Source organism: Vigna angularis, chromosome 9 (genome assembly GCF_016808095.1).
Source record: "Vigna angularis cultivar LongXiaoDou No.4 chromosome 9, ASM1680809v1, whole genome shotgun sequence".
NCBI classification, from domain to species: Eukaryota; Viridiplantae; Streptophyta; class Magnoliopsida; order Fabales; family Fabaceae; genus Vigna; species Vigna angularis.
Genome location: NC_068978.1, coordinates 8,962,419 through 9,034,507, shown reverse-complemented (window position 1 = coordinate 9,034,507; position 72,089 = coordinate 8,962,419). Strand labels below are relative to the sequence as shown.

Genomic DNA, 72,089 nt, shown 5'->3' with positions numbered 1-72,089 from the left:
ATTTCCTTATGAATTCACATAAATGTGGTAACATTACATGCTTTTCATGTTTTTAATTCTTAATTAACTCATTAAAATTCTATGTTTGAAGGAAAAAAAACTGGAGTAGAATTTATAATTTTTTAATTTTAGGTCATCCAATTACTCTAATATAAATTTAGAATTTTAACTTCTTTTTAAATTTCTAACCAAAATCATATATTTTGTCATAAAAAATTTTAAATTATTTTAAAATATAATTATTTTCTTAAAAATAACCTTTCCAAATGCATTATACGTATTTTTAATTGAATTTTTTATTAAAATAATTTCCTCTACCATGTGTTTCAATATTGTTTTATACGTTCAATTTGTCAATCAATTTTTTGAATCAACTTAGGTATGATTCATCTAATTCATCAAATTGACAGACATAGAAATAGTGAGATGAATTAACTCGCTAATTTTTTTTAATTATAAATTAAAATATAAAAGAATTAAAAGATTAACTTTTTTTTTATATTATATTACTTTTATTATGTAAATAAATAATATTATTGTAACTTAAATCATTAAATTTTAATTATTAGTCATAAAAGTAATTTAATATATAAATATAATAATTATTTTAATTTATCTATGTAAAAATAATACATTTTATAATTACAAATTTTAAAATATTTATTTACTTAAATATATTTTTAATTTATTTATTTGCATATATAAACCAATTTTTAAAAGTAAAGAAAGAAGACCATCCCACGGGTCCTTGGTAGGTAGGGATTACAAATTTTGGTAAGTTTTATTACAGTGAACTATTCCAACCCAATGAGTTTTTGACGTACTAATGGTGGGCCAAAAAAACTAGTCAAATTTCATTCTTATATGTAATCAAGATCAACCAGAAAGTTCATCTTAACCTGAATTGCAATTTAAATAGACAAAAAGTGTAGAAATATACTTGTAATAATTTTAATATCTAAATAGTTATGTTCATTTTTTTAATTTTAAAATATAAAAAAAAATATGAAACGTATACATGAAATAAAAATTATTCTTTATTATTATTATTGAAAATTTAGGCCACAAAAATAATGAATACAATTAAAAAAAATTTATACAGGTATTAGGATGAAAGACGGAAAGAAAAAAAAAGAAGAAAAAAAAAGTAGATTTTTTTAAAATTACATGTATTAATTATGTGTCAATGTTCAGACGTTTCAATACACTCAATATTATCTTCATACAATAAAAAAAGTTTAACTAAGAAGAATCTGTTTTCTATTTTATGCTTTAATAAAGTTGAGTTATGAGTTTTATATAAAATTTTTGGAAAAAATAAGTTTTAATTTTATATATAAATTTAGAGACTAAAAATATATTTAAATATATAATATATATATATATATATATATATATATATGAGTAAAAGAGAAAATTAACTCTCAAGTAACATTAGCAAAATAAATAAGGTAAAAGAGTACATTGATGATTTAAAATGTTAAAAAGAAATTTTTTGTAATATTATCTACCCTATAAATGATAAATGTAATTTTTTATTAACAGGTTTTTGTAAGATAAAATTGTTACATGACTGTTTTCTTTATATAAAAGTGTCAAACAATTTGTACTGTGAATACATATATATTGAAATAATATTATTTTAAGAAATAAAAATACAATATATTTTTTAATTTTAAATTTATTAAATAATAAATTTTTTTATTTAAATTTTTTATTATTACAAATATAGTGTTTCATAAACATACCAAACATATTGAAATAGATTATCATTATATTTGAAAAGCATTGATCAACATTATCATCTCTTTATCTTACATCTCTAGTGATCTTCAAGTTAGTGATATATCTACCATAGCCTTGTCTCTACAACACCATTAATTTCTTGTTGGCAAATTGTTGTTAGTTACCAATATCAATTTGAAGGGATGTTAATGTATTTGATTGTCTTTATTAGATTATTATTTTCTACCTTTAATAAATTGCTATTAGGATTTATTCATGTTTACTCACTATAAATAGGAAATCTCCAATAATCTTTCCTTCCATAGCATATCTCTTAGAATCTCTAATATTAATGTAAAAATATTTTCTGATACCTACTTAAGAAAATATAACTACAAAATATAAGCAATAAATTTTAAGTAAAGAAATCTCTCTTATACTCTTTGTTGTCTTGATATTTTGACCAAGAAAAAATTAGATGATGCTTTAAAATTAAGTATTTTGGCAATTAGACACATATGAAACATGTATGGGGAATTAAAAAAATTCAGCTTGTGGGGCATCTTTTTAATCATTGTGCTAGTCATCTCCCTTATTATGCTAATTCTTTTCAACTTCATTATGTTAATGAAGCTAAGATCATGTAACTATTTATAAATATTAAGTCAATAGAGGCACTGGATTTTATGATTGAAGTATGACTATCTTTTGTGGTTAAACTTTTTTATAAAAGTGATGTTATATATTAGATCGACGATTTGATGGCTAAATTGTATGCAATTTTTGGTTATGATAAGAAATATTAGTTACACTACAGCTCCTGCTAACAATTTAATGTTTAAAATTTGTTTAAAGAATGATTAATCAAAATTTGAATGCGGATATATTTCTGTACAGTGTATACCTGTTGCTATACAAATTTTCACAAATATACATTTTGTAGTCTTCATGTCGCCGGTTTCCCTTCCGAAAACTGAGTATCGTCTGACGAATTGGGTTTGATTGCAATTTTATTGTATCCATATGCAAAAGAACTTCCGTTTGTTTCAGATAGCTGAATAAACAAACCATATAAGTTACAGCCATCAATGATATACTAGAGTAAATTACGTTAAAAACGTGACACACAAATGAGTATTTGACTTTAAATTACTGTGGTGTTTTTTACTTTTAAATATATGCAAATAAAATCTTGGACCAAATACAAATAACAAAAATTATAAACAAAATATCACCGGACTCAAAATAAAACAACTACTTAATTTGTATCTATCTTATAACAATAAAATAAAATAATATTTCACCTAAATAAATAGAAAATCAAATTATCAATCCCTATTTTATTTCTATCAAAATCAAAATAAATATTACTAGACACAAACTAATAAAATAAGATTCAAACAAAATTATTAATAAACCCTTAAAATTTAAGTTTATCTCAATAAAACTCTTCCATAAACTTAAATTTTTCATCCTTTATTTGGCTTTCCAAGTGCATCACTCCGCATCATGCTTTTTTCAACCAGATTTAGATTCTTCATTTTTTTCATGTTGGTTGTTCTTTGTTCTATCCAACTTCTCAGTAACCTCAACCAACTAGTTTCTAACTTTAGATGATTTCTCAATAATCTTGGCCGACCTCTCAGCAACATTGGCTGACTTCTTCATCTCGTCTGAAATTTTACTCTGAGTTTGAACTTCTCATATTTAGTCGACCAACTCATTTTTTACTATCTCAGTATTCGAACTTCTCATACGATAGTTCTTCTCAACATCTTCATCTTTTTTCCTGTTTTTATTTTATTCAAGAACACTAGATGTTTCCTCCTCCTTGTCTTTAGTTGGCTTCTTTCTCTCCTCAAGTTCAGCCCTCTATTTATTCATAACCTAATTAGCTTCATCCAAAAGCCTCTCTATATGTTGAATCTCTTCATCTTTTTGTTTGAGTTTCTTCTCCAAGTTTGCCTTCTCCACATTTGTCGCACCATTTACCAAGATCACTTTATCCATTATTGGGACCGAACTCTACATGTCCACACTCTCTGCATCCGAGCTCTTTGCCATCAACAAGATTCCACACTCTTCCTTCACATCTTAAGTAAGGAGATTTTACTCCCCATTTGTCTCAGCTTTGCAATACTTTGCAATGTGGCCAGCCTTACCACAATTGTCGCATTTCCTCGATCTGAACTCGATTGCATAGTGGTTGTGCTTGCAAACTTAAAACACTCCACTCATGACCGATCTCCTCAACCTTTCCTTTGTCTTCGGCCACGCTAATTCTGCTGACCAATTTTCTCTTCATTATCACCCTCAAAATTACCTCGACCACGTCCACTCATCCTTGGCCTCCTCGTCCTTTGCCTCCATGTCCTTGAGTCCGATTTGAGTCAAACTATGCCTGTAGTGCTTGATCGTCGGATTCCTTTTTTTTTCATTTTCTTCCTTAGTTCATAGGCCTTTAATGACCCAACTAACTCCTCCACAATGAGAGTTGACAGATCATTAGTCTCTTCAATCGTGACCATGATAGTTTCAAAATCATCCGTTAGATTTCTCAAGATTTTTTCCACGATCTAGTTAGGAGACACCTTTTCTCCGTTCATTCAGGATTGGTTGGTCATCTTCTACACTCAAGCTATAAACTCAACAATTCTCTCCTTTTCATCCATCTCCAAATGTTCCAACTCTCTTTTGAGAATATCTCCTCTGTATGTCACTTCCAGAATTTTCCAATCACATTAGCTATTTTCCCGAATACCAATTCATCCACACCATTGTTCAAAAAGTACAAAGCCGATATGTCACTCGTGTCTTTTTCAATGCAACAATCTAGGTCATTGTCTAATGTTCATCCTCCGCAAGTTCATTGTACTCATCCTCCACTATGTCCCATACAACTTGGGATTCAAGAAGAACCTTCATCTGCAAACACCAATTGTCATAATTGATATTTTTTGACAATTGTGGCACACTCATTCCGTTGACTACTTTTGTCATCTCTCACAAAACATTTAAGCACTCGCAGTTTTCCTCATAGTGTTTGACTATCCTCCTTTTTTTTGTTCTCTCAGTACTCAAAGCATAAAGCTCTAATACCACATTGTTAAAAAAAACATGACGCACAAATGAGTATTTGACTCTAAATTACTGCAGTGATTTTATTGAATATTGACAACTTTTAAATAGGTGCGTAAATAGGTCTTGGACCAAGTACAAATAATAAAAAATAAAAATAAAATATCAATTGACTCAACATAAAAACAATTACTTAATCTATCTTTATCTTACATCAACAAAATAAAATAATATTACACCTAAATAAATGGAAAATCAAAACTGTTAATCATTATTTTATCTCTATCAAAATCAAACTAAATATTACTAGACTCAAACAAATAAAATAACACTGGTCAAGAGCATGCATTTCTGCAATCATAGTTTGTCGTCATCTCGGATGATCAAGTGCTTCTTTCACATTCTTGGGTATAACAACAGATGACACTGAGGATAAAAGAGAAAAATAGGAGGGCGACAATCGATGATAGCTTAGAAAATTATAAATGGGATGAGGGTTTCGAGTGGAACGAGTACCTTTTCTGAGGCCAATAGGCCATGCTGAATCATTTGCACCAGGAGGCGTGGGAGGAGGTGACGAGGGAGAAGAATATGAAGTAAGAGATTCACCATTGTCTTGGGGAGGTGGACTATCCATTGGGGCCCTGCGTGGGATGATCTCAGTATGTGGAGAAACATGTGTAGAAGGATTGTGATCAAGACTTGGAATGACAGAGACAGTGAAGCTATTTGACTCAACCATTGGAATAGGAAGGACCTGCTGGAGCATAGAAACATCCTGAACAGATGGAGAGAAGTAAGGAGTCTGTTCAAAGAATGTGACATTGGCAGACATGTAATACTTCTTAGTTTTAGGAGAGTAACACCGATATCCTTTTTGAAGTTGAGAATAGCTTAAGAAGACACATTTGAGAGCGCGAACGGAGAGTTTGTCTAGACGTGGAGACATGTCATGAACAAAACATACACAGCCAAACACTCGGGGAGATGTATGAAAGAGATGATCATTAGGAAACAAAATGGAGAAAGGGACTTTATTATCAAGAGAGGAGGAGGGCATCCTATTAGTAAGACAACATGCAGTTAAGATGGCATCCCCCAATGATGGACAGGAATATGGGCACCAAGCAAAAGGGTACGAGCAATTTCAACCAAGTGTCTATTTTTTCGTTCTGGTATACCATTTTGTTGTGGTGTATGAGGACAAGTAGACTGATGTAAGATACCATGGGAACTCAAGATGGCAGAAAAGGAGGATGAGAAATACTCGTTTGCATTATCACTTCTTAATATTTTGATTACTTGACCAAATTGATTCTTGATTTCATTCAAAAAGGATGTAAAGATAGCTAACAATTCAGAACGATTTTTCATAAGATAAACCCAAGTACATCTTAAATATTCATCAATAAAGGTAACAAAATATCTAAAACCAAAGGAAGAGATACGACTAGGTTCCCATATATCAGAATGGATGATAGAAAAACTAGAATTACATATTGATTGAGACCTTTTAGGAAAGGAATATCTAACATGTTTTCCTAATTGACATGACTCACATTTTAAGGTTTGGAGACCACTAAGTTCAGGACACATCTTTTTTAATTTGGACAAATAAGGATGGCCAAATCGATCATGTAGCACTTTAGGATTAAGAGCAGCAACACAGGACACCCTAGGACGAGATCCAAAATGGTATAATCCGCCAGCTTCATATCCTTCTCCAATCTGTCTCCCCGAACCACGCTCCTGTATAACAAAAGATTTATGATCAAAGGTTATTGAATAATTTAACATTTTAGTCAACTGGCTTAAGGAAATTAAATTAAAAGGACAATTAGGGACAAAAAGAACTGAGTTGAGATTGAGGGAGGGAGACAAAGAAACATGACCGACTCCTTTGAAAGAAGTTTTAGATTCATTTGCAAGGGTTATGAAATGAGGTTTTTCTCGAAAGGAAATAGATGAGAACAAAGAGGTATTACTAGAAATGTGATCAGAAGCACCTGAGTCAATTACCCATGAATTTTGACCTTCCATAGATTGAGAAACGCAGGTTGTTGATGTATTGGGAGATTGAGATGGTTGTGCCAAGCTGTTAGACTTTAACCTTAAATACTCTTGATATTCATCCTCAGAAAATATAGAAGTGGAATTTTCAGTCTTCGAAATGAAAGTTTCAGTCTTCGAAATATTGGCGGTTTTGGAAGGGAAACCATGTAAGGAGTAGCAATTCTCTTGAGTATGACCCATCCTTTTACAGTATGTGCATTGAGGACGTCCCCGACCTCCTCGTCCTCCTCCTCTAGTGTCACGTCCTCCTCTTCCTCGTGTGGCAACCATGACAGATAGTTCCACTAGTTCATGCGCTTCTTGAGTTTGAGGTACCGGGACACGCAGAAAAGGAGTGGTTAATGTTTCATGACTAGTTAGAAGTTGATCTCTAAGATGATCAAAATCGGGATGTAGGGCACGAAGGATCAACACCATGTAAAATTTGTCTAGTTTCTTTTTTATATCCTCTAATGGATGTACTTCCAAAAACATCCTAAGTTCTTCGACAGCAGATTGGGCTTCAGCCATGAAGGACACCATATCATGGTCTGCCATTTTAAGAGATGCAAGCTTGTTCGTAGTGTCATAGAGACGTTGAATATCGTTGGCATCAATGCTTTGGGCTTTCTTCCAAAAGGAGTGACAAGTTTTGAAAGCCCTTAAAGAGACAAGAAGTTTGAGTTCCACTGATTGCCATAACAGGGCACACAACTGGAAATCTGCTTGTTTCCACTGATCAGCTTTTTTAGTAGGCACATGGCTTCCATCTCACTCAAGGTGGTCAAAATGTCCTTGGCCAAGGAACCACATTTCAGCGGCAACAGACCATGATAGATAATTTTTTCCATTTAGCTTCTCAGAGGTAATTGATGGACTTCCGGAGAAGGAAAGAGTACTGCCAGACGCCATTTCTGAAGAAGACGAATAGTACTAGTGAGGAACAAGAAAACCCTAAGGGTTTAGACGAAGGAAACTGTGACAGTGATGGACGACGGTGGCCGGCAACGGCGGGCGGTGGCCGACGACGACGGAGGCCGGACGGTGGCTGGCGACGGACGATAGTGGCCGACGGTGGCGGGCGACGAAGAACTGTGGCGTCGAACAAATATATATTACGAGACAGAAACCAGAGCGGGATCGACTCGCTCTGATACCAACTTAAGATTGAAACTGTAAAATAATTCTAGAGGGCTTAATTGATCCCTCTCACAATCTTCTATTTATAAGAATAAATTGATACACAAGTACATGATAAATAGGATAACCCTAGACACAATACAATCATGATAAATAGGATAATCCTAGACACAATATAATCATGATAAATAGGGTAACCCTTGACACAATATAATCATGATAAATAAGATAACCCTTGACACACTATAATGATGATAAAATAGGATAAATATCCTAACCGACTCAAACAAAATTATTAATAAATCTCTCAAATTTAAGTTTATCCCAACAAATTAGTGTGCGGTAATGCAAAGTCAATAGATATTCATTAAAAGAAACACGTACTTCAGTGAGCTCAGATAGATGACGAGATCTGAATTCGTTTATGGTTGCTGCAATCTCTGATGTAGGAAGTTTAGCCTGAAGAGAGTAATGCTTAGTGTCATATCCATGGACCATCTTATAGCATTGATTAAAAGGTTTCATCAATTAGAAAAATAGTATGATGAGAACCTTTTGTGTGCTCCTATTCTCATTTAAGCTTAAATTAGACACCAGGTTATTTTATTCTCAGTTTCTCCCACTTTTCAATTGCAAAAACATCCAGACTCTGGAGTCTTCAATGAAATGTATTACCAATTTTACCATGTCAGAAAGATTGAAGAAAAATTAATTAAATCAGTTATACGATGTTGAAAAAATAATCAGTGGTTCAAATATTGTGGCACAATCGTTAGAACAACAAACATCTCTTTTACCTCAATACGGTGTGTGTCCTCTCAGATAGGTATTAGGACGTAAAAAGTTCTTTCAGTGGGTAAATATGTCTGCCCAAACAATATGATAGTTACCTGAGCAAGAACTGCAGCAGCTAGTTGAAGGCTTGGTTCCAAGGTCTCTGGGACAACCTGAAAAACAGGTGGAACATACATAAATAATAGACAAGAAAGGCTATCATAAGATTAATAATACAAGAGTTAATAAAATATTACAGCGGTAGCTCCAGCCTTTTCCAAATTCAATCCATGATCAACATCGTGAGCGCGTACAAAAGTTTTGACGTTTGGGAAGTGTTTGCTCAAAGCCCAAACTGTTCTATAATTAGCTCCAGGTGAATCCAGAGTTATTGCAGCGGCACTAGCCCTTTCAGCTCCAACCTTATGTAGGACCTTATCATAGCGTCGAAAGCACGTCAGGTAACGAAGATGCATGCAAACTCAAGTATTCAAATCATATATACTACCTCTCGACTACCAGCATCTCCAAAGTACACAGGAAGATCCAGGGCACGTCCAATTGCCACTCTATCACTGGAGACATTGCCAAACATGAAGACAGATTAGGTTAGCATATGCTATTCTTATACAAAATTATGTACATCATACATGTTAGTTCACACATCTTTCGATAAAATTATATGATAGAGAATCTTAAAGATTATCTTATAGTAGCATTTATCCAATAAATACAATTGCAGTTGTTGGGCAAAAAATATGATTACAAGAAAAACAATATTTTCAGATAGTATTGACTTACCTTCTCACGTCTAGTGCAACAAAAGGAATAAGTTGTTCAGAAAGAAGTTGTGCGATGATCTTGAAATAACAAAATTGTAAACTGTTATATTTGAATAACAATGAGAAAATTATTAAAATTAACTCATTAAACCAAAACAGAAAGAACTCACTTGCCCAACTCGCCCAAATCCACAAATAATGATATGATTTTGCAAATCGTCTGTCTGTAAAAGATGCCTCCAAAAGGAAGTCAACAACTAATTGTACAATTCAAAACTAAATAAAAAAAAAAACAACAAATGCTGAATCAATTTGGTTTAACTGCCTGCATTGTCTACAAACGAAGGCATAGATGAGTTACTGTGGAATTTACTAAACTAAACCATTCTGAATTTGAGATAATAAATAAGGATAATTAATTGGAAAAGTTTAATCATGTGATTAAAAGAGCGCGGAGAAGATAATATTTCCAATGGAAGAAATAAAATTTAATTTAGCTGACGAGAGTTTCAGATCAATTCAGTAATTTTGGCCACTTAATCATTATTACAATTATGAAGATATAAATTATAAAGTTGGTGCTATAGCTATAAATTTCAATGTCTTACCTCACTTTCTACAGGTAATAATCTTCGCACATCATGCACCTCGAAACGGGAAGCAAGGAACTGCCCTCCTGCAGCTAGCCAAGGAGTGAGGGCCATTGAAATCCCCACAACAAGAAACAGTAAGGAGGACATCTGGGAAGACATTATGCCCTGCGTAAGTATCAAATGCCAAGAATATTTTAGTTTCTATAACATGTTAAAATTCAATGAGCGAAAAATTCTTAACTATCAGTAAATTAATCGATTAGTATTTTCAAATTTCATCTTTTTAAAAGATAAAAAAATATAAGTTGAAGTAACAAACATAAAGATGCATTAGTTAAAAGCCACGGCAAGCAGAATGATATATTTGAAATAAACAGAATAATTATTTATAACAGATAAACCCTGCGAAAGCAAAAAAGTTTTCAGGGATAAAAACCTGATTAACAGCTTCACCAAAAGCCACAAATGCAAATTCTCCCCCAGGAGCAAGAAGAAGGCCAACTCTAATAGCAGAAATGAGAGAAATACCAAATATTCTACCAATTAAAGAAACCAACAAAGTCTTGCCAAATATCAAAAGTCCCAAGGTCCCAGTAACGACTGAAAAGTTTGAAACAAGAAGTTTTGGATCAATTGACATTCCAACCTGAAAATCCACAAATTAATTTCCATTAATTTCAAGGATTGAAGTTGGCTTGCTCAGAAAGTGATAAATGTAAAGACAGATATTCCTTGTTGTAGAAGACTTACAAAAGGATTATTCTAACATTTTTTTACATAAAAAAGAAGAATATTATTGCATCCCTATATTGTTTACAATCCTAACCAGTTTAACACTACAACCTCTACCTCTACCATATGCAGCATTCTTAATAAAATTAAAAGCAAAAAGGAATACAGAAACGGGGCAGCCAAACCAAAACCCATTAAGAAAATCTATAATATGGGAGATCTCTACAAAAATCAAAGACAAAACCCACTAAGAATTACTTGAACATAAGCAATTAACAGCAGATAAAAAAAATACAAAATAGATTATGTTGAAAAATAAACAAAACAACTAGCTAACTATTAAATTGGAGTATTAAGCACAAACCGTCATAAAGAAGAGACCCAGAAGAAGGCCACGGTACGGGGCAATATCAGATTCAACCTGTAAGGAAAACTCTGTTTCTGCCAATAGTAAACCTGCCAAAAATGCCCCCAATGCCATTGAAAGTCCAGCCTGTTTTAAGTGAGAAAAACCATATTAACAAAGGTAAAAAAGTATGGCTAACACAACAACAAAAAGGTTCACTTCAACGGGCAGAAGAATAACTTCAAGAAAACTACCAAACCTCAGCTTGACTCAAAACCAAAAACAAAGGGGAAAAAAAGAAATAGAAAAAATTGACAGAAAACACCTACCCTGGCTGTGAGAAGGCTAGTCCCAAGAATAACGAAGAGTGTATTGGCAGAAAATATTTCTGCATTTTGATTCTCTGCAATCTGCTTATATATGGGTCGCAGGAGCTTGCAAAGAGGGGTGAGCAAAATTACATAGAAAAAGTTAGAGTCAAATAAAGAAATGTCATAAGATGATTTCCCAAGGATCCAAATATATAGCTCAGGACTTTAAAAAAAAAACTTTATATCATATATAGGATTTGGATACATTTGACAATAACTATATTAAATTCCAGGTCCATTTAATCCCTGCAGCCCAAGAGAGTTCACCCAAGACCTCAATGAACAAATGTTAAGTAGAATATCTAAATGTGCACAATACCAGATTATAAATCAAATTTCTTTGTATAATATACAATCTGTGGTACATGGTCAGTATTTGTACCAAAACTCTACCCCATATCAACCTTTAGATGTCAGCATATCTACCCTGAATAATAGAATCAGTGGTTTATTGTTACTCTTCATGTCTTATATGATGATTTAAGAATGTACTTTTTAAAATAATTATTGAAACAGTGCTGCTCATTTTTTAGGAAGTTTTTTATTTTATCCTTGTTATATTTTTAATCTTTATTACATATGTATCTTGCTATTAAAACTAGGATTATATATTTAAAAACAACCCCATAATTACAATGATTTGTTTCTTTAGAATTAGCTCTCTATATTTTCTAAAATAAACAGCAGACTCATATTTATAGCTCCAATGACCTCATTATTGTAATATAGAAGAAATATATTATTCTTTCTAAATTCTGAGAATAACTAACCAAAATAGATGAACAAATAAGAATATGCAAATATCTTGATCAATCAGAAAAAATTAACCATCAGTTCTACACTTTAGGAGTATATTTTAATTAATAGAAATGACAGGTCTACATCTTAAATTCTGATACTTACCAATCGTCCACCTGCAATTATGGCAGCAATGGCAATCAATGCCTTAACAGCGGCCAAACCAAGTGCTTCAGCAATGGCTTGAAAGCCAACCTGAAGACAAAGAATGATGTTTCACAATAAAGACAACATAGGTAATGACCATTGTATACAAAGGCAACAATCATGATTCCAATTACAGAAGTAAGGCAAAATCATTGGCTTAAAATTAAGTGTTTAACATGGACCACCTTTAATTAGAAAGATCAAACTGTGCTTAAGTCCTCTTAATGCATATATCATAAAATTATAAAAATGAAATAATCAAGTTACATGCATGTCTTCTAAACAATAAAGAACTCCCATATTGAGTATTGATGGGGTTGACCATAGCCAAACACCCTTGTCATAAAGTATCTCCCGCTACACAAGAACTCATGCAAATTTAAGTAGCCATGTTCTAAATCTCATGACCATGACATTGTCTATTATCTAATAAGAGTTTAAGAGAGAATATTAGACAATATTACCCCTCCTTTGGAAGAATTAGGTGAAATTAGAGGTATGAGTATTAGCAAGACAACCACTGCCAAATCCTGAATAGAAACGAAGTCAGTCAGTTTTGGTGAAAATATTGCAATATCAAACTTGCTTAAGATAAAAAAGAAAAAAAATTAATGTCATAAACAACAGACATAATAATTGACAACAAGGATAGAGACAATGAGAATCTATACCAGTATATTAAAAAAATGCCAAATATATATGTGTATGCACAACAATTTAAAATCTATACCCCAAATCTATAGCAGATTTAAAATTCACAATTTCATCCTCCTTCACTAGGAGGATGCCTGTTTAGTATCTGTCAAAGGATAAGAACTACTTATTTCAAATTACAATAGGTATGTATTTTATCTGTGTTTGCTAGATTTTAGGAGTACTCAAACCAATTAACTATAACATGAAGCACAAAAACCTAACTAAAGCAGCCCCGAAACCGTCGCACCAAGTTGCATGGTACAAATTAATATGGAACACCTACGTGTCCCCAGCCAAACCTTTTATCACATGGAGCCTCATGCATTATCACATGACAATAGAAGACCACCTACATAGGAGGGGTTATGGATGGTATTGTGTTGTAGACTTGTAATTTAGTCAAGGAAACTACAACACATCTTTTTTCTAGTTTTTGACTTCAACAAAAAATTGGAGCTGGGCGCAGTTTTTATTTGATTATCACAATGTCCCCATCTCTTAAAAATTCATTATTGAGATTCTTCAAGTCAAATATAAGGATCAGGTCAAAGATATGGATTCTTTAGTCGTTATCCATGTTGTTTGGGTTATCTGGGATATGCTTAAAAACTCTGTTTTGAAAGATCTAGATCTTTCTTTTCAGCAAGTCTATCTCTATTTCTAATTGCTTCTGCAGTTTCTACTATGGGTAACACGTCACAATATATGCCTAAATTCTAGAGTTTTGCATTCCTAGAAGGTTTTTCCTCATCCTCATAAAGAACCTCATGATTTCTGATACATTAGTTACTTGGAGTGACTCTACACATTTCATTTCATTTTAATAAGTATTATATCTATTTCTAACATGCTTACACCCTAGTGTAAGTATGTCAATTTCATAAAAAAAAATTCTGAATCTGAAATGAAAATTTTGCAGTTTCTAGATAGATGATTAAGATTATAAGTTGACCTGAAAAAGTAAAACCGAGAACGTAGCCCTTCCATGCCGTGATGTGCTTTCACCTCTCTCCTGTAACACCTGCAAAACAAGTTCATTTGAATTATTTCCACATGAAAGACTTGGCAGACTATACAGCAAGAAAGAACAGTCTCAAAATCTTTCAGAGTGGTATATCTGTCAAAGCTATAGGTGTCAAGCTTATTAAGTAATGACATTCTTAATACGGGCAAACTACAAATGAAAATCCAGTCACAGTTAATATCTTCAGAAAGGTAGCTGTCACCTTATTTGAATTTGCATTAAAAGTTGAAGTGTAGCATGTGAATGTTTTGTACAGAGAAATTTTTTTAAAAACGAGATCTAAAGTTACTTACTTGCAAAACAACAGCAGTTGATGATAATGCTAGACCATTCCCAATGACAATAGCAGCAGGGCCAGCTTGACCACAAATATAATGAGCTACCAAGCCAACAACTACAGCAGTCACCAAAACCTACATTTTTCCATACATGCTAAGAACTGTTAGTTTGTGTAGCCTAACATAAACAACAATAATAAGGATGGAAGACGAAGTTTTCCCATCACCTGAGCAGATCCCAATCCAAAGACATACTTCTTCATTGAACTAAGCCTTTCAACAGAAAGCTATAAAAATAGAGTTCAGAACTTCAGTTTTTTATAATTACAGAGATTATCCAAGCTAAGGAAAAAGAAGATATTATAGGAAACTCCACCTCCAAGCCAATATTGAATAACAGGAAAACAACTCCAAACTCGGCTATTGCTTTTGTCCCATGTACATGACGAATAATGGAAAGACCATATGGCCCAATCAAGATACCAGCAGCCAAGTAGCCAAGAACAGGACTGCCTAAACATTGTTGCAGATAGAGATGATTGTTAGACAATCAATTTTATCAAGTTATGACTTAAAAAGAATTCCCTATCCCAAAACTAATTCAGATCATGATTGGAAGCCTGTGATAACACTTTTTTTATTCAATTCAAGCAACCAAATTTTTTTCAAGCATAGCAACTTCATTTATTATCATAACTCAATAAACAAAGGGAATCAATTATCATAATCAAACCAACAAATAGTGACATAGGAAAAGAAGCGTTAGCTAACAAAAGGAAGCAGCTATAAACTACATATCAAAATTTTCACGTAAGCAATATATAAAGTTTGGTGCCTGATTGAATTCAAGCTTAAGTATAACATTTAGATAAACAACTTCTTTATTCTTTCAATCCAACATTAAGATGGCAACCTAGTTACCTCCAGGAATCTTTTGAAAAATTGGTACAAATACAACACTTGCAAGGAGTAACCAGAGCATGTCAAAGAGGGAGGCTTCCTCCTCATCCACCTACGATTAATACATTCCAAAGTTAGATAAAACTTAATAGTAAAGAATATGAATAAGTAAAACATACCTCTTGATCAGGTAATGATGCAATGATTTTCTTAATTCTCCTGGGAAGATCCTGAAGCCTTCTAACCAGAGGCTTTGCAGTTGAAGAAACTTCTTCAACAGTGGTTGCAATGACTTCTGGTTGCTGAAGCAGCTGAGCACCCCTCTCGGCTCTATTGCTATAGAGTACAAGCCTGAAATAAAATTCCACCTCATCTTGAAAAATCATAGTAAAACCTCATGTTGATCTGCACATCTAATTGGCATGTCATGTAGAAAAGTATAAACTTCCAGAGTAGGAATTTAATTTCCCAAACAGTTTTAAAACAAGCCAGTGAATATTTTAGACAACTTGCTATTATCTCACACAAAAGCCAAAAATTATCATACTAATTTTTAACATGTTTTACTCCTATACCATAAATATTTATGCCAGTCATATGATCTATATACTTCAAGATTGTTTCCAAAAAGGTTGAAATAAAACTAACAGCAAAAATAGGATCAGGATAAACAAAGGTCATACACACCCTGCTCCAATTAGCAATAACCCAACAATTAGCTTGGCTAGTTGCTTCTGTGCAGACTCCATAAGACCATGGAAAACTGATGCAGGTGTGTAATCAGTCTCATCGGCAGTAAAAGAGAAGAATGATGCGGGAAAAAATCGGGAAGATTTCTTCAATAATGCCTTTGGAAAAAAGGATGAATTATCTCTAGTCAAATCTTTTTGTGTTTCCTGCTTTTTTGTTTGTACTACATTCTTTGACTTCTCTGTTTCAACTTCAGCTTCTTTAGAAGAGTCTAAGCTTAATTGTCCGTTCTCACGATCACTCAGATAATCAGACTGTGCCATGTCTTCCAAACTTTGCCTACTGTTGTCAGATTTTGTTTCGGTCAGCAAAAGCTCATCATCATTTGAAAGATCAGCCTCCCTTTTAACGACATCATCACCAGAAAAGCCTTGACCCACTTCCTCGTCCTCGGGAATAGCTACAATCTCTTGTACTTGTAGACTGTCTTTGGTATCAGCTTTAAGACTAGAGGCAATTTTTTCTGCTTTCTGTAATGCAATCTCTGCATCATTCACCTGTTGTGAAGCATCAATTTCGGCAGCAACAGCTTTTTCCGCTAAAAGCATTATGCTTGCAACATCTTCATCTGCTTTTGCTGCTTTCAGCTGCTCCTGTTCTGCAACTTCATGCAAATTGTTCACTTCACTCTGCAACTCCTCCTTTCTACATTGCAAGCCTCTCAGCTCATCCTCGCAATTTGATAAATTTGTCTGGCATTCCTTGATATCTTCCTGAGCATCCAAAAGTTCCTTCGCTTCCTGCATTATGTCTTTATCATCATTAATGTTGTTAGAACCTTGTGAGGAATCGTAAGCTTCTTTTGTAGCCTCGTAAGACTCTATGGCTACTTGAAGCCTTGCCTCAGCCAGAGAAAGGGCCATAGTTGCTTTCTGAACAGCTTCTTTGGCAACAAATTCTTGACCCACAATATCTTGGATGATATCAAGGGTAGAAGTAACATTGTTCCAAGCACTTGCTGCTTCATCTTGCAAGAAAATCGCAGTCTCTGATATCTTCTTAACCTTTTCCTCAAATGCAACGCTGTTTTCTCGAGCGGCTTCTAATTCTTTCTTGGCCTTTTGCAGCTGTTCTTTCAATTCATCCACATTTTGATCCTCCGCAACTTCACCCCCAGCTTCTTTCCTCCCTTCTTGCCCTTTTTCACCCAAAGATTCACAAGATTCAGCACTGGAACCAGAGTCCTCATCCGCACTTTCCACCCTATCAACATTCCGCCCATTGCCATTGACATATGATAAAGAATCGTTACCCTGACACTTTGTCCAAATTTTCCTACTCCCCCTAAAAAGTTTATTTCTCTTCCAATACATACTCCTCTTCCCACTCGAAACTTTCAACTCTTCGAAACAGTCTACTCTCGAACAACTCCAACTACCTATCTTGTTCGTTCCACTAAAACGAGCCTTCGAAATAGTCCTCGACTTGCCGAGAAAAGCGCAACAAAAACCTCTCCCGCCAAATACAGTGCAAGAATCCAAACCATCTAATACCACATTTGACTGCGGTAACCTAAAAGCTACATCCATGTTCTCTCCCCAAACAAAACACTCTCACGGAACCACTTCTCTTCAATGCACTCCACCACCAATTCCTCGAAAAAACTGAAACGAAAGAGTCCAAAAAAGAATCAGAAAGCTCCACAAGATTCAACACAACTCAAAATCACGTTCAAACACAGCTCAATAGCGATTTTGGCAAACATATTATACTATCACTGAATATCATTCGTTTCAGAGAGTGCATGCTATAACCAGTAGCATTTTCGTTTTCTCGCATTCATTCAATTCAACAGAAAGATATTTAGAAATAAACAAAACGAAGAGAAGCATTATCGCAAGGCTAAACGTAGATGAAACTACCGAAACGTAGAGAAATGAACAGAAAGCTTCGAGCAGAGAAATGGAATTTACAAATTTGCGTCCAGTTGAAGACGGATGAAAATGAATGAATGTGTTGCTTGCGTGTTCTGTTAAAACGGTCAGCGAAGTGAGTAAGCAGATACACAACGAAGGGAGGGAGAAGATATTTATTCACAAAACCAAGCTTTGTCTTCACCTCCGGTTAACGCGCGTGGGCCTTTATTGTAGCTCTCTAAAATTAATATTATTCTAAATTTCTAAATTTATTACAAGTCAGAAAATTTTCGGTCTTTTTTTTTTATTTAACTAGATTTATCATGTTTTATACTGTTTGAAGTAGTGACGTAATTTAAGTAATAATAAAAAATAGAGAACGTGTTATTTTTTATTTATGTATTAATTAAAAATTGCATTGTCAACAACTCATAAATTTTACTAATTATGATTTTTATTGAATAAATAATATAAAATATCTTTATAATATTTCTGTGTTTAAATTAAACCTTATATAACTTTTTTATGTAAAATAAGCTATCAATTTCATATGTAACTTTTTTAACTAATTTAAGAATATTAAAAATAATATAATCTCTAAATATTAAAAAAAATCTTATTGTAAAACCTTTTCGAATACCTTATTTTAAAGATTTATAATTTCAAAAAGTAGTTTTACTACTTTGGAGACTGTTTAGGAGGAAAGATAATATTCTTTGGATGAAATATGTTTTATACTTTTAATGAAACTATTATGAATAGGTGAGTTTTAAATTAAAGATGTGATTAATTAATAAAGAGTTAGAGAAAAATAAAATTGTGTATTTCATTTTAAAATAAAGAAATTAGTGAAATATACGGTAGCGTGTGAAGAAAGTGTGGTCAAACATTGGGGATATATTTTTTGTATTTATTTTATGATCACTCGGGGATATATATGCAAAAAATAAAGTTCTGTGATGAATGGACACTGCAATTTCAAAGAAATATCTAAAGCATATTCGTTCACTTCATTCTCATATCCGAAAAAAATTATTAATATTTTTGTATTTTGATAAAATAATATTAAAGTATTTAAAATTATTTATATTAACAATTTATGATAAGATATAATATTTCTCTCCTGCATACATCCATTACATTAATGATAAAACAAAATAGAATTTTTCTCTTAACAATACTGTTTATGAAAAAATAACTTACTATCATTTTTTTAACTGAGTTTAAGTGAGATGGTGTAGTTAATAACCAATAATAAAGCTTTTAAAGTTTAGTTTTGGATTTTGCTGTTGGTCAAGTTTATGTTTTAAAAACGTGCTTAATTTAGGTATGTTCATATCTATTTAAACCAGTGTTTTAATTTGTATATGCTTTTCACGATTTTTTGTTTGTAGATAATTAAATAATAGATAAACATTTTAAATATATAAATCATATGATGATTAAAATTCGTAATTAACAATATTTTAAAGGGTTAAATATGTTTTTGGTCCCTTAACTTTCAGCGAAAATTGGAATTAGTCCCTCTTCAAAACTTTAGCCTAATTTAGTCCCCAAACTTTAGAAATGTGTGAATTTAGTCCTTTTAACTAAATTTTGTTAGGTTTATTTGATGTTTCAAGTGTGTTTCATGATAGCATTTGACTTGTTTACACCGTTTGACACATTTTTGTTTCATTGTTTACTAAGAAATGCGTTTGAAACATCAAATAATGTTAACAAAATTTGGTTAAAAGAACTAAATTCACATATTTCTAAAGTTTGGGGACTAAACTAGTCTAAAGTTTTGAAGAGGAACTAATTCCAATTTTTGCTAAAAGTTAAAGGACCAAAAACATATTTAACCCTATTTTAAAATATATAAATTATTACACTTTATATCTATAATAAATAATTATTATATAGAATTATTTTTAAATTGAAAATAATATATATAGATAGTTAAGAAAATCAAGTACATAAATTAAAACTAAAATTAAAATATACCTCTCGCTGAAAAAAAAGTAAGAAATATTGACAATACTCTAGTTTAATACAAGTTGATTATAACATTCCAAAATATAGTATTAAAATTAAAAATGAAACTATCACACATTTAATAAAATAGATTAATCAAAGAAAGTATTAAAAAGTAAAATTTACAGTTATCCACAATAGTCATAAAGCAAACTTTATATATAAAGATGGTCAAAGCTATAAACAAGATTTATTGTCTCAACGACTCAAAGAAGACAAAGGCTACTACAAATGAAACTATTAAACTATCTAAGCATCAGGAACATCTCCATTCAAAACTTACTCTACAAATGCCTCATCGCCTTCTGCTCATACCCATCGGATGATCATAGCCTAGATATACCAAGCACAATAAGCCAACAACAAAATACAAACAAAGGGTAAGCTAGTGATGCAAGAATCATTGATAATATACAATCAACATTTCATAATTTGATCAGATGTTACATAACACACAAATTAAACATCCTAACATGCAAGGACCTAAACTGGGCTTATCTAGATTTAGTATGAATGCTAATTTATGGCGGGTTGTGCACTTATGGTGGCCTCTAATACTTTACAAAGTCATTGCCATGGGTTTCACCCTACCACGCTAACAAGGTTAGTCTGTAACGCATCTTAGGCCATACTGGAAGCACCTAGACTAAGACATCTTGTTATTCTCACCACATGTGTCGATCTTCTTTACTTGAGAATGAATGGCCATTAGAGTGACGGGATAACCCCCAAGACTGAGCTTCTTACATTCATACTAACAATACTTGAAACCTCCAAACAGAAGTTCCTCCTTAGAACTCATTTCCATAACTTTTTCATTGAATATACAAGTAAACATACCATTCATATATCACTATAGAACTCATAATAAACCATTTCATATACATCAAAGAATCCAACACAGTGCATCAGAAAACACAGGACAAACCAAGACAAAAAACCCAAAAACTGGCTAAGGGGCGCTCAGCCCCCAAAAAGGAGTACCCAAGTGCCAAACTCACTAGAATGGTGCACTTGAGGGGCGTTTAGGGGTGCTCAGGCGAATTCTTCTTGCAAAAAGGGCACCTAGGGGGCACTCAAGCCCAAAGCTTGCACAAAAAGGGTGCTCAATGTAACATCACAATATCTCACACTTGATAATTCATAATTTATATATTGTAACATTACATTTACGGTAACATCCCGTAATCTCACTTAAAAATTCATAGTTGATATATGTTTATACATGTTTTAAACTCAGATTTCAATTATAAACTCATAATTATAACTCGAATTCTTCTAATTTATTCTTATATCTCTTTCTTCATTTGTACTGGATCAGACGACATTCCTTCATCTGCTCCCGTATAACGAATTATACGATCATCGCACATACACAAACACAAACAAGTAGGGTGAGCTAACATGCAACAAATCATTTATAAAACATGCATAAATGCTTTGATACAAACATCATATAATGATTATGTCAAACACCCTCATGCCATCATACCACAATCACACCATAGATACTCATCCCATCATTCCACAATTTCTATTAGACACTCGTCCCACAATACCCAATAAACACTCATCACAATACTCAATAGACACTCATACCTATTAGACATTCATCTGGATGATACGTTGATGAGCGGTCACGGGAGGTTATGCACTTGTGATGACTTCTGCTTCTTCTTACAAATACAGTTCCAAAAATACTCCATACCATTCACAAGGTTAGTCCTCAACACTATGTCCAAAACCGGCACATAGACCAGGACCTCCTACCCCTCTCACTACATAACTCATCCTTCTCTACTTGAGACTGGATGATTATTAGACTGGATGACATATACACAAATACCATATCATTACAAAATCTCTCCCCGAGACTCATACTATGCTCATATTCCTCAACTCATTACAAAATCTCCCCATAATACTCATATCATGTTCAGACGCATAAAATTCAAATCCAATAAAATACAATCATTACAGAAATCATACAAAATGAATGTATAAATAAATTGACAATACTAAAATATCACTATAAATGGTTACCGGAGAAGAATCAAATGTTTGACGAATCAAACTCACCATAAACGCCAATACATATGACTAGTCACAACTTACTGGATTTGACCAAGGCTGCTCTATGATTAGGGATGTACCAACTCCGGTTTTTAAGATTCCTCTATCATACCATCACAATTATAATTCATAATTTCGTATCTACCACAATAACATGAATTCATTCCAACGAGATATATTGCACAATAGTTTAACAATACATAATCTGTTCAATAAGATTTAAGTTAAAAACTTGTCGAGTAGACTTTCAGGAAAGAGAGGTGTTTCACAATGGACAACTTAAGTACCAAGTCTTTCCTTAGCCAAAGTATTTCTCAACTCATTTTAACAAATTCCTTATTTACAGATTCAAAACAACAACATATAATATTAACACAGAAATTCAATATAGATAGATGTACAGTAAGCATTAACAGTATTCACACAGAATTTCAATACATGAATAGTAATAAAACAGTACTATATCATAATATAAAAGTTTAGAAAGGTTAGCTCCCCTACCTCTTCTCTAGAATGATTTTCCTACTAGAAGTTGTTCCCCGAAAACTCTTCAGAATCTCTACTCTTCTTACAACCAAAATTTCTTCCTAACTCTTTCTTCTCTAAATTTAAGGATTTCTCTCTTGATTCTTCTTCTCTTTGTGCAAAATACCCTTCCCTCTCATGACTATTTATAGGTAAAAAAATTTACTATTCATTAATTTTTTAATATTATTTATTATTTTAATATTATTTTAAAAATAATATTTTAATCATCCACTTGATCAAATCTGATCCTAACTCCTTCCATGCTACGTGGGAATTCTTATCCTTTCAAATTTTTTTTTACTATTCACTATTCACTTTTTACTATTCAATTTTCTTAAAAAAAATCCTAAATAAGTTATCAAAAATTTGAACCTCTCTTTCTAGAATTACTATAATTTTATATCCAAAATTTAAATTTTTCTATCCATTAAAATTATTATTACTAATAAAATGCTAAAATTTACTATTATAAATATTTTTCATGAGTCTTACACTCAAGGGGCGCCCAGGGGACGTTCAGTGTCGTACCATAACTTAATACACCTATAATATGATCTTTCACTAGTACAAAAATAGCGTATAACGTCACGTGTTCAACGTCCAATCACTGAACAATCAATGTTAAGAAAATGAGCGGTGACATTTTCGTAAATAAATGTAATTATTAAACGTCGTTTAGAATTGTAATTTGACATAAAAGGATATAAAACGTCGAATGACTTTTAAATTCGACATCAAAAGGTTAGTGAATTTAATAAAAATTTGAGCTGGAGATTGAAAATTCATTCACTTTATCTTAGCGCGCGATACCCTCTTCTCTTCTCAAACTTTTCTTGAACGAAGTTTGACGAGCATCACATGTAATCTTTCTTTCATTTGATACAAATGCATGTTAATTAATTACTTTATGTATGATTTTTGTTTGTTTTAACCGATTATTTTCGTGCTCTTGTCCTTCATAGGCGCATTCTACTTTCTCTCTTACTGTGAAGAAACTTTATTCTAATGAACCCACCTTCTGAAGGTTAGTTTTCGCTTTCATTTTCGTTTTGAAGAACTTATTTGTTGAACTTGTTTGTTATTTTTTTTTAACTTGTTTGTTGTTGTTGTTTAGTTGAACTTGTTTGTTGTTGTTGTTTGATTGAACTTGTTTGTTGTTGGTTACTATTATTTGTTGTTGATACTACACTACATGTTCATAGTCCATGCTTTATAAAATACCAAAAACTGAATTTTATTGTTTTTTTGCTTTTAAGGTCTCGTAGAGTTGTAAAAAAGGATCACAATTAATTAAAAAAAACAAAAAAAATTAATTAACGTCGAATATTGACAAAATTCGACGTTAAGTTAACGTCATATATTAACAAAATTCGACATTAATTTAACGTCAAATTTTTAAATTCGACGTAAATTTAACGTCTCTTGATATGACGTTGTTTGCGAATTCGCCATTAAAAGCCCAAAATATACGACGTTGTACGCGACTTTTGTACTAGTGTTTCCTACCCTTTATATAAGTTTAACTAACTCATAATACCCTCTAGTCACTAAGAGACATCCAAAAACACATCTTTAACTCCAATTAGCTACCTCAAACCCTTTGACTTTTTAAAATCCTCCAAACTCCAATCCAATACTTATAACACCAATTTCAGCAATTCAATAACTTAAACCAGTCATATATGCCTCAAACTCCCCAATTTTGTCCCAACTCCTTACTTTAGAATTCCACCACTCCAAACTCTAAATACACATTAAAACCCTCCAAAATCACCCTTCTAACAAATCTCAAATGATCACCTAACTGTTTTCTCAAACCAATACCTATCTCACAAACTCACATATTAAAACTGTTGAGATTGTTGATAGGGGAGCACTGATTTAGCCGAACCCACAATCTCAGTGATAACTATGTTTTTTATGATAACAACACATAATTAATAATAGGCTTAAATGTTTACTTCGTCCCCATGTCCCCATGTTAAGAGGTGAATTTCTATTTAGTATCCGGTTTTAAAAATGAAGACATTGAGTCCCAATGTTATAAAAATTGTATGAATAACATCTTGTGTGTTAAGTTGACAATAACGACGTTAACTTCATGCTGACTATTTCTCTTCTTTCCTCTCTGTTGTGCAGCTTTTTCTCTCTCCGGTTCAACTTTTTCTCTCTCTTCCAATCTCATCTGGATCTGCTTCTTCTCCATCCCCAATCTACACATTGCAATTTTCTTCCTCCAAGAACTGTATTGACAGAAAACCTCCTGATGGCCTTAATGGCTGCCATAGGGACTCACTCTTTCCACGAAACCAAAAAAAGTCAAATCATCCGACCAGAACACCAGAATCATCGTATAACATGCACAAAGCATAAAGGTTGGATATTTTGATTAGGTTTGGTTGAAGATAGAAAAAAAGAAAGACTTTTTAAAGTCTTGGTTCACTCAAGGTGAATGGTTGACGGTGGAAATGGAGAGGGAGCTCCACCCTGACGGCGACGCGTCCAAGAAGTGATCTCCGCCCACGCGCTACCAAAGAAAGCGTTTTCAACGGTGGGGACATTGTGGGGTATAGTCCCGATCCCATGACTCTGCTTTCTAGCCTGTTCGGTGATGTCGATGAGTATAAGTCGTTCTCGGAGTTCCTCGTCGGCGCTATGATGGACCCCACCCCTCCTCGGTTCTTATCCGATTCACCTTCTCAAGTAACACATCTCATTTGCTATATTTCTTCCAACCGCATATTTATGCCTTTCCTAAATTCAACACCATGTGTTGTTCGTATGAGAGGATTACGAGGGATCAACGACGATGGATTTAGAGGATTCATCGAATTTTCGTCACCCGGGTATGAGAAGAGATTTGCGCGGATTGTCAGCGAAAAGTCATGTGTGCCCTCGTCCTATTTCCTAAATTCCATCCCTGTTTATGAATTTAAAGTTTACAACCGATTCCCTAGCACAGTACATTAACCAGAACCGATTCCAAGGGGTTAATATTAAAAAATTTGATAACATCAGGCTTTTACCTTTACTACTGTACATGCACGAGAGTGCTTGGGTTGGCGTGGTGGCGTGCTTACATAAATATTCCTGAAGCTTTCCTCAGCTGATGTTACCTTACTTCATACAACCATTGAACAGCAAAGATTCCTACAGCCAGACACAGTGAAAGTGCAATATGCGCCATTGACCAGAAGACAGACTTCATATATGTAATTGTTAGTGGGTAGCTCATTTTATTTATTGAGTGATCAGAAGCATAATATATTGGTTTCTAGTGTTGAAAGCTGTGTGCGAAGGGAGCGTTGTTGGCTGTTTTGCTGAGTCGAAGAAGACAAAGTGGTGAGGTTAGTAAGATAGTGTGATGAATGTCCAAACACATATTTTTGGTTTTCATTTGTAGGGTTGTAGACGAGGAGGAAGAAGGACGTTGTGCGTGTTGATGGCATGAAGAAGCTGCGGGTTGAAGAGGAATATGAATCCGCGTGTTTGAGAGGCGAAGAAGACGATGAACAGTACGCAAAGGGTGGCCTAATCGGTTATAGAAGAAGAACGTTGTGCATGTTGATGGCATGAAGAAGTTGGGGGTTGAAGATGAAGATGAATCTGCGTGTTTGAGAGGCGAAGAAGACGATGAACAGTAGGAGGGTGGCGTAATCGATTACAGCAGAGAAGTATGTGGTTACAGTGGTATGAAGTTATGCGGTTACAGTGGTATTCGGTTACCTCAAAGGGGTATCCGGTTACATGGCAAGGAAAAATTTTCCAAATTTGGTTATGGGGATGGGTGAGTGGTTGTGTGGTGAACATAAGCTTAGCAAACAGTCTTCTTTGTAGGCAATGAGAAGTTTTCGGTGGAGGCTGTTATGGAGGAGGTGGTGAAGGTGGCGGAGGCCATCTGAGAGATAAGAAGGTGGAGAATGAAGCAACGATCTGATGAGAAACGAAGGTGGAGAAGGAAGCAAGAGACCGCGGATGAGGAGTGAAACATCTGTCGTCCATGCAGAGGAGTGGCTGGTGGTGGCTGAATAACGATGACCTCTGACAGCAGTGCGTTTGTGATGCAGGTGTTGAGTGGTTGCACGTATCATGATCGTGGTGGATGTACGTGCGTGAAGGTGGTGGAGATTGGCAACATGGTGCAGCGGTGTGAGCTACCAAAGGTGGTGGAGGTTCATCAACACCATACTTGGTATTGTATTGGTGTTTTGTTTTTGTTTGTTGAAAATGAAAGCAAATGCTCATGACTTGGATAATTTAAGTATGAGTTCTTAACCACTTTTTATACACTTTTGATACAGTTGCATTGGTAGGAAAGACGTGCCTGTGTGGTTGGTTGTGAAAGTGGGGGACTGTGGTGCATCAGTGGAGCAAAGTGGTACATTTGAAAATGTAACATTCAAACTTATTTTCAATTTTGTGCAAGCATTGAAAAATGGGGTTCTTATCTGATATATTTATGTTTGCAGGTTAGGTTTGTTTAAGAGTGATTTTGTAAATTGAGAATTGAACGTAGCATCTACATAAGGAAAAATTGGTTACGTGATTGGACATAAAATCCTAGTGCCCGTCATTTGTGGAATTTTTTTGCTTAATCCAGCTTCAAGTGTGCATACGTGTTGAAGGTCTTGAAGAGGTAAGTGTTCTAAAGTTAAGTTGGCTATAATATATATATATATATATATATATATATATATATATATATATATATATATATATATATATATATATATGAATCATGGAATCAGTGGTGGTTATTTGTAGCTTGACAGGTGATAGTGGCATATTTTACTATGAATTCAGTATTGAATTAGAGAAAATATCAACTCTTTCTCATCCTTTTTACCTTGTAAATCCTAGTTTTCATTTAATTTAAGAAGTGGTTTCATCCTAAGCTTTAATTAGATGAATTGATCATTAACCCCTTTATTTATACAAGTTAATTAGTTGGAAGAAGTCTCTGCATAAAATGAAGAGTGTTGCAACCAGAGAAAACAAGAAAACAGCAAAAACAGCAAAAATATGAAGAACCAGAATTCTGTCAGAGTTAGCTGGAGCGCCCTTTTTCCATGGGCGCTGGAGCGGGCTCTGCACCAGGACTGGAGCTAGCTGGAGCGCCCCCTACAAAAGGGCGCTGGAGCGCCCTTTTTCCTGTTTTCGCGCGCTGGAGCGCGGTCTCAAGCGCGCCTGCTGCTGATTTGGCAGATTGGGTTTATTTAACCCCAAATTAGAAGGGCTTTGATATCTTTGGCATTCCAGACACGATTTCTCTCAATTGGAGCGTCCAGAGGCGAGCTAGGAGCTGTGGGAACAGCCCTTCTTCATCCTTGGGTCCTCCTCCTTCTTCCATTTCCACCATTGTTGTAAGCTCAAGCTCTCCATTCATGGAGAGCTAGTTTCATTATTGTTGGGGATTGATGTAATCACGGATCTCTTATGTAAATTAAAGTTGTTTTGAATGATTATATGCCTCTTTCATTGATTGTTAGTGTTTAATTCCTCTACTTAAAGCTTGTATGAGTAATTCAACCATATCATGATTTTAGGGTTTGCTTGATATTGGGAAATATTGGGTGAATCTAGAACTGGATTAAACACCTATAGGAAATTGTATCTAGGGATAGAACTAGGACCTTTGGTTGTCTTGAATCTCAATTCTTAAAGCGGATGAACTTGTTAGGTTTTCCAAGGGATTGGAGTTTAAGAAGTAAGTCTAGGCTCTCTCTACCAAGGGATTGGGTTTGAGTAAATTAGAAGATTGACATTGGCTAATTAATGAAGAGGAAGTGATTTTCTATACATAAGAGTGAAGTAGGTGAAATCATCCCCCAACAATATCATTCCATAGCATTTCTAATCTTTCCATTCCTAAGTGTTTGCGTTATCAAAGATCACTTTTACACTTTATGTTTTATCTTTAATTCAATTGCATGAAAACCACAAAAACATGAAATCATTCTTTAGTCTAAATTAGTTAGATATTATACGATTGTCTAGGACACGAGTCTCTTGGGAAACGATATCCGGTCTTACCGGTTTTATTACTTGAACGATTTGGTACACTTGCCAAAGTCACAACAACAGGGTTCAATATATGAATGGAATGTATTATGCTGATTTATATTTCTATCTTATTTAATATATAAATGTATAATTATTTTAAATAAGAATTTGATTTGTTATATGTATATGTATGTAGTTGATAATAAAGATATGAAATGTTGTTGTTCTATTAGGTTATTTACTGTTGTTTATTTATAATGATTAGTTGAATGTTTTAATGTATGTATGAATTATGTTTAATGAATATATGAATGCATGATTTTGATTATAGTATGTGTAATTGTTTAAGTAAATCTAGATGGAAGAATATATAGATTTATCATATTTGGACCGCGAGGATATAAATGATGATGTGGTTGGTGCAGACTTCAATATTATCACAATGATACGTCAACAATTACAAATAACCACTTCATTGGCTGCACTAACAATGTTATGCATTGTTGCACACACGTTGAGTATCTTGAAAATGTACTCTAGTGATTCGAGTAGTGTAAGCAATTACCTACCAGACAGAGACCGTCATAGGGAGTAATTAATGTCATATCTTGTGCATACTAATCGGTGTCGCGACATTATTAGGATGGGTCCAGAGGCATTTATTCATCTTTGTGAGAGACTAAGATCAATTAGGTTAGTTAAGGACGACATTCGGTCGACAGTGGAGCAACAAGTTGCTCAATTTCTTCATATAATTGACCATAATGTTAAGAATCGAAGTGTCGCATTTTTCTTTCATCGATCTGGTTCGACGGTTAGCAGACACTTTCACAATGTCTTGGATACTATCTTAACTTTGGAATCTGAATTTCTAATTCAACCATTAGGAAATGAGGTTCATCCATATGTCTTGAACAACAATCGATTTTACCCGTACTTTAAGGTACTCATTTGAACATATTTGTAGATGTTATTTGATCAAAAAATGATAAGAAATTTTGATTAATATGATGACTTCTTATTTTTATGTTTAGGATTGTTTAGGGGCCATAGACGGTACTCATGTTCGGGTAAAGGTGCCAAGATGTGAAGCTCCGAGATTTTGAGGAAGAAAAGATTGACCAACTCAAAATGTGTTTGCGGCGTGTGATTTTGACATGAAATTCACATACGTTCTTGTTGGGTGGGAAGGCACTGAATCTAATTCAAGAATTTTAAAAAATTCTCTTGATCGAGATGATTCGTTGGTTATCCCCGAAGGTCAGTGTGTACATTGCGATGTTGAAGATTTTATTTAGTAGTGACTAATTACGTGTATATGCGCAAAATTGTAGGAAAATACTACCTCGGTGATGCTGGATTTATGTTGGAAAACACAGTTTTAACTCCATATAGAGGCGTAAGATATCACCTTAAAGAATATACACGTAGAGGACCACAAAATCCACGGGAGTTGTTTAATCATAGACATTCATCGTTGAGAAATGTTATTGAAAGAACATTTGGTGTTTTAAAAAAACGATTCCCTATCATTGCAAGTGGCACTGAACCACACTATGGATTGGAGACAATGACAGACATTATATTAGCTTGTTGTATCTTACACAACTTCCTTCGTGGCGTGGATAACGATGACTCATTACTTGATGAAGTTGATAATGAGTTGAATGAAAGGGAACACCATAATGTTTCATCATCTCAAGTTAGAGAAGAGGACCATAGGATTGGTAGTAGTATCAGGGATTCTATAGTAGATCATATGTGGCGAGATTATCAAAACTCGTAGTTATTGTATTTTATTGTGTTGTATGAGTATTTCATGTTATGGGTACGACAAGTTAAATTATATATAAAGGATGTTTAATGTTAACTTCTTACAATTTTTGTTTATGAAATAGGTATAAAATGAACAGAGGTAAGGCAGCCGCCATTGAGTTCTCTGGTCCTACTAGAGAGTTCATGAAGTGGACAGAGGACATGGACGCACGTCTTCTACACTCTATGATTGAGGAATCACGAATCGGTAATAGGGTTGACGGAAGTTGGACATCCCAAGCATATAGTAACATAGTTGATCATCTTCATAGCTCTGGTATGTCGCAATTACAAAAAATAATGTTAAAAATTGTCAAAAAGTGTTGAAAGATAAATGGCGTGAGGTACATGATCTGTTTTCTAGATTTAGTGGATTTGCGAAGAACCCGGTTAGTATGACATTTCATGCTGAGGACGAAGTTTGGATGGACCTAATTCAGGTATTTTTAAAAATACTAAGATGTTGTGGATCCTTATAATACATAATATGAACTAATGTGTTTGTTCTATTTGTTGTTTCAGTCGAGGCCAACTGCCGCAAAATGGAGAGTTAATAGTATGAAACACTACAATTTAATGGTGGAGTTATGGGCTGCTGATCGAGCTATTGGGAGTGGTGTTCGGACCGCTAGTCAAGCACGTCGACAGCGGGTTGGGCCTCGTGTCAGTGTTGATTTGAATCAAAATATTGAGTACATTCCAGAACAGCCTGAGTGGACAGGGTATAGAGACCCAACTCCACCATCACCTCCTCCATCTGTGGATGAATATAGTCCAGAACAGACTCAATCTGTGCCTTCCGTCCCATCCGGTGGAACTTCATCCTCACGAGGATCTAAAGGGAAGGCACCTATGGTCGATGTAATTGATTCTCAATTTGATAAGTTGACGACCAGCCTCGATGGTTTCGCAAATGTCCTAAGCTCATCAAATGTACATTTTGGATTAATTTCTAATGCAATTGTGCGTCAAGTCTCAGCAATGGAAGATAGAAATCAAATAATACGTTCCCAAACAGAGATCCTTCGTCGCACCCCGAATTACACATATACAGAGGCAGACATTTATGAAATGTTGAGTGCTATGAACATTGCTGATGAAAATTTGATAGAGCAATGTTATGATTTCTTATGTGGAAACCCCACATGTACAAAGAGGTTGATGGGACTTCCACCACACAAGCGGTGGAATAAATTATGTAAAATGATCTCGGGAGGTGACTGTTAGGAAGTCTTATTTGACTAGTTGTATGACTATTATATTTAATAATGTATTTGTGATGTAATGATGACTTATTGATTTTCCATCCATCTTGAATTTTTAAATTATGGTTATAGTTATGGTTAAGATGTTATGGTTTGTCTTTCCTTGTTATTATTTTCAAATATTAATAATTTCAAATAACTTACTTTGTTATTGTTTTCATCATTTCCTTTGTTGAAGAAATAGTAAAATGACCTCATCATCAACCAAAAGGCCAAGAAAAAGTCGTAAGGGAAAAGAAACCCTCACTGAGGCAGAAGATGCAGCCCATGTCAGACCATCTGTAAAGGAACAATTATATCAGCGTCGTTTCTTCACTCACAACCATCAAATGGAAAACTATGCAGCTGATTTCTATACAAGGAGTATTGTTGGTCCAAAGATAATGAATTTTGAATCATTTGCCGGTTCAGGGTTATTTTTCCAAAATCATCTTCTATTTCAAGGGGTGGTTGAATTTCTTACATTGCAGGGACCCTACTATCCGGATTTAATCAAAGTGTTTTATTCAAATATGAAGATTTCTAGAAATGGATATTTGCTCAATGAGGTAAACAAGAGAAGAATAAGATCGAAACCTGCTGATTGGTTGAATGTAGCTAATATGAAGTATGAGGGCCAAAAATTGTGTTTTTCAAATATCCCAGAGGACTTTCCATATGACCGGGAGATGGCATTAGTTACTACGGTTATACCAGAAATGCAGGGTCACCGTGTTAAAATGGTTGGTTGTTTGAATATTAATGATAGACTTCTGCATTATGTTATTGTGCACATGTTGACTCCACGACCAGGGAATTTTGCTAGGTTATTGCAGGAAGATATCTTTATGATATGGGTGCTTAAAAATAATATAGCTATCAATTGGCCTCATCATATCATGCAGCATATGCTTAAATGCAAGGCCAGTGGCACACTCCTACCATACGGTGTCCTTATCACACAGATCATGCAATATTATGGAGTTCATGTTGATGCCGATGCCAGCACTCATATTGGGACCCGACATCATTTTTCAATTAATTCTTTGAAGAGGTTGAATATTGTTAATGTCAACGGTGTTTGGCAACACGATGTCGGTGATGATGAAGAAGAAGAGCAACCAGACCATCATGACAACCCTGTGCAACCTCCTCCACCTCTTTCAAATCCTAATATGATGACTCAAATGTGGGAAAGGGTACAAGACTTGCAACACAGAATGCAGGGTATGGAACAAATGCAGGTGCGAGTTCAACGTATTGAAGATAACTTGGCAAACCTTTCCCTCGACATGAACCGCCAATTTGCTCACCTCAATCAGAATGTTAACTTGATTCTTCACCATTTAGATGATTGAGTTAATTTTTATTCCGATAATGTATTACATGACTTTTTTTTGCTTAAATTGACTTATGTGTTTCAAATATTACATTACCTATGTTTCAATGTTATTATCTTTCACATCAGCTTTGCTAGTTTTATTTATTGTGAGCCTGCTCATCTGCAAATTAGATAGACTCTTCAATCATTGATGAACTGCGAAAACAAATTAATCAATCAAGAAGACTATGTGCTGCTCTTGAACGACATACACAGGCCATGGAGCGTCGAATATCCCTGGTAAATGCTAGGATTCAATAATCTAATCCAACTATAGAAGAAATTGAAAACTTATTACGGACTATGAACATTGAAGATCATAATTTATTCAGACAGTGCTTCGACTTTTTATCTGCGCATTCATAATTTATTAAAACTTATTTATAATTTTTGTCTCTTTATAAACATTTTACAATTAAATATAACATTAATAAATAACATTTTATATTACTTTAATAACTAGGGGCATTTTGGTAATCTTTAATTTCTACCAATTAAACTAATTTTTTAAATCTATCACGTCAATTAAATCCTACACTAATTCTCACAAACTTTACTTCCAAATCCACTCTCCATTACCTACAAATCCACTCAAAAAAATAACTACAAAATTACCCTCAAATCCACTCAAATCCATTCAAATCATCTCCCCCAAATACGCCCAAAAGAACAAAGCCTATATGATGGAGATTACCACTATAAGGCAGAAGTTTCTTGTATTTCTCATTCGTTTCACGTGACACCTACCAAAAGCAAGAGAAATTATTGTATGAGATTAACATGTATATCTATCTACACAAAAATTATTATAAAATTCTGCATCATCTCTCTTTTGGATCCTAATCAATATTTTGCATAACATATTTAAAGCCTGTAATATATAGGGACACTTTGGAATGACACAACAACAAATGCTAGCACAGGTCACATCCCACTCCAATGTGGAAATTCAAGCTGAATATCCATTCTCTACAACAGTTCCTGCTACCTCATTGACACAGGTTCCTACAACTATTTCCACCACTGTGTCAGCTTCTAGGGTGACAGAATCCTTTGGTTTTTCTCACTCTGATAAAAAATTCCATTCTTCTGTTGTCATTGTTGACAAGCCCAATGATGATGGCTACAACTCGAGGAAGTATGGGCAGAAACATGTAAAGGGTAGTGACTTTTCTCGAAGTTATTACAAATGCACACATCCAAATTGTCCTGTTAAGAAAAATCTTGAGCGATCTCTTGAGGGTCATGTAACTGCAATTATCTACAAAGGAGAGCACAACCATCAACATAAGATGAAAAAAGGTACCTAACATCAACTGAGAATTTAGATAAGTTGAAAGAAGAGATGAGTTCTCACTCGGTGTCTCAGATGGATCTAGAATCTGGAACGAGTGACAGTGAGGAAGTTGGTGATCATGATGAAACTGAAATGGATGAGAAGTTCCGTGCACAAGGAAAAAAACAAGATAAGGGGAATAAGGAAATTGAGTATGAATCGGTTAGTGAAGATTCAAATGTTGTGGAAGATGATAAGTTACCTGAATTAGAAATAGAAGAGGGAGAAAAAGCTGGGCATTGCCGGAAGAATTGCAGAGGAGAGAGAAAAAAAGTCAGATTTTTTAACCACGTTAGTGCGGAGTTAACTCCGTTTAAATCAATTTAATGGAGGGGACTTCATTTATACAATTTTTACAACTTTGGGACTCAATAGATGTATTTTTTAAATTGGATACTAAACAGAAATTCACCACTTAACATGGGGACGAAGTAAGCATTTAAGCCTTAATAATAACACATGTATGTACTGTGTTATACATGTCATATGTTTATGCTGACTTTGTTATATCTGTAAAAGCATATATATGAACATTATTGTGTTGATTATTATAGCATACCACTGTTATTGATATGTGATTTTATTTGTGTATGCATAACATATGTTTTCAGAAATGAAAAACCACAAGCACTTTTGTTGGACTTTAAAGTGTGGAAAAACAACAGTTTTTAAGGCAATTACATTATGGGTGCTATCGATTAAAAATCGTGGGTTTGCATAAATATTTTTCAAGTGTGTTGTGATGAATTTTGTGAAGAAAATATGACCGTTGTGACCGTTGTATTCGACTAAGTTTGTTATTGATTTGAAAACTATTTAGATGTTTGACATAACTGTCACAACGGTCATATTTTTAAATATGTTGACCAAACATTTATGACAAATCGATTATATTAATTGCGCATTCAATTAATGCATTTGATTGCTATTATTCTGTTACAACTGCAAATATATTCGATTACATTAATAGTTTAATCGATTAAAATGCGTTTGTTTGGTGAAATACTATATATTGACGCATGATTAGATTTCTGAAAGAAAAAAAAGAGAAGAAGAGAATTGATCTTTACACTTTCATATTTTTCAATGTACTCTGTGTGATCTTTGAGAAGTGAGAAAAGCTCCAAGAACCAAGAACCAAGAACAACCGTGGTGATCGAAGTCTTGAAGGTTTCTTGTGTAGCAAGGTTGAACTGCTTTGGAAACGTCTGATCTTTCTGCACTCAAAGGTGTTTTGTACGTGATTAGGAAAGCATTGGCAAACACTTAGAATTGATGGAGTTCCCTGTGGTATATACAGGAAGAAGAACTATGTTCTTGACTTTGAGAGTGTCTCAAAGGGTTTGACAATAGAAGAGGGTGTTCTTGCTGCGTGTCTTGTTGTACTACCTATATTTAGATTAGTGGGTTAGAGAAATGTTTTAGATTTTGACGTGAGGTCACTGTAAAAACCTTGTTGTAAAAACCTAGATCTTTATAGTGCATTGGCTTCCAACTCAGATTGATTGGAAGGATACTGGATGTAGGCTTGGCCGAACCAATATAAAAACCAGTGTTTGATTTCTCTGATCCCTATCTCTGCATATATTTCTCTGATCCCTATCTCTGCATATAATCGATTAATCTGTCATTGCATTCGATTAAGCTTACTGTTCATTACATACAAACTTACTTGCATTTCAAGAAAAGTTCAAAGATATCCTTCTTTGCGAAAAAGATTTTGAAAGCGAACGTTTTTACGCATCACCAATTCACCCCCCCCCCTCCCCCCCTCTTGGTGTGAGAAACTAAGCACTCCTTTTTTAACAAAAACCTCCCTTTGTAGCCTTGAAACTCAAATATTTGGTCACTCACCACTCCAACCACCTTGCAGTCAAATATAACATCAAAATAACTTTATAACATGCAATTCATAACAACAATGACATCCCAAATTTAATCACATTCAGAACAGATAATCAATTAACTAAACAAACTTACTTACATAAATTAACATAACAAAATTCTTGAAGTTCTAACTTAATCAATTTAAAATACATACAACTGTCAAACTTACTTAACAAACATCATTTAAAAGTAGACATCTAGTTTCTCTTATCTTACACGAAAGTTATACAACTCTAAGAACACACCCCTTTTACTTTTCATGCAAGAAACTTCTAGAAACACTTATGAATCACCAAATTCTAATAGAAAAGAGTCTTTAGGACCACAATTATACAATGAACTCGAAAGAAAGATCCTAAAACACATGTGATATGAGATCATTATACATGATCTCAAACTAAGAACGAAAGCGAAAATGTGATCAAAACTTACTTTCTCCATACTAGAAATTGATCGGGTAGAAGTGGAGTTTACTCCACTGTGATCTCCTAAAAACTTCCTCATCGCAAACAGGTGATCGAGGAGTTAGAAATTTTATAAAGAAGCGAGAGGAAGTTAAGAGAAAGAGTGTTAGAGAGATTATTTGTGTTTTAAGTAATTAAACGAGTTTAAGAAAATCTATTTATTGAATTATTTAACTTTAAAACATTTAGTCTCATTATTTTAAAACGTCTATCAACTCTAGTACTATATTTTCTAAGTTCTTACAATGATAATTCTAATTAACCGTATATGAGTAAATTACAAATTAGGTTAAATAGTATTTTTTTTCCTTTAAAAAACAAGTTAATAACTTTTTTAAATAAATAAAATAGTCACAAAATGTAGTGTACATTTGTAACAAATATATAAAACAAATTATATGTTAATATTAAGCTATTGTCAGGCTTTATTTTGAAAAATATAATTTTGATAAAAAAGAGTGTACTATATGAAATATACCGATCAGAGTTAATGGTCATTCATGAGCAATTATCAGGTATTAATAAGTCAGATTACCTTACGCTTTACAAATATACGGTATTAATTATTGATTATTGGGTTTGATTCCCTAAAAATATACTGATAACTAATCAATGGACTTGACTACTACAAACTCTATAAATAATACAACTGATGTCAGGTACAATCATCTTTTTCTATAAAAAAAAATAGTGACCTCTCTTTATGAAACAGTCTGACTTGAGCGTCGGAGTATCTTCTGCAGGTCAATAACTCATCAAAGTGGATTGCATTCTAGGAGAGGATTGAAGATCAAAAGAGAGCAGAGCAAGGAAGGACGACCGACCCTCAGACCAATTTAACTGAAACATTTTGGCTCCCACCGTGGGGCCGAGCGGCATCCCCATGAAGCCACGAAGAACCAAACGCGCGCTCGGTCTCGACATCGCTACTTCGGATCAACACCAAGTTTTGCAACAAGAGTAAAAAATTCCGTAATAATTCCTAAAGACATGTCTTTTGTTTTGAGAACTTTCAGGAAAGTTCGGTCCTACGTTAATCCTTGGCAGGTTCCACTTTTCATTATAATTTATAAATTATAATATATTTGTTTAACTCATATTTTTGTGAGTAAAAATATCTTGCAGAGTAAAAATATGCCTGCACAGGATGGTTCAGAAATGCGTTCAACCTTGTCAAGTTCTACCGACTCTTAATTTTAAATTATAAATAATAAAATATTATGCACAGGATGGTTCAGAAATGCGTTCAACCTTGTCAGGTTCTACCAACTCTTAATTTTAAATTATAAAATATTATGCACAGGATGATTTAGAAATGCGTTCAACCTTGTCAGGTTCTACCAACTCTTAATTTTAAATTATAAAATATTATGCACAGGATGGTTCAAAGCTGCGTTCAACCTTGTCAGGTTCTACCGACTCTTAGTTTTAAATTATAAACTATAAAATATTATGTGTAGAAAGGTTCAGACCTCCACTAGGTTAGGTTCTACCAACTCTTAATTTTAATTTATAAATTATAAAATATTATGCACAGGATGGTTCAGAAATGCGTTCAACCTTGTCAGGTTCTAACGAATCTTAATTTTAAATTATAAAATATTATGCACAGGATGGTTCAGAGTTGCGTTCAACCTTGTTAGGTTCTACCGACTCTTAATTCTAAATTATAAATTATAAAATAATATGCACAGGATGGTTCAGAAATGCGTTCAACCTTGTGAGGTTGTACCGACTCTTAATTTTAAATTATAAAATATTATGCATAGGATGGTTCAGAAATGCGTTCAACCTTGTCAGGTTCTACCGACTCTTAATTTTAAATTATAAAATATTATGCACAGGATGGTTCAGAACTGCGTTCAACCTTGTCAGGTTCTACCGAGTCTTAGTTTTAAATTATAAAATATTATGTGCAGGAAGGTTCAGACCTCCACTGGATCAGGTTCTACCAACTCTTAATTTTAAATTATAAATTATAAAATATCATGTGCAGAAAGGTTCAGACTTACCTTCAACTGTCAGGTTATAATGGCCGCTCGGGGGAAGTCAGAAAAATGACTTCAGAAATCACCGCTCAACGCAGGAAATCAGAAAAATGACTCCTGCCTCAAGCCGCTTGGGGGGAAGTTAGAAAAATGACCTTAGAAATCCCCGCTCAACGCAGGAAGTCAGAAAAATGACTCCTGCCTCAAAACCGCTCGGGAGGAAGTCAGAAAAATGACTTCAAAAATCCTCGCTCAACGCAGGAAGTCAGAAAAATGACTCCTGCCTCGAGACCGCTCAGGGGGAAGTCAGAAAAATGACTTCAAAAATCCCCGCTCAATGTAGGAAGTCAGAAAAATGACTCCTGCCTCAAGACCGCTCAACGTAGGAAGTCAAAAAAATGACTCCTGCCTCAAGACCGCTCAACGCAGGAAGTCAAAAAAATGACTCTTGCCTCAAGACCGCTCAGGGGGAAGTCAGGAAAATGACTTCAAAAATCCCCGCTCAACGTAGGAAGTCAGAAAAATGACTCCTGCCTCAAGACCGCTCGGGGGAAGTCAGAAAAGTGACTTCAAAAATCTCCGCTCAACGTAGGAAGTCAGAAAATTGACTCCTGCCTCAAGCCGCTCGGGGGGAAGTCAGAAAAATTACTTCAGAAATCCCCACTCAACGCAGGAAGTCAGGAAAATGACTTCTGCCTCAAGACCGCTCGGGGGAAGTCAGACAAATGACTTCAGAAATCCCCGCTCAACACAAGAAGTTAGAAAAATAACTCCTGCCTCAAGCCGCTCGGGGGAAGTCCGAAAAAGGGCTTCAGAAATCCCCGCTCAACGCAGGAAGTTTGAAAAAGAACTCTTATCAGTCAACTACTCAACAGGTTCAGCTTTGTCATGTTCCAATGCCTTTTCATTATAAAAATAAATTATAAAATATTGAAGCGTTTACTTTATTTTATTTAAAAGCATATTTTTTGGAGTGAAAATCTCTTGCACTAGAAAAAGTGTCAAAGAGAACTCTTAGCATTTTCTGTTCAGTCTATGGAACAAATCCAAAGAGAATTCCTACAGTTCGCCGCTCGATACAGAAAGCAATGAAGACTTAAAGTATCAAAGATAGACTCCCTAAAAACAACGTGAGGGACCTCTTTTAAAGCTCATAATAATCCCTACGCACCTCTTTTAAAGCTCATAATAATCCCTACGCACCTCTTTCGAATAAAAGAGCTTGCTTGGGCTGGAGGGGCTTATGTACTATATGAAATATACCGATCGGAGTTAATGGTCATTCATGGGCAATTATCAGGTATTAACAGGTCATATTACCTTACGTTTTATAAATATACGGTATTAATTATTGATTATTGGGTTTGATTCCGTAAAAATATACTGATAACTAATCAATGGACTTGACTGCCACAAACTTTATAAATAATACAACTGATGTCAGGTACAATCATCTTTTTCTATCATAATAAAATAGTGACATCTCTTTATGAAACATGTCTAACTTGAGCGTCGGAGTGTCTTTCGCAGGTCAACAACTCATCAAAGTGGATTGCATTCTAGGAGAGGATTGAAGATCAAAAGAGAACAGAGTAAGGAAGGACGACCACCCTCGGACCAATTTAACCGAAACAAAGAGTATTTAAGTGAGTATATTAGCTATATAATTATAATATTTTAAGAATTAAACCCTTTCTCATATTTATTTTGGAATTTCAATTTGATTCTCAGATTTTAAGTAATTTTAACTGGATTCTTAAAATATATATATATATATATATATATATATATATATATATATATATATATATAAATTAAAAAATCTTTTAAATTACCTTAAACAAAGATTACCTTTATCTTGAAAGTTGATATAATGTTTACTTCTAATTATCTGACAAATGATAAAAAAATTTGCTAAAAAGATAAGGAAGGAAAGAAAATGTTTTAAATGAAAAAAAAGAAGAATGAAGAGAACAAAACATAGATCCTTGTTTCGAATAACCATAATTTTTTTTTTGTCTTTAATGTTTTACAAGTTCAATAAGGTTCAAACCAATCAAAGATTTATTTTTGTTATCTTTAAAAAAAATTAAAAAATTCGTGCGTACAAGTGTGCTCTAAATTTAAAAAATAAAAAATAAATTTTTTGAATAAAATTGTGTTGAGATTTGCTTGCAAATAATTGGGTATCTTTCTAAATGATTACCGGTTTCAAGAGTCTCTAAAAAATAATTGTTCATTCATTCATGAGGGACATTCTTGAAAAACATTCCCAATTCATTTTTTAAGTGGCTTTGAATCCAAACTTCGTCCAGTCTAAAGCCTAAACCTTCAATTATAAACCCTGTCCAATTTTCCCTTTTTACAATGTTTCATATCGTAATTACTGTCAACGGTTAAGATTGTTATTAGGAGTAAATCCCTTCATTGTTTTACCTCATTCATGTCACAACCATTTTTGAAGGCCTATTCACCCTCAAATTAGGAGCATTGTTCACATTTTTATCTCATTTTTAAACAGTGGCATACCCAGATTAACTTTAGAGAGGCCATAAGTTGCTTTCAAATTGGGGGCATAACCATGTTCATTTGTTCATTACCTCGTCAACCATCCACTATTGAACTTTTTCAAAGATCTTGAACAGTTTCATACATGTTATTCAAATGATATTTCTAAATTCATGATAAATTAAATATTTTCTTTTTAAAAAAACTGTTTGGATCAAGTAATTAAAAAAACGAAAGAGATGAACGAGAATGATTCCATAAGATGACAACAAAATGTAAAATGATTTTTAAACATGTAAATAAAATAAAAATATACATTTATTTTCACAATACGGAATGTACATAAAAAATAATAATAGAAAAAAAAATACATTCACCTTTACAGTTATACTTTGAATTATTACAAAGATAACAACTTCATCAAGTGGGTGACAAAAAAATACAAAAAAACAAAAACATAAAATAAAAAAGTAAAGTAGTAAAAGATCTTCGATGTTCTTATCCAAAAGAATTGGTGAGTTGACAATCAAGGACATCAATAATGGATAGATGTAAATCACAGATTTAATAAACAAAAAAATATGATGTCAAAATAATAAAAATAAAATGCAAAAAAAATTAAGTATACATATTTTACAAACATTGTCCAAATTTGACCACAAGTAGCTGATAAATACATAAACAGATAAAAAAATTTCATAAAACAAAAAATACATATATAAATAAAAAAATTATCTCCTTAAGGAGACTTTTGATTGGGTAATATCTTAAGAAAAACTCGATTCAAGAAACTTTACGCGAAAGGGTATGGGATGAGAGACCTCCCTTTCGTTGTGTACAAGGGGATCAGAAAGAGATCTAAGAGACTTGGAATCGATGGAGTTACCCATGTAAGATCTCCAGTTATATAATAAAGAGAAATATGAGTTAGAAAAAAAATACAAAAATAAAACAAAAAAAGAAAGGAGGGAAAACATAGAGGAAGCTTACCATGCATAAAAGACGGTAGGAAGCAATAGGAATGGGTAGATGCACCAGTGACATCCTGCCGCAAGCGTCGTTGTTTTACTCGATATCCATAAACCGTGTTACAATTTCACGTACCTGCTTTCGACTGTGATTTACTATCCCATGGTTGAAGATAGTCATTAATATATCAACTTGCTCTTTAGTAGGCTGCCAACATTTATAGCTTGTCTTAGCTTCGATCCCCAGTTTTTCCAATTTTTATGTTCATTCTTATTCTATTTTAAAAAAATCCAAAAGATAAAGAAAACTTGCAAAAGTGAAAGAGTTATTATGTTCAGGTCAAGTGTTTTATACAATATTTTTTTTTTCTTTTTTGTCCATTGTCTAGTTTTGGGGTCTAGTTTTGATGTCTAGTAATAAATCAGGTTCATGGTCCTCGCAACAGATCCTAACTAGATTTAAGTCCAAAAGAGTCCATATTTTGTTCATATTAGTTTAAAAGTTTTTTTTAAACGAGTACGTGGCGTTGTTCTAGTGCCTCTTTCATACCTTCAAACGAAGAGAGATCAACAACAATTTTCCAACCTATATATCTCATGTTTAAGTAATAGTACATACATTAATATGAAATAAAAGACATGAAAAAAATAGAGATGAGAGGAGAAGCAAATAAGAGAAGAGAAAATAACAAAAACAAAAAGAGCAAGAGCGAATAAAGAACATGCGAGTGAAATAACATAAAACATAAAGCAAAATGAGAGCAAAAAGATAAAATAATAACAAAAAATAGAACAAATAACAAAAGGAGAGAACATAAAGCGTAAGGAAAAAATAGCAAAACATAAGAGCAAGATTAAAGAATAAACATAAAGAGAAGGAAGGTTGAGAGAATGAGGGCTTACAAAACGCAGAAGCAAGAATGATGCGCACTCAAAGGCTCTTTCACTCATAAACTCTCAAGAACACTCACTAGGCTCACAATCTCTCTTGCACAACACTCAGTAGCCCTCAAGAACACTCAAAGGCTCTCTCACTTAGAAACTCTCATAGACTCTCAAAACTCACATGCTCAAATCTCACAAAGCAAAGTGTCGCTCAACCTAGTCCACTCCTCCTTTTATAGCCAAAAAATTCCATTGTGTCAATATTCTCTGTCATTGATATCAAAGGCTTCAATAGTATTGGTTTTTGAAAAAAAAAATTAAAGAATATGAAAATTGATAAAACATTTTCCTCTATTTTTTTTCTTTCTTTTGTGGAATAAAAATATGCTTTGAACATACAATATTCTTCTTTGTAAATAAAATTAATTAATTATTCTTGTATGTATATAAATTTATTTTTCTTGAATTTAAAAAAATGGTGATGAAAAATGAAAATCAATAAAAATACTAAATTCATGTACATTGGGCCGATTTCCATGTTGGGCTACTTTAAGCCCAATTTTTGCTTTTTTTAAATTAAAAGAAACAAAAAAAATTAAAAAATATATATATAAAGTTTTTTTTTTCTTTTAAGTTATTTTAATTAATTCAAAGTAAAAAATAATGATCAAATGCATAATTTAATCATTTTTTTTTCATGTGATGATGATTTTTCTATAAAATGTTCTACATTGTAAATATTTAAAAAAGAGTTTCACAACATGTACATAAATTTATATTTTCATATTTTCAAACTGATTCATAATAATAATATCACAAAAAAATAAATAAAAAATCAATTAAAAAAACTGAAATCATATTTTTCTAAGTTTTCTCACTATGATAACATAGGGAATAATTGTTTGAGTCCATCAGACCCTTGCCATGCACATAGTTTTCCTCGGATCTAATTTCTCTAAAAGTTTAAAAAAAATTAAAATTAAAATTAAATAAATAAATTTTAAAAAAAATTATGAAAAGCTCATATTTTCCAAAAATTTTCTTTATGTTTGCAATTCTTAAGCTCGTTAAGCTCACTTTTCATCGTCTCCCTTGGAGCCCATTTCTTAAAAGAAAACAATAAAAAGATTCTTTTTACACTTTCATAATTTTCACATCACATTATTTTATAAAATTATTTGAAATCAGTTTTTGAGCCGCCTAGTGCCATTTGATTGTTGTGAACAAGATAATATTTATTAAAAAATTCACAAGTACAAATTTGTTTTCTGAATATTTTTCGGATTGATGGTCCTTCGTTGTGACCTATATATTCATTAAAAAAAATAAAGAATTTGAAAAAAAAAGAAGATTTTAAACTCATTTATTTTTAGGGAGTTGCTCCCTCCACCCCCACGCATCTCTTCCTCCACCTCCCCTTTACTTTTTTGCCCCTTCCTCTACCTTTCCTTTACTATTTTGCCCCTCAGTAACATTTTATTTTAAAAATTATTGTCTTTTAATTTTATTCATTTATAACACGTAGTTCCTTGTATGAGTAAAATATTTTTCTGCAAAGCTTGGTGATCGTGAAAAAAATTATCAAGCAATCTTTCTCTTGTTCTCGGTACAGTACGTGGTGCAGTGCGTTTATGGTGTAGTGTTGTTATTGTGGTTCCTCTCCAGGTACGTAGTCATAATCCTTCCTATAATCCCAAACCCTAAATGTTTCTCATACTTCCAATAATCTTTTTAATATCCAAAGCCTGTAATATTTGCTTAAAATAAAACCGAAACTTAAAAGCAAACTGTTCTGGACGGATGACATCCTTTAACGGATGTCAACATCCGTTGAAGGCGAAACGGATGTCGACATCCGTTTTGCCTTCAACGGATGTTGACATCCGTTGAAGGATGTCATCCGTCCAGAAACAGTTTGCTTTTAAGTTTCAGTTTTATTTTATTTGTTTATTTTGTTTTTATTTTATTTGTTTATTTTATTTACAGTAAGTTATATTTAAATTTATAATTTTAAATGTTATATATGGTTAGTTTTTAAACGTAATAATTTTGTTAAAATATGAATTTGTTATAGATGATTTTTGTATCTTTAATTCTTTAATAATTTGATAATTATATAAAAAAATTATTTATTACTCTATTTATATCAAATATATAATTTAATTATATTAATATTTTTATATTTGTTTGATTAATTATTAATTATGTTAATAAAGGTCATTATAATTTTGTAGGTGATTATTATTTAAAATGGATGAATATCTTCATATGGATTCTCAGATTGGTTGTAGTTTGAAATCTGATTTGTCTTCATCAATTAGCAAAGTTGTAGAGAGAGATTTAACAAATAGATTTACAACAAATGAAATATTTCATTCACGGGACCACTTAATTCAATGGGTAAGAGGGATGGCTTTTGATTTAGGATTTGTTGTGGTAATAGTAAGATCTGACATAGCTACTGGTGTACGGGGAAGAAAAACGTATGTCAATCTTGGATGTGAAAGAGGGGGAAAATATAGGAAATACAAAGCTGATGCAGTGGCTAGTGTATACGGCACTCGTAAATGTGAATGTCCGTTTAGATTAAAGGGTAAACCATGTTCAGATGGGGCCGGATGGGTGTTGAAGGTGATGTGTGGACATCACAACCATGAGTTGGCTGAAACTTTAGTGGGTCACCCTTATGCTGGCAGGTTAAATACGAGTGAGAAGTCATTACTGGTTGATATGACAAAGAGTAAAGTTACACCTGCAAATATTTTATTAACACTCAAACAAAATAATGATCGAAATGTGACAACGATTAAACAAATCTACAACGCAAGGCATGCGTATAAACGATCATTAAGAGGGTCCAGAACTGAACTACAACAACTTATGATGTTGTTGGATCGGGATAAGTACATTCACTGGAGTAGGTGTGTTGATGATTCAAAGGTTGTTACTGACTTGTTTTGGACACATCCTGATGCGGTGAAATTGTTAAACTCATTTAATGTTGTATTTATGATGGATTCCACATATAAAACAAATAGATATAGACTTCCGTTGCTTGAGATTGTGGGTATGACGTCTACAGGGTTAACCTTCTCAGCAGCATTTGCTTTCTTGTCTACTGAAAGGCAGAGTAATTTCACATGGGCTTTGGAAAAGCTGAAAGGTTTATTTTTAACATCTGAGGGTGGTCCTAAAGTTATTGTGACTGACCGAGACTTGGCTTTGATGAATGCCATATCAAGTGTATTCCCTGAGTCATATCAGATGTTATGTCGGTTCCACATCCTTAAAAATGTTAAAGCTAAATGCAAAATGTTAGTTCATTCTACTGAGGTTTGGGAAGTGTTGATGGATGCATGGGAAAATGTGATGGATTGTGCTGATGAAAGCTTGTTTGCTGAGTATGTGAATGGTTTTGAATACGCAAGCAGATCATGGCCTTTGTTCTTTGAATATGTTAATCAGAATTGGATTATTCCGTACAGCACATACTTTGTAAAGTTCTGGACGAACAAAGTAATGCATTTAGGGAACACAACCACAAATAGGTATGTTGTAATGTTATTTTATTTATTTGTTTTGTAGATAAATATTTATTTGTACTTGTTGAAGTTTTTTTTTTTTGTTTCAGGGCTGAATCTGCTCATTGGAGCCTGAAGAAAGTTCTGAGCAATAGTATGGGTGATTTGTGTTATTGTTGGGATAGTATTCATAACGTCATTATCTTACAACACAACAAGATTAAGGCGTCATTTGAAAGTAGTTTGTTGCTCAGGAGTGACTATTTTAAAGGCTACATATATAGAGAACTTATTGGGCGTGTGTCTCGATATGCATTGGATCTCATTGCTAAGGAATTGAAAATAGTGCAGCAGATAGGATTGGACTCCTCAAAGTGTGGATGCGTATTGAGACGTACATTTGGTGTCCCATGTGCATGTGAATTAGCACGATATGATCCTAGGATGATCCCTATAGGTGAATTTCATATCATGTGGCGAAGATTGCATTTCTCAAATGTTGAATTAAATGAAACTAAGCCTCAGTTATCCATTAAAGATGAGTTGAAACAAGTAGAAGAACGATTCAATGAGGTTGACATTGGCGGTAAAGTCACCATCAAGCAGAAGTTACTTGAAATTGTTTGTCCTACATTGACATCAATGGTCCCTCCATTACATAAAGTCAAGACAAAGGGTGCACAAAAAAGTAAAGTTAAACGAAGTGAAAGGTCTACTACGCGGGATCCATCATATTTTGAGTATGTGGACGCCTTTCATTCAACCATAGAATCTTCATCTGTGAGAAGTAAATTACAATCAAAGCCAAAAGCAATGAAGAAAAGGAGAGTTCCAATGATAGACCAATTTCATTCTACTACTCACCCCTTCATTGTGGACGTTGTTGATGTTGTGGCTGATGGTCACTGTGGGTATAGATGCATTGCTGCGTTGTTGGGACTCGGAGAAGATTCATGGCCTGTTGTGAGGAATGAGTTGTACAAAGAACTGAGTGGATGGCGTGATGAATATGCAAGCCTAGTAGGAGGCTATGATAGACTAGAAGAACTGAGGTCCTCTTTGTTGGTGCAGTCACTGTCTGCGGTAAGTGTTTCCCGTTTTATGTAGTTTCTTTATTGCACAAAGGGTTTTTTCTAACAACTTTTATTCATAACAGGCTAACACGAGCAAGTGGATGACATTACCAGACATTGGTTATGCAATTGCTAACCGATATAACGTTATCTTAGTGTGTTTGTCATACTCTCAAAATTATACTATCTTTCCACTACGTTCCACACCACCTTCTGATATCACTCAACATCACTTAATTTGTATAGGACATGTTCATGGATGTCATTTTGTGCAGGTAAGTGCATTTTGTTATGAATTTATTTTAAAATTACTTATCAGTCAATTATATTTTGTTATTTGTATAATGTAGGTTAAGCTACAAGAAGGTTGTCCGTTGCCTACGGTAAATATCATGTCCTCAACCCACTGTTATCCTGAGGCACGAGCGTGGTCATCTATTTATACTAGTAGGATGCACGCATTTGAACAGTTGATGGACATAACAACATCTTATGTTGACTTAGGTGATTCATGATATTTATATTATGTATGAAGATATGTAGAAATACACTATTATATTTTGTTATTTAAGTACTTATTGTCAGTATTCATGATAATTATATTTTTATTATTCGTGATATTTATGTAGTATTTATTTATATATGATCATATTTATATTACTTATTGTTAATTAAGTTCTTTTTTTTTCCACTTAAACATATAAATATTTGATCATCTATATAACCAATATAAAAGAACATGTAACTCAAAATGAAAACATTGAAATTATAAGAAATTATAAATGTCTATTACAAATACAAAGATAATTTAAAGTCCTCTAATACATAATCAGATAAAGGAAATATAAAGTCCTATCAATTAGACGTCGACCGTCTACCACGCACATGCCTCTGCTCTCTCCTAGGCGTGGAATATTCGTCGATGCCTTCATTAGCAATCTGAAGCAGGTCCACTGACACCTGATGTGCAACAGTACCCTCGGTGACATGACGACACGATATCAAGGACTGTAACATTCTCGCCATTCGCCTAAATCTAGGCTGCATTATAATTATATCAAACAATTAAATAAACAAGGTGATCAAAATTTAATAATATAAGCAATGAAAAATAATATACCAGGGCGCCAGATGGTGAAGGTGGAGACGATCTACGATGGGGTCGTGCCTCCCGTGGAACATCGGGGCGTTGTCTAGGTGCAAGAGCCGGTCGCGCGTCATCTGCAGTAACAATAATATAAGGATGCGAAACCCTTCTGAACCACTGAATGTACCCATCAACACAGTCAGAAGGGGATGCTGCATGTCTGACATTACTCACAACGTGAGCTCTGAAGTGCAACCACATATGATCAATGGCCACTACATCTGCATCTGGAACCGTAGTCGGTGATCGTGGAATGTCTTGCTGAAACCCAAATTGCCTCAGCACACGCTCAGGCAAATGACGCCAAAGGGTGTCACCAATCCGAATCCATCCAGAATACATACAGATGCCGAAGAATGGCCGAATGCCTCGATGCCCCTCATATGGATGCCATACAACTCCACTGTATGTCAGCGCATCCAACTGTGACCGAATCTCTGCGAGAGTGGAACTCTGTCTAGGGCTCTGCCACCTCATGGCACGTGGTGTGGTATCATCGTAAGAAGTCACCAACCGCCTCCTCCCCAAGCCAGGGAAATGTTCGTATATCCAACTCTTAAAAAATAATCATTCAATTAAATTACATCCATGTTCGAACATGGAAATAAATACATGAAATAAATGTCAAAGTTATAACTGTACCTGAAATAGAGTCAAATATCCAGCCATCTGCTTCGTGGACGCGAGACTCGCATCCCCGAGCTGCTCGTACAAATAGGCGAGTGCAGCAACACCCCAGGCATATCTGCCACACGCGTGTACGTCTCTAAATAACAATAAGTAAGACACGCGTATAGAACTGGCACTCTTATTTGCAAAAATCGTACATCCTACTAGATGCAACAAATATGCTCTAGCAGCATAGTCCCAATGCTGCGACTCACACCTCTGAACATATATCTCTCTAAGCCAGCTGAGTCTGACTTTCGGACCACGTGCGTCCTCCATCTCAGCACCTGCTGTGCCACCATCAACGCCGAGCAGTTGCACAAGGGCTGTACGAGCCTCCTCAAACTCCAACTCCTCCAAATCACACATTTGTCCCATCACGGGCAGGTGAAGTAATGTCGAGACGTCATCAAGAGTAATCGACATCTCCCCTATAGGGAGATGGAAACTACTGGTCTCAAAATGCCACCTCTCTATGAATCCGAGGAGTAACCCCTTATCAACGTAATCATAACAAATCCCTGTAAGAGGCATCAAACTGGAATTCAACACAATGTCTTGAATTCCCTCGTGGCATGGTCCTAACTTATTTACTTTTTTTCCGTGGGAGATCAACTTCAGTGTGTCCCCTCGATCCTACACATCAATATTTAATAAATTTTCTATTAAAAAAAATAATAAAATAAATTTTATTTTTGCACTCACCCGGCCTTGAGAAATAGCATAAGCTACATGCTGAACATAGTGCGTCAGCAATGAATGATCGTGTGGACCTCCAGGAAATCCAGCGACATCCTCTTGTATGTCATGAACATCTGCATGCTCCTCTCCATGAGTCTCATACGCCTCATATGTTTGTTCCTCAACGGCTCGCTCCTCAGCTATGGGGTCATGCTGGATAGGAGCTGCCCGACTTCTACGAGCAGAAACGGTAGGTCTTCTCCGAGCTTCGCCCTGCGACGAACTCTCTCCTCGAGAACTCTCACCTCGAGAATTAAAAGATGCACCACGTGTTCTTGCCATTTCTAACAATAATTTGTTTATTTAATTTCAAAAATTAAAATAAATTATTGTTTCAAATATCATTAATAAACTATAAAAAATGCAATTCAAAAAAAATTAAACTAATAATAATTAATTTATTAACTTACAACAAAAATTAAATAAAAGAAACAATTAGCTAATTAATTAAAATAATATATTTAAATACATTTCCATTTAATTATTATTAAATTAATTATTATTACAAATACAAATTTACTATAAATAAAATAAATACAAATACAAATTTACTAATATTAAATAAATTAAATTGATAATATTTATTTTAAGAAATAAAAATAATTTAAATATATAAAAATTTTCATATCTAATTCTTAATCAATTTATTTACAAACTATAAATAAAAAAATTTATAAAATATTCAAATAATAATCTAAGTCAAAAAAAAATTTAAAAACATTTAACAATAAATATATCAAATATATAAATATATATTTCAGATATAATAATTTAAAAACAATTAAAAAAGTAAAAAAAATTCAGCAGAGCCGAAACGGATGTGGGATATCCGATTGGCCTTCAACGGATATCCCACATCCGTCGACGGAAGTCGGACATCCGTCGAAGGCAAACGGATGTCCCACATCCGTTTCAGCCTTTCCTGCACAGTAACATCGTCGACAAGCACGGGGTGAAAGACCAACCTGGACGCAGATCTGCTCGTTTCCTCCTCCGCACACGCTGTTTCCTCCGCACCAGTGTTGCTCCACACCAAAAGATCTTCTACAAAAACCATAAACAAAGAATAAATGGAGAAACAGGAGAAAGAAATGGAGAAAAATGGAGACGGAAGTGAGAAAAGCTTACGGAAGTGAGGGAGAGTTACGAAAGTGGGAAGTGAGAACTGAGAGATGAATAGGTTTAGGAAAGAGTAAATTTAAATTAATTAAAATATTAAAATAAAAAAGGTAAAAAAATTTAACTTTAGGACATAATTGGAATTATATAAAATTGGGTTAGGACATAGTTGGAATTATATAAAATTGGGGAGGTGGAGGGAGCAACACCCTTATTTTTAACACTAAAGAGAAACTTTTTTTAGCCCAATAGAACCAATTACCATATGTGGTTTTCTTTGAAGAAAATGATAATGAAAAATAAAAAAATAAAATAAATTCTTTTAACATATTTGAAAATCATAAGAAGGAAAGTAAAAAAAAAATTGAATTAATAATTTTTCCATTTTTTTAAGTTTTGAACACATCATTGATTTTTGAATATTTTCTACACTGTAAATATTACAAAGGAAAGAAATTCATGGCATGTATATAAATTGGTCCATTTTGGGATCGATGGTTCTCTTCATTCATACAAATGATATATATATATATATATATATATATATATATATAAACAAATCTTGAAAAATGAAAAAAAAACAGAGATAATTTTTTTTGGTGTGAAATGATAGTGTAAATGTTTTTTATTTTAAGAATTTCTTACATTATAAAAATGTACATAAATTTGTTTTCTTGATCTTTTTGAAGGTCTTATTCATTCTTATGATAACCTTCAAAAAAAAAAAAAAAACAAAAGACTAAAATCAATAATTTTAGGATTTTTACATGATGTGAAAAAAAAAGTCTTTTTGAGTCCATTAAACTTGAGTAGTCATACATGGTTGTCATTGAAAGATAATATTTCTGAAAGTTAAAAAAAATGATGAAAAATTATCATGTTTCTTAATTCTCACATCATATTTTTTATTTAAAAACACTGTGAATGAATTAAAAAATATTAGTTTCTTCAACATTTTCATAAGACAACTCAATCTGTTTGATTTTTTCAGTCAATCTCGTTTAACGTTCAACCCCAATTTCTTTCAAGCACAATTCAATATAGTTTTTCTTTCTAATATTGGATAAAAAGACATCAATCAAAGTTTTGAAAAGAAAATAAAAAAATGAAAAATTATGTGATTTTCATTTAATTTTCAATTTGATAACAACAACAATAGTTTTCAAGCTCATTAGACCCATTTTTCATATATGTTTTTCATTAAACTCAATTTCTAAAAGAAAGCCTTAAAATTTTGAAAAAAAAAAGTTTAAATTATTGTTGATAATTTTCATGATTCTTCCTTTTGATAAAAAAAATGTGAAGCATGCTAAATTTTTTTGTTTCTAGTCGAATGAATAATTTTTTTTAAAAAAATTGTAAGTGTTTGATAGAAGTGGAAGTTCTAAGTAATTTCAAATTCACACTAGTGCAGAATTGATCTTTAACGTCACTGCATAGACGTTCGTCTACCAAAACCCCAACGTAAATAATTGACCAGTGGCATAAATGTAAATAATTGAGTGTGGAGACGTCCGTCCTAGAGGGGGACGGACGTCTATAATATAGTAGACGTCCGACCCCTCTAACGGACGTTCAAAAGCCTGACGGAAGAGTTGAAGATTCGGCCTTTTGAACGTCCGTCCTGGAGGGGGCCAGACGTCTATATATAGTACACGTCCGGCTCCCTCAAAGACGGACGTTCAAAAGACTAACGGGTTCAACTACCCTGTCAGCCTCTTGAACGTCCGTCCCCCTCCAGGACGGACGTTCAAGGGCTGACAGGGTAGTTGAACCCATCAGTCTCTTGAACGTCCATCCTGGAAGGGGACGGACGTCTATATATAGTAAACGTCCGTCCCCCTCCAGGACGGACGTTCTAGAGGCTGACAGGGTAGTTCAACCCGTCAGCCCTTGAACGTTCGTCCTGGAGGGGGCCGGACGTCTACTATATATAGACGTCCGTCCCCCGCCACAACGGACGTTCGAAAGACGTTTAAAATAAGGACATACACACCAAAACGCGAACCCGCGAGGAGTTATGCGAACCCGTGAGAGTTCCCTCTGCGCCTTGCATTTCCAAGTTGGTTTTTATCTGTTTTGGACCATTTAATCTTACTTTTATTCCGATTAAATTGTTCAGTGATGAAATATCTTTCATTTGGACTGATTAAAAATCGTTTTCGGTGCATTTTGGTGCAGTTTGTTGCATGTTCTTGGGCGGCGTTTTTTGGCCTACGTTTTAGGTCGTTTACTCCTCCATCTTCCTCCATTTTCATTTCGAATCTGCTCTTCAGACGTGTTGGAGTGCACAAACAAACGTCCAAACCCTGTAATCCTAAATAACCCTAAATAACCCGTCTAATAAAGCCCTTTCTGCATTAGTGTATAGACGTCCGAGAGGTTATAGACGTCCGGCCTGACACAGTGGACGTCTATATAGACGTCCGGCCTGACACAACGGACATCTACATAGATGTCACCTGCAAAGACGTCAGTCGAACGTCGGACGTCAAAAAGCCTAAAGAACAAACGTCTATAACCCTTTCTTCACTAGTGTCAATATTTTCATGGTAAATAGTGTGCATATTTTGACATATGTGTCACCTAAGTCCATTCACCTTTCTCAATGGAAAAATTATGTTAATAAACATCACTTTGTCCAAAGTGATAAATGAGAATATTATAGTGAGATAATTTGTTTTCAAAAGAGTTGTCTTATGTTGATCACCCTAACAACAAAACACAACTTTTTCATCTCAAAACGGAAACGCAACACCAAATAACGAATAAACTAAAATAATTGCTAATCACTGAGAAAATCAAACTCACCTTAATTGCTGACAACCTTCAATGAACCACAAAAGTTCAATGCTCAAAATCTTCTTCCCTTCTCTTTTCAATGATTCGAAATCCCTGACATTGTTTTTGTTTAATTCCCTGATCTAGAAAGCCTTAACTTTGTTCTTATTCGAATTCTTAATTCCTCTGTTAACACAACCTTCTAAATAAACACAATTAAATTCCACATAATAATATTACCATGTTTAATGTACACCACCATTTAGATTTAAACATGGTTAACGATTTGGATCTATTTATTACACATTTTTTAAAATAAAAACACAATTAAGATTACTTAAAATCTAATAACGAATTCGATATTTTAGAACAAATAAAAAACCAAGGGTTTAAACCATCTTTTAACAAAAACTATTTAAACAACAAAATTAGTTATTTTAGAAGTTATAACTTTACTTAAAATTTTGACAATTAAACTTTTTACTAATTATAAATAATATCTTACTTAAAAAAACGTGAAAGGAAATATATTTTCTATTTATAAAAAAAATCAACCTTAAAAAGTGATAATTTTTAAGTTTAATTTCATCACATAACTTATATATCGTAATTCAACAATCGATAAGACAATACAATTAATATACACTTTTTAAGGATAAACTTTGAATAAATCAAATATCAAACTTACATGATTCAACCTGGATTTGTGAGGTTTGTGGAATTTTTTGTGTGCTTATTTTTATGTTTAAGTCCATATCGGATTATAACAATTAATGTAATTAATTTATTAGTTACATAATTTAAAATATATATATATATATATATATATATATATATATATATATATATATATATATATATTGATTACTTCAAATGGAATGGATAATTTTTCACAGAAGAAATTAAAGAAAACATGGGTTACTCAAACTTTTGTTTTATTTCAAATACATTAACAAAACTCTCAAGTTAGTTTACAAGGAAACCAAAAAATAATTTGTAGGAAATTTTGAGAGTAAAGACTTGAAACAAAAGACCCTGCTCAAACTGAAAGAAGGTGGGGGAGGGGAATGGATTTCCTTCAAGAGCTTTCTTCTTCTTCTTCTTTTTCTTCACTTTTTTCTTCACTTTTTTCTTCATTTTTTTCTTCATCTTCCACTACTTTAGGTTCCTCAGATGCTACTGGTGGATGTGATGGCTCCTCAAATAGAGGCTCAGGAGGTGTGGAAGAACCAGTCCTCTTGTGTGCAGCAGCTTGGAGGACATGGCTGTAGTTCCCTTTCTCCATGAACAGTTGTTGAAAGTGGACTCTGCAGTAGAGGACACCATCAAGGGCAGCATAGCTTGAATGTGTCAGAGGGCACCCTGCATGAGCACACCTGAAACAAGTCTTGTGGTAGCATTCTCCTTCCAGTGTTACCTATTTCATCAACAAAACCAAATTTCCATGCAGGTTAGTTTAGTCATGTCAAACAAAATCCTATTTAAAGTGATTTGAAATCATTCTAAATTCAATGGTCTTATTAGTTTTTATGTGTTTTTGGAAAAAAATTAAGTCTAAGTTCTATATAAAATGAGAAAATTGAAAATTCAGAAACCTATTGTCTTAAAGGTGTTTGTTTAAAAGTGGTGTCAATCTTTTTATGTGTGTTGAATTCAAATTACATTTATAAAATCTCTCCATGATGAATCCTCACTCAAAAGACCCATCAATGTTATTTACATGATATAGATGTGAAGTATCTAGTGACTTCTTTATGAACAATACTAGTATTTTTGAGAAATATGACAGTACAAACTTGTTCTCACTTTTTCATGTTTCATGGTGAAGATATGAGAGATCACAGACCTTTTCAAGAGGATAGACTGTTTTAGCGCATACTGCACATTTGTCCAGGGTTCCACTGAACATTGAAGATAGCTTGCTGGGAGTTCTGTTCTGCTATTGATCATGATATAACTTGTATGTTAGATGGAGAATACAAGAATACGTAATCATACATAGGAAAGTGTATGGTAGTATAATTAATTGGTAAAGTGTGTGTCAAGAAAGGATAGGGAACATACTATTTCATTTTGTTTCTCAGCCGACTTTGCTGCAACATTTAGATTCAAGAAAACAACATAGCTTCATTAGTGTAAATAACAGGAAGTGACATGATCATATGTTTAGCCAAATTCATAACACAAAAAGTTTAGCCAAAAGATGCTCTTCCTCTTACCGAAGTTCTTGCTGAAATTGCCAGATTCCTTGAAGAGTTGTTCAAAATGTGTCTTGCAGTAGAGAACTCCATCCATTGAGGAGTATGTGCTCATCTGATCAACATTGAGTTGTGAACAATGTTTAAAGGACAACTTTTTAATATAATGTGTGAGAAGAAATATCCCACAAAGCAAAATCTTGGTTTTAAATCTTTTGTATAGAAGTGGCATTCCTAAACCTCCTCATATCAGAACAAATTACCATCTTTGTAGAATAATTTAAGATAAATTTTCTTTCACCCTCTTAACTATGATGTCTCTGATTCCACATTGGAATTACAAATAGATAATAGTAAAATCATGAAGGAAAAAATGAAGAGAATGAAGGGTGTTATACCGTGAGACATCCCTTGCAGTGACTGCATTTGAAGCAGTTCTTATGGTAAGGAGTGCCTTCAAGAGTTAACAGGTCAACCACATAAACAGTCTTGTCGCATGCATTGCATTTGTCTAGAGTTCCAGTGAAAGACATGTTTTTTTTCCTCCCCTTCCTTTATTGCTTGTGTTTTTTTTTTGTGTTGTTTATTCCCTTTGGGGATGTCTGAGGAACAAAGAGGGGTTGAACAAGAATGCTCGCCTCAGACAAAAGGGAACTGAACAAAGTCTTGGATATGTCTCAGCAGAAAGTGACTTATATCAACACATAGGTTTCTTTGTAAGTGGTTAACAAGTGATTATAGACCCTAAAATTGTGAAACAAAAATGGAAAAGCTATGTGTTATTTGTGGATATGATCTAATTGAATGGAGAGAAAAGAGGCTGGTTGGTTTGACCACTTTAATTAGAAGAGATTATTGGATGGAACAAAAATAGTTATTTCCAACTTTTCTTTGGTTTATACTATTCTGGTGATTAAGATGTGGATTTCATAATTAAGAGGTTAATAAAAGATGTTAAACTCATTGATCTTTGTAAATTAAGAGACTATTTTTATCTTTAGCATGTTTTAATTTTGGTCAAATCTATAGTCATCAGGCTCCTACTTCTCTTCTCCTCCAATCTTGAATCTAGAAAGAAAATAGTTCCTCCTCCCTGGTATTGTAAACAGTAATTTAAACTAGTATTTATTTATTGAAGAAATAATTATAGAATCTGTGAATTAAATATAGATCTAGGTTGAAATAGCTTTTTTTTTTTTTGCAAAATTCACGTTCCACTTCTTTAAATTAGTTTTTGATAATCAGCTTTTAGAGATAATGTGTGAATTATATCCATTAAAGAAAATTATAGACTGAGTATGTAGAAAAATTGTACAAATAATAAATTCTTAGAAGTAAAATTTTTCCATAGATCCTTAGATAATAAAAATAAAATTCCAATCATTAATATTTTTTGTTTTTTACAATTTCTTCTTGTGCTTATATTATGTTCATGCTTTAAAGAATTCATGAGATTATAATATTATTTAAACTCATCTTTACAGATCTTCGTTCTTATCTATATATTATTCAACTCTATCTATTTAGTTTCAAACTCATTTAAATTCATCTTATTAGTTCAAGTATAATTTGTTTCTTAATCAAACTTCTACCTGTGCTCTTCTCAGTACATCTTTGTACCCTTTCGCCAACTTCTTTTCTAATTTTTCAAGTTTTTGTTTTTTCTTGAGTGTTTTATCTCCTTACATGAATTATTGTATTTTCAAATTCAGTATTAATAATATCAATACTTTATCAACAATTATATTTAATTAGCTATTGAGAGGATTGCTTGTATATGTGTTTGAACATGGGTATTAATGAGGATTTTGTTAGCGTTGCTAAAAAAAACCTATACTTTAACAATAAGGATATTCATGCTAATAAAAATGCAATACTATCTTCATTTCTTTTCTTTTACTTTCTTTACAAACAAACATGAGAAAAAAATATTTTCTTCTCTTTTTTTTCTTCTTCTACTAACAAACTTAGAAAATTATTTAATTTTCTACATCTGTGGTTTTTTGGGATTTGTTCTCCTAAATCAAACATATCATTAAATTTATATAAACATTTCATATTATTAGGAATCTAAATATAAATTTAAATTTCACATTAAGTAGAAAGAAGAAAATTGAACTAAGAAAAAAGACTTGCATACTCATCATCTTAAAACTTTCAACAAAAAATTGTTATATTTTCTTATACACATTGATTCATAGGTCATGGTGCCAATATAAAGTATCCAACCACAACAAAGTCTTATTCTACTAGATAAATCAGAAGTCTGTGTAGAGATTAAAGAGTGTGAGAAATATCATTTCTACCCCTGTTTTGTTATGTTTATTTGCTTTCTGTTACTGTGGTAGATTTTGATAGATATTTCTAGCATTCTGTTATTGTGCTAGACAGGCTATAATCCTCTTTATTTTCTTCTTTTTATTTTGTACAATGTGCTGAATATATATTGAGCACTTTCAGACTTTATTAGATAGAATGAATAATGAGGATTAAAGTTTATCTTCGATTGCTTGGCCATTACTCTGTCAAAGAGCACAAAATTATGGAAAAATTAGAGTCCTACTTCAATTAAAGTAGTTCCTAGCTTCAATAAACTTTATCACTCTTGTTTTCCAATGTTTAATTCTATTCCAATCATGAGACCATTAGCACATAGTGAATCGCACAATCAAGGAGGTAGCACAACTTGTTGACTCAGAATGAGATCTGAAATGGTCTTTCCATGCCTATCAATTCTTCGAGAACAGTTGACACCACCATCCAGGATGTTCCTGACAACAATGTTCAATGACTGGATTCCTTTGACTTCATATATCTCCACTGTAACCTTTTCATTGACCCTTTTGTCTGTTTGATTTCTTGCATCTAGATCAGAAGAAAGAGACAAATCCAGAAGATGGGAGACCACTGATTTTACCCACTGAGATGTAATAATTAGTTTCAACCTCTTATAATCAGGAGGAAAATGAGGGATGAGGGAAAAATTTATGTCATTTCCTTTATCTCCAGCTCTGCTGTGTGCTACCTTGTAAAGTGGAATCTTCTGGCCAGATGGAGCAGGTGAATGTGAGCAACTACTACCAAGAAAAGCAAATTCTGAAGAGGATTTGTCAATTTCGGTTTGTAGTTTTGCTGCCACTGTCAATGTGTGCCTCAGATTGTGTTCAGGATTAACTACTTCATTTAGCTCACTCACTGTGTTCCTCTTTACCCCAGTTCGCCAGAAAACTTCTTCGCGGTTAACCTGAAAATAAATCTAGCTATGATGAATATTTCTAGCATAATGGTTATGAATTTTGCAGTAAGATTAAATCACTAGCACTGCAACTAAAATAAAGGTCTTCAAGACATAGCAAGTTTTATTGAACGTTCAAGTTTATTATCTGACTTCAGCAGTTCAGAAGGAACACTTCAGTAAAATGAAATGCTACATTTCTCAACACCATTTTGACTATTAATTTCCTTTAGTTCTCATTCCTCAAGGTATAATGTTGATTGAACAACTAAGCCTTATTCTATTAAAAAGGACTTCTCTACAAATTGTTTTACTGAAAATTTGGCGTTTGATATAGCCCGATGGAGTCTGCCACATCCATGTGTTTAAGTATTGTTCAAGTACATGCATATACACCACTGTGAGTAAATCCATGAGAGAGGAAGGGGGAGGAGAGTATACCAAATGTTTCTCTAGAAGATTCTCCTTCTTATATCCAGTACTGCATTTAAATAAAAGATATGTCAACGTCACTAAAGATCTACTGCAGAAGTAATACTGTGTCTCAAACATAACAGCATTCAAAACAAAATGAAGAACCAATATGCAGATGTCTAGTACATCATAGCTAGCTCTTCAAAGTTTAACAACCTAGTTTCAACTTATTGTTCCAACTCCATTCACAATTAGTGTTTTCCAAGTCTTGAATATCAAGTTTGTTTTATAACATTACAATTCTAATACAAAGTGCAGACTCTGATAACCAAAGCAATGTGAAGAACAATTTTGACAAAATTACAATTTCACCAGCAATCATCAAATTAGAAGAACATTGATTGTTAATTCAACAGAGTTATAATCCTACACTTCAAAAATTAGCCATTAATATATTTTAATGAAATGAATGCAGAAGAAAATCTTCAGTAACATCAACCTTATACCACCACCACCAGCTGGTCCATTTGTATACAATGCTATAAATTCTCTGGTAAATTGGAGGGCTTGTTCCTTCTGCTCAAAAAGGCCATCCATGCGTAGCCTGACATCTTCACTAGTTATTTGTGACTGCTCATTTCCATTGCTGCTGGTAGCTTTAAGACTATCAAACCCAATTATATAAGAAAGTATACGGTGATTAAGACCAGGAAATATTTCTTCCATCCATGATCTAACCTAATTAAGCATATGAATTGACCAATATTAATTGATAATAATAGATGTACCTATAAGTCTTATCAAACAGTAGAGTCAACATAAATTATAAAAAAAATAAAGCTAGATCACTGATCTAAGTGTTCCTTGTAAGCTTTTAAACGTCACCAGATATTCTGCTGCTTTAGCACGTTTAACACATTCATAACCCCCGTAAGATATCTCTCCCCATCCTTTCCATCCACAATCCTGCAAAAAGTATTTAAAGCATCAATGTAAAGGTAAATTCAGTGAATGAACAGCGAATGATTAAGATATCTACCAGCGGAACCAGCTGCAAAAGTTTATCTGGAACTGATACAGTAGATGGTTTCGCCCCAAGACAGAGAACTCTAGAGCTTGATAGTGGACTGAAAGAAACATCCTGAAAATTAATCACCTGTGGAAGAACACAGTGAGTTTTTTTTTTCTTCCTTTTTTGTTGTATATTCTACCATCTAGTGATATAAATGTTCAGGACTTCACAACTAACATTTAGCTTACCACATCAGGGGTTACATAAGCCTCTGGGTCTCCAACCTCATACAATAATTGTTCAGCACATGTACTGAAATTTAAAACTCCACCACTACCTTCGGCCTTTGCTACACACACTTGGCCATCAAAACAGATTTCAGCAAATGGAAGTGATAAATCCAGTAGTTGCGGGAAGGACATATCTCGGTACTGGTCTCCTAAACCAAACAAGATAGCGCTTAAAGAGTATCATCTCATTGACACAACTTATCCACACATATTTTATATCAAACGAAGGGTAGAGATAAGCTATATTAGCAGACCTGGATGCATGAAATATCCTCCTGTGAGTTGGCAACCACATTCTAGAAGATGGCCAGCCAGAGAACCTTGAGCTAGATGATCTAATTCATCCCAGTTCCATCCTAGTTCATAAACCTACTCATTCACCACGTTAATCCTTCAGAATTATGTTCCATACTAAGTTACAAATGACTGAATAGTATTATTCAAAAATGTAAGAGATTGAGGATGAACAGCTAATACAATATCTTTAATTATAGAATACTTATGATTCTGTCTTTGTTTGCTAGCATAGAATATTTGTCACATTATAAAAAAAGTTAATATGCTCTGTAAGAAAAGTCTAGAACTTTTCTGAAATAGAATATTAATTAATGTGAAAATTTTTAATAACCGGATAATGAGTTATTTTTCTGTTCTCACAATGTTACTTTTTTTATCAGTGTCTTTAGCTACTGCAACAAAGTCTACCTGTCATATACCAAATTTTCAAAATGCCTTAAGCTGTCAGGGGATGAAATATGAGCGGGGAAGAAGTATGAATAGTTCTAAGGTCTAGCATGTCACCTGTCACAAGGATGTTTAGGGAATCAATCATGGACAATCAAACCTGCTATGTGCTAAAGTTCAACTTTTATATGGAAGAATGGGAGTGGCAAAGGTTGATCTCTAAAAACCATTAGGTCATATAGGATTTCATACCGTGCGAATTGTCAACTCTATCAATAGCTTCAGTTATTGAGCATAAAAAGTTTTAGTCAGCAATGTATGTTAACTCAGAAAGTTCAATGAGTAGTTACTATTGATTCAGTGTCTGAATTGATGAAAATCACATTCCATGAATAGTTCTTGAATGACTTAAATATAGTTCTACAAATGAAACACTATCAACAAATTTATCTCCTTATCTTTCAAGAAAAAAATTGTGGGAGATGTTTCAAAGGCATATTAGAACAGAACAGAACATAACATATGAGTTTTACTTTATGATTGGTATATATTTTTGAAAAAAAGAGAACAGTACATGAGATTAAAAGGAGGTACATTTTGGTTCCCTTAAAAAGAATAAAAATGAAAAGAAAAAACAGTGTTCAAGCCACTTCCATCTACATCATGCTATCTTAGTATTGAAAGAAAGATAAGGAGAGGACTCCATGGGCTGTGATTCATCATTAGCATCACACTCTAAGAGAACGAGAGCGAAGTACTTTTTGAAGAATTATCCTAAGCATACAGAAGTTAATTCTAACTGTACTGACTTCGTTAAAATAAAGAATCAAGTATCAAATTGAACTCTATAAATTTCCCTATAACTTATGAAAAACTATATTGAAGATATGAAGAATGAATTAAGTCACTAAAAAGAAAGTATTGATTAAGATGGGAAATATGAAGGAAATAACAGATCATACCATAGGCGCTAGAAATAAAGCAGCATCTGCAATTCTCGAAGTGATTATTACATTTGGTTGGTAATTTTCAAGACAACGAACAATGGGAGCAGCTCCCAAGTATGTGCTGATACCCTTCGCAAATTACAGCCAAAATTAACATCCAGATTAACAGAAGTGTGGTAAAGTGAATAAAACATGTGTGGATAACTAAATTTGATCAGATTATGCTCACTAAAATATTAAAAATACAGACAAAGTGAAATATATTGGTCCCTTAGTTTGAATCAGACTGCAGCCTTATAAGTCTAGAACTGAAGAATAATTACAGAAGGAATCAGTAATATCAAAAACCAACTCTCCAAAAAGCTTATATTGTAAAGTGATACATGAGAGATTTTATCTTGATCGCCCTTCCATGCAAGCCACTTTTGATTTAAGGCATGAAAACGCCCCATCCTACCTTATTTTGAAATTGAACTTTCTCTTATTTAAAATGATGCACGGGGCAAGAATCAAACTCTAGAGTGTTTGTTATCTGATCAAAGTTCCTTAATATTACTATTATTTCCTTTTATTTGATTAATAGAATCTACCTAATAATTGTATGTTGTTATATTCCCATCTTTTAGCTTATACAAATTAGGTTCTATACTAAATTGTCAGTAACAACTGTAATTGAGGATGTATTACATACAAAAGAGTAATAGAAGACAAGTAGCCAGAAATTATTTAAAATAGAAGATGCAAAGTTTTGCACAGTTTTTGTCCTCGTCTCCTATGATATTGACTGCTTTATCATGGTATTAGGAATTCATAGGAAATCTCACATTGGGTAGAAATAAGCAAGATAGGCAATATATACAATTAGAAGGATGTACAAACTCATTGTCTTAAAATTTTGGGTTGAAAATGGTATCTTGATCCTTTACATGGATTTGTTCATGACTCATTTGTATCAAATTTCTCCAATGTTTCTCCTCAAAGAACCCACAAGCAGTATAAAGAGTTAAATTAGTCTTGGTGACCAGCTTGGATGAGTATGTTATGAGTAGGAGATGAAATCCTAAGTTTATGGATTCCTTGCATGGAAAGTTTCCCTGGCATATTCTTCTCCCGGTAGCCATTATGCCCTCCAAGATTTTTGCTCTCTGATATCCAATATGTCGTTTGATCTCTAACTCAACCCTGCCATTGGATGTGCCTTTCTCTGTCAACCACTATGCTACCTGACTCATGGGCAACATTATCATGTGCCACAAGCTTCCTGGCATGTCATCTTGACATACCTTCACCAGATTAATGTGAAGCTTTATTAGCTCCAACAACCAACTCACTAACATGTTCACAAAGTTTCTCAAATGGCCTCCTCTTCATGACATTTGTAACAAGTTTAACTCATAACACATATGTTTGGCTTGAAGGAGAGTGTTAAAGATATGACTTTATTATATTAAATAAGGAAATATCTTAGCAAATATTGCTCATTATTAATTATTGATTTTGTTCCTTGTTATTATATATCTTTGTTATAAGTAAGAATATGCATGTGTACACAACACACAATTACAAATAATCCTTTCAATAGTTTGTTACGGTTGTTTGAATAGGAATCCAAACACACCCCAAATAGGTAGTCAAAAAAGGGCTAAAAACTAAACTTGTCACATTTGGTGCAGGCAGGTGGTTGGTAGGTGAATGAATTTCTCACAAATTGGTGGGGAACGTATCACAACAGTAAATAAAAACAGTTTTAATTAGAGAATGACTTTATATATCACAAACAGCCTCGTGAGAAAATATTCTTACTCCATCCATGGAATATGATTTTGCTGGTGAAAATCCTGAACCTGAAAGATTGTGTATGTATAAGTTGTGAAACTAAGTACAGAGACTAATTAAATTAAAAATCCCAAAATTTAATTTATTTTTTAATATATAAATATATTAAAAGGTGGAAGAACAGTACAACCAGATGCTCCAACAATTTCAGAAAAGCACCTTGCAAAGAGCTAAGACTAGGAAAAACATTGGAAAGTAAAAACATATGCCTTTTTAATCTTAATTAAAGAGTAAATAAATATAAAGCTCATAATGTTAATAGCTATCATTCTGTTAGCCGGAAAAATCTCCTTATTAGAACACTCCTATTGTTTGTTTATACATTAGATAGAAGTAGAACTCTCGATGTCATCCAATTACAGCAACTCAATATTTCTAGGCGGAGAACCTTTACCAAAGGTGAGATCTCCCAACATACAAACAAAATGAGAAGAAGAATTGTAAGGAGGGTAAAAACAAAATGTATGAGACAAATAAATTGAACAGATGAAATTTAAACATTTATTTAAAATTTGACTACAACATTGGCTAAAGGAAAGAGTTGAAAATAAGACTTATTTATTATTCTCAATCATAAAAAAAATACATTCTGATACTTTCTATTTGTAATAATCTAATTCTCCTAAAAAGGGAAATAGGAAAACTAGGAAAGTAAAATAAAGGGAAATAGGGAAACTGGGAAAGTAAAATAAAATAAAGATTATATATCTATTTCCTCTAATTAGGAAGATTCTAAAGATATTATCTCAAATTACAACACTCACCCTCAAGCTGGATCATACAAGATTGTATGAACCAAGCTTGGAATAGTCAAACTCAATTGTAGAGAACGTCAAGAAACCAAATTGGATAGCAATGGACAGGGCGAACTAGCACCATGAAACTTCAACTTAGACAGCAATGGACGAGGGCGAACTAGCACCATGAAACTTCAACTTGTACAGCAATGGACGAGGGAGATTTCCATCAAAAATGGATGATGACTTGCAGCAGCAAACAACAACTAACTACAAGAACAGGTGAAGGGCCTCCAATGGCGAACAACAACAAACTGCAGGGACTGGATTGCCATCAATAGTGGCGAACAACAACAAAACTTCAAGAACATGATTTCCATGAGTAACATATGGGAGGCCTTCAAAGGGTAACAGCCACAAACCTATAGGGACTTAACTACCCTAAACAGCAACAAACCTTTAGGGACTTAACTGCCCTAAACAACAACAGACCTGCAGGGATTACACTACCCTGCAGCGGCACTAAAAGGCTAACAACCACAAACCTGAAGGAACTTTAACCACCCTGAATAACAACAAACTTTAAGGGACTTAACTGCCCTAACAACAACGAACCTTTAGGGACTTAGTTGCCCTGAACAGCAACAAACCTGCAGGAACTGACTGTCTACATTGGCTAACAGCAACAAACCTATAGGGACTTAACCACCCTACAGCGGCTGAAACAACAACAAACCTTCATGGACTAACTATCCTACGGCGGCTGAAACTTTTCTTCCCCTCACGATTGAACGACATATGCACATCAATGACAAAATGTGAAGGTGGAAGAACTGGTGAGAACCGATCCGTACTTGGGGACAAATTTGAAACCCCTAACATCGAACGAGCCAAATCAACGAGCGGTCTCATAGAACAACTCTCAATGAGCTGTTACAACAAGGCATTGGCAGAAACCAAAAACACCAAAGATTGGGACTTATGATGGCATCAAAAAGGCCAAAGATAGGTTGGAGGTCCAAAGTTCTCTACTCCTAAATGCTTAGCTTTGTACTCACACAAGAAGAACATACTAAACTTGAGCCTAAGAAGAAATGTGATGCAATGGCGTCGAGAGAATGGTGGAGACAGGTTAGTGGGCTACACGCGCCGGCGACTGTGGCGGCGCGTGGCGGCTCCTCTCACGGAGCGACTTCCGACATTGTGATCGCCGGTGTTGGGCGCACCTTTCTGCCCTATCAACAACTCCAACCAAAGACGGCGGCAGCGGCGGACAGCAGCGGCGGTGCGACTTGTTGCAGCGGAATCGAGCCCCAAGATCAGGAGCTCTGATACCAAGTTGAAAATAAGACTTGTTTATTATTCTCAATCATAAAAAATACATTCTCGTACTTTTTATTTGTAATAATCTAATTCTCTTAAAAAGGAAAATAGGAAAACTAGGAAAGTAAAATAAAGGAAAATAGGAAAACTAGGAAAGTAAATAAAGAGAAATAGGGAAACTAGGAAAGTAAAATAAAAGGAAATAGGGAAACTAGGAAAGTAAAATAAAATAAAGATTATATATCTATTTCCTCTAATTAGGAAGATTCTAAAGATATTATCTCAAATTACAAAAGAAAGTTTACAAGGAAAATCCAAATACCTATATTAGTGACAGACACCTCATGAGCCACAGCAACAGAAACATTGAGACCCAAGCTATCAGCAATTTCTAAGACCTTGTGTTGAGCACCCAGAGGATCCACTATTAAAACCAAGGAGTTAGCGAAGTTAGAAAAAAAACGGGAAGTCATATATATCAATACTAAAAACAATGTTGAACATACTATCTTTGGACAATCAATAGTTATTGTCATTCATTACATCTGATGCAGCACCAGAAAATACTTACTTGCACCCATATTGGTAATTATGCAAGTTCCTCTTTCCAAAGCCAGAGGCAGCAGCATACGCATCCAGTTAGAAACTGCAGAAAAAATTTACAGATGTTAAACTTAGAATAAGATTGGAAAAAACACAAGAGCAGGACACAAACCACCGGATCACTACTAATGGCTTCAATGTCATATACTCAAATGATTAAATGGTTAACATGCTTTCTAATAAATATAAATTTCAGTTTCCTGTCTAAAACATAACTGAGAAATTATACCTACAGGTGCATTACACATCTTAAAAGAACTTAAGAATTGGAATGTAGCACCCTAGATAGTACAATATGAGACTTAGTTAGTAGATATAGACCAAATAATGAAACTAAACAATTTATTTGAACAGGAAACGCATACTCTGAGAATCGTAACCATCACCACCAGACATCATGATTTGATAACGATCAACGAGAGTCCGCTCAGCCAGGCATTCCAGAACCAGATAATTTAGTTCTTGAACTCTTTGAAGCAGCTTAAGAGCAGCCAAAGGCCTGTCACCACCAAACCCTGCTCCACAGCCAATGTAAACCTTATCCCTTCGCCTTCGAGGATTACTTCTCTGTAATGCAACATCAACACAGTTAATCACTCACTAGCTGATGCTGCATTTGAGACAGTAGCCACAAAGATAAGCAAAGGTAAGGAATAATAAGACAACCAGCTTGATTAAACAGTTATGGATCTCTTCTTCATCCTGGGGTTCCATCACTTCAAGTTCCTCTTGCACCTTTGATTCTGCTAGCTAAAACGACTAACCAAATGAAAAAGAAAAGAAACCAAGAGCCCTTTTACATCAAGAGAAAGAATCTACTAAAATGTAACACAAAAAAGTCCCAAGAGACATTTTCATTCACAAGAAAGGAATTCAAGATAATGTTTCTTTAATCAATGTGTTAAATTCAAATATGAGACGTGGGCACGTTTGAACTTGAAAAAGAAGTGTGTGAACCATTCATCAAACACCTTAAATTCAAACCAGTTTCACCATCTTCTTCTCGGTTTTTCTGTTTTGAATGATTGAACAATAACATCAAATTCAAACCAAAATATTATCAACAGTAGGCTACCGTATCCAACTACAAGGATAGCATGAAGAATCAAATCAAACTTGACACTTGAACCATTGATCGAAATCAAAACGTGTACTAAACCATAACCCCACGGAGAGATGACACAGAGCTACAAGCAACTTAGCATACTATTTCCAATTCAATGAGAGAAAATGTGGGATGAAATAATTATATCACAACATGCAGAAAAAAGAGACATTTTTCATGTAGCTCAGATTCAGCATATACATAAGTTCACAATGACATGCCCACTTACAAATGAAGGAAAAATTGATAACGATTGTGCAAAATCCACTCAACAATGTAAAAATGTGAAGAAAATGATTGGTGGGTGTGAGAAAGGAAACCCAACGAAATTAAAATCCTTTTTAAGTGAAAAGTGACAATCAGAATAAGATGGTGGAGTTAGTTCCTCCATTTAAGGACCCACCTAACGCAGGCTTAACTAGTCTAGGTAACGTTTGTACGATGGTTCCGTGCATCAATTGACATGAATCTTATCTTAGTACAAGACTTCGTCAGCATGTTTGGATAAGATTGAATTTGGAAGAAAATAATTTTAATAAAACAGATATACATGTAAGTTTATTATATACAACAGTTTTGAATACAATATTTATTAAATGTAATAACTTATTATAAGAAAATATGAAGAGCTAATTTTTAAAATATAATATATTTAATAAATTAAGTTTCTGAATTATTAATTTAAAAAGTAAATATTATGAAAATTTTAATTGCTAAAAATATACACTCTAAACTTTACAGCTATTACTTATAAATAAAATAAAAAATATTTTTAAATGAAAAACATACATATACATGTGTGTGTTAATTAATACATAAAAATTGACAAAATATAGAATATCTATTTATTGTAATGTTTAATTATTATTTAAGATACATTTTTACGAGTTATTCATAAAATATACTTCAAATAAATTAAATTAATTGTATATTAATATATTTTGGTAACTAGGAGAGAATTGTAACACCTACGTCTTTACAATGTGTAACATGTGAGAATTTAATAGCATTGTATGTATAATGTGAACACCCAGTTACATTTTTTAAAAGAAAAATAAACATCATTCTATGTTTTAACATCTCTCCCATCTCTTTTTACACCATTTGTTATCCACAACATCTTGTCTCTTTCCTATTAGGCTAACAGTCCAAGTTTATTTTTAACAACCACATTTTGCCTGTTTTCCTATTAACACCCCTACTTATCCCATCTATTTCTTTTTTCTCCAAACATTTTCTTAGTCTAATTTTTACATTTCTTTTTTAATATTTCTCTCCACGTTTTGTGCATTTAATCATACTATCCATCTTTAAATTTACTAGTGGAAAAAATCGCTTTTTATGATAGGTAACCTGACATCATAGTTTTGGATATCATAATAGGTCTCCGCATTTTATGACGTAGTAGAAAATTACGTCATAATAGTTTCAGCGTATTATGACGTACTTTCTATACCTATCATAATAGGTTCAGTGTATTAGGACAGATTTTCACTTATCAATCATAATATAGCGAATTTATTACTGGATTTACCTATCATAATATGTAGCGTTTTATGACAGATTAATTTTTTCACCTATCATCAAAACTTGTTTTGTAAAAGAAAAAATTCATTATTACATTTGACATATCCAATCAATTTACAATTAGTTTTCTGTATTATCATCTCATCAATCAATTTATAATCAATATAACATGAAATGAACATATTCAATTATACTAACATAATGAAATTCATTTTAAACATTAAATTGTCTAATAATATTTAATACATAATTTGTATATCAAACCATATATTAAATCCAAATATAACATTAATCTACACTACATTGTAATCAAGTTTATACAATTTACTAACATTTAAAATAAAATAAGCACACTTAGTTATAATGTCTTCAACGTCTGGAGTTTTCATTCGAGATGAATCATTAAAGATGTACAAATAAAATAACTAAGTTAGAACAATTTTATAATGAACAGTTACATAAGTATTTAGTTAGTTTTTTAATACCTTATTCCATGAATCAGTAATGTTTGTACAAACAATGGCGTACATGTGTTTCACTTAAAAAGGAAGAAAACTAACAATTCTCCAAATTCACTTCACTTAAAGGCTTTCTTATACAATGGAATTGAAATTGAAAGTAAAAGAACAAAAGTTAAAAGAGAAAGCAACTTTGGCTTCTCGACAAAAGAAAGGTGCTGCTAAGACGAAGAAATTTGAAATGTCTGAGCTGCAAGGTGTAGGTAGTTTTGTTACTCTCACAAGCTCACTAAATCAGATTGGTTGTGGTAAAATGTGGTAAAATGTAAAATAGTAGTTAAAAATAGGTGTGGAATTAGAAAACATAAATAACAACAGTAAAAATGCAAAAGGAACATGGAAAGTCATTAACTTGTTTCAATTACACTATATACTTTTTTTAAAATTAAAAAACACAATGACAAGAATAAGATTGTCATGACAGATGCAAACAGGGAAAACAGCTAAAAGCAATGTAATCCAATCAGAAGTTGGCATTGAATTTCATAATTAAATTTTAGTACTGATTGAGATTAGTAACTGGGTATCACCTATGAGAGGCAATTCTGCTCAAATCTACCAGAACTAATACAGGTGATAAAGTTATACCTTCTAGTATTTAAGAATGAAAACTGTTTAATGATTCCCTAGTTGTCACAGGCAAAATCAATATTTGCCAAGATTGTTCATCCCAAGATTGTTTAAGAATGAAAACTGTTTAAGATTCTTGTAGCAAAGCAAAACTTGATTAACACGTCTACATTATTTTTGCAGCATTTAACAAGCTGCAGACAACAATAACCAAAAATCGGTTTCTGAATTTTGCAGTTTAACATCAAATCAAAATTAAAAAATAAAAATTTAATATCAACATATGAAAGTTTAACTTTGAATCGAAAACTGTTATGAATTGAAGCAATTTTATGTAATTTTTGAATTGAATATATTTTTGCATTTATTGTTTACAAGTTTAATTGTATCAAACTCCTCTCACACTTGGCAATCTTAAATCTCAAGTTATCAGTTCCTAATATGCACTGCCTGCTAAGCTTCATTGGTCACAGGAAGCAACCCAAATTGTGTTAAATTATACTTAATATGTGTTTAAGAATAAAATAAATCTTAAGCAACAAGACTGAACAAAGTAGAAGGCATAATTACTCTATGAACCAACTTTGAAAAAAAAAATTGATCTTTTTCCAGTTTAATATAGAAGCAGATAATGCTGATGTTATAAAGCAAAAATCCTACAGACTTCACTTATTCTATAATGCCCAAAGAATGCCATCTCATTGAAGTTTAAGATGTAAACATTCTCTAATGCAACTAAAGTTCATAACTTCATCTCACATGTTGTAGTGTTTTTCTTTTCTTGCTTTATTTTTTCTCACCCCAAAGATGCTGCAAATTGCCAAATTAGCAGCAACCTCATCCACCCAAAAATCGCTAAACAGTATTTAAATAGCAATATTTTAACCATTTTAATATCACA

General features: G+C 33.5%; 5 protein-coding genes across 10 annotated transcripts; 1 reads left to right on the top strand and 4 right to left on the bottom strand.

Annotated features, from left to right (window-relative positions):
• Positions 1-2,555: 2,555 nt before the first annotated feature.
• On the bottom strand, positions 2,556-18,216 carry LOC108347524 (K(+) efflux antiporter 2, chloroplastic). 3 transcript variants are annotated; one of them, XM_017586813.2, is made up of 21 exons: positions 18,049-18,163; positions 16,124-17,790; positions 15,616-15,787; positions 15,458-15,548; positions 14,913-15,049; positions 14,764-14,823; positions 14,552-14,671; positions 14,187-14,255; positions 13,003-13,068; positions 12,497-12,586; positions 11,552-11,656; positions 11,241-11,369; positions 10,581-10,790; positions 10,160-10,309; positions 9,722-9,775; positions 9,571-9,629; positions 9,278-9,344; positions 9,027-9,203; positions 8,886-8,942; positions 8,380-8,454; positions 2,556-2,779 (listed from the first exon to the last, which is right to left on the bottom strand). In XM_017586813.2, exons 2-21 carry the CDS (start codon positions 17,713-17,715, stop codon positions 2,672-2,674), a joined length of 3,588 nt encoding a protein of 1,195 aa, XP_017442302.1. In that variant the 5' UTR covers positions 17,716-17,790; positions 18,049-18,163; the 3' UTR covers positions 2,556-2,671. The 3 variants fall into 3 exon arrangements, with proteins under 3 accessions (XP_017442302.1, XP_052724716.1, XP_052724715.1); XM_052868756.1 differs by lacking the exon at positions 2,556-2,779 and adding an exon at positions 5,792-6,552 and having other exon boundaries at positions 18,100-18,216; XM_052868755.1 differs by lacking the exon at positions 2,556-2,779 and adding an exon at positions 5,792-6,552 and having other exon boundaries at positions 18,049-18,166.
• Positions 18,217-45,547: 27,331 nt separating this feature from the next.
• LOC128193866 (PKS-NRPS hybrid synthetase cheA-like) lies at positions 45,548-48,247 on the top strand. Its single transcript, XM_052868054.1, has 5 exons — positions 45,548-46,059; positions 46,177-46,686; positions 46,770-47,742; positions 47,816-48,007; positions 48,083-48,247. Exons 1-5 carry the CDS (start codon positions 45,548-45,550, stop codon positions 48,245-48,247), a joined length of 2,352 nt encoding a protein of 783 aa, XP_052724014.1.
• A 330-nt stretch (positions 48,248-48,577) lies between these two features.
• Positions 48,578-50,177, bottom strand: LOC128194079 (protein MAINTENANCE OF MERISTEMS-like). The gene is made up of 3 exons (XM_052868746.1): positions 49,522-50,177; positions 48,853-49,434; positions 48,578-48,773 (listed from the first exon to the last, which is right to left on the bottom strand). The coding sequence occupies exons 1-3, from the start codon at positions 50,080-50,082 to the stop codon at positions 48,588-48,590; spliced, it is 1,329 nt and encodes a 442-aa protein (XP_052724706.1). The 5' UTR covers positions 50,083-50,177; the 3' UTR covers positions 48,578-48,587.
• A 4,983-nt stretch (positions 50,178-55,160) lies between these two features.
• LOC108347133 (LIM domain-containing protein PLIM2b) lies at positions 55,161-57,096 on the bottom strand. Of its 2 annotated transcripts, none has more exons than XM_017586276.2 (5): positions 56,786-57,096; positions 56,409-56,502; positions 56,254-56,282; positions 56,036-56,128; positions 55,161-55,606 (listed from the first exon to the last, which is right to left on the bottom strand). In XM_017586276.2, the coding sequence occupies exons 1-5, from the start codon at positions 56,918-56,920 to the stop codon at positions 55,268-55,270; spliced, it is 690 nt and encodes a 229-aa protein (XP_017441765.1). In that variant the 5' UTR covers positions 56,921-57,096; the 3' UTR covers positions 55,161-55,267. The 2 variants fall into 2 exon arrangements, with proteins under 2 accessions (XP_017441765.1, XP_017441766.1); XM_017586277.2 differs by having other exon boundaries at positions 56,036-56,125.
• A 1,735-nt stretch (positions 57,097-58,831) lies between these two features.
• Positions 58,832-69,043, bottom strand: LOC108347400 (uncharacterized). Of its 3 annotated transcripts, none has more exons than XM_052868290.1 (14): positions 68,977-69,043; positions 68,135-68,211; positions 67,834-68,035; positions 67,437-67,511; positions 67,188-67,289; positions 64,773-64,813; positions 62,985-63,098; positions 61,593-61,707; positions 61,297-61,487; positions 61,076-61,192; positions 60,922-61,002; positions 60,536-60,774; positions 60,064-60,103; positions 58,832-59,631 (listed from the first exon to the last, which is right to left on the bottom strand). In XM_052868290.1, the coding sequence occupies exons 1-14, from the start codon at positions 69,026-69,028 to the stop codon at positions 59,056-59,058; spliced, it is 2,022 nt and encodes a 673-aa protein (XP_052724250.1). In that variant the 5' UTR covers positions 69,029-69,043; the 3' UTR covers positions 58,832-59,055. The 3 variants fall into 3 exon arrangements, with proteins under 3 accessions (XP_052724250.1, XP_017442097.1, XP_052724251.1); XM_017586608.2 differs by lacking the exon at positions 68,977-69,043 and adding an exon at positions 68,803-68,958 and having other exon boundaries at positions 68,135-68,227; XM_052868291.1 differs by lacking the exon at positions 68,977-69,043 and adding an exon at positions 68,803-68,948.
• Positions 69,044-72,089: the final 3,046 nt, after the last annotated feature.

Excerpts from the sequence above, each read along its gene's own strand:
- LOC128194079 (XM_052868746.1), bottom strand. The coding sequence starts at position 50,082 with ATGCCTCTTACAGGGATTTGTTATGATTACGTTGATAAGGGGTTACTC. Across the intron at positions 49,435-49,521 it reads GATATTTGACTCTATTTCAG|AGTTGGATATACGAACATTT; the intron begins GTACAGTTATAA and ends TTATTTTTTAAG. Across the intron at positions 48,774-48,852 it reads CTTCACCATCTGGCGCCCTG|CCTAGATTTAGGCGAATGGC; the intron begins GTATATTATTTT and ends ATTATAATGCAG.
- LOC108347524 (XM_052868756.1), bottom strand. The coding sequence starts at position 17,715 with ATGGATGTAGCTTTTAGGTTACCGCAGTCAAATGTGGTATTAGATGGT. Across the intron at positions 15,050-15,457 it reads TTTTCAAAAGATTCCTGGAG|GCAGTCCTGTTCTTGGCTAC; the intron begins GTAACTAGGTTG and ends AACAATGTTTAG. Across the intron at positions 11,370-11,551 it reads CTAGCCTTCTCACAGCCAGG|GCTGGACTTTCAATGGCATT; the intron begins GTAGGTGTTTTC and ends CACTTAAAACAG.
- LOC108347400 (XM_052868290.1), bottom strand. The coding sequence starts at position 69,028 with ATGCACGGAACCATCGTACAAACGTTACCTAGACTAGTTAAGCCTGCG. Across the intron at positions 63,099-64,772 it reads AATCATATTCCATGGATGGA|GGTATCAGCACATACTTGGG; the intron begins GTAAGAATATTT and ends TAATTTGCGAAG. Across the intron at positions 61,193-61,296 it reads CTTATGTAACCCCTGATGTG|GTGATTAATTTTCAGGATGT; the intron begins GTAAGCTAAATG and ends GTTCTTCCACAG.
- LOC128193866 (XM_052868054.1), top strand. The coding sequence starts at position 45,548 with ATGGCTTTTGATTTAGGATTTGTTGTGGTAATAGTAAGATCTGACATA. Across the intron at positions 46,060-46,176 it reads AAGTACATTCACTGGAGTAG|ATATAGACTTCCGTTGCTTG; the intron begins GTGTGTTGATGA and ends TAAAACAAATAG. Across the intron at positions 47,743-47,815 it reads TGGTGCAGTCACTGTCTGCG|GCTAACACGAGCAAGTGGAT; the intron begins GTAAGTGTTTCC and ends TATTCATAACAG.
- LOC108347133 (XM_017586276.2), bottom strand. The coding sequence starts at position 56,920 with ATGTCTTTCACTGGAACTCTAGACAAATGCAATGCATGCGACAAGACT. Across the intron at positions 56,129-56,253 it reads CTGAGAAACAAAATGAAATA|CAGAACAGAACTCCCAGCAA; the intron begins GTATGTTCCCTA and ends CATGATCAATAG. Across the intron at positions 55,607-56,035 it reads CAGTCTATCCTCTTGAAAAG|GTAACACTGGAAGGAGAATG; the intron begins GTCTGTGATCTC and ends TTGATGAAATAG.